A 72,089-nucleotide genomic window follows, 5' to 3' on the forward strand; every position below is an offset into this window, starting at 1 on the left:
ACTGCTAGCATTGTTACCGACAGTTTCAATCGGTACATGGGTATTACACGGATGCTTCGTGAACTCAAATGTTAATCCCTGGAGGGGATACGATGCTCTTTCCTCAAGATACTACTGCACAAGTTTAGAGAACCGGCATTTGAGGCTGACTGCAGAACGATTCCACTACCGCCAACGTACATTTAGCGTAAGGACAATGGAGATAAGATGCGAGAAATTAGAGTTCGTACGGGGGCTTTTAGGCAGTCGTTTTCCTCCCGCTCTATTTGCGACAGGAATGGGAGGGGACATGACAAGTAGTGGACAAGATACCTTCCGGCATGCAGAATACGGTGGTTTGCGAAGTATGGGTGTAGGTGAAGGTGGAGGCATCTAACAACACTCTTTAACCACAAGTGTCTTCACTGAGGTCTGAAAATATGGACTAGTTACGGAACTACCTAAAATTGGCGCTGCAACAGTACCCTCTGATTACAGACCTATTTGCGTTCTTCTTGCGGCGCCGAAGGTCTTAGAATAAACATTATGAGGCCAGCTAACAAATTACCTAACTACAGACAACCTACTAGAGGAATAACGCCCGCATCTCGTGGTCGCGCGGTAGCGTTCTCGCTTCCCACGCCCGGGTTCCCGGGTTCGATTCCCGGCGGGGTCAGGGATTTTCTCTGCCTCGTGATGGCTGGGTGTTGTGTGATGTCCTTAGGTTAGTTAGGTTTAAGTAGTTCTCAGTTCTAGGGGACTGATGACCATAGATGTTAAGTCCCATAGTGCTCAGAGCCAGAGGAATAACAATCATGCTTCCGTAAACATCGAAGCACAATATCTGCCTTAATAAAGTTAACATACAGTATGACCTGAAGCTTGCCATGGATGCACAAGAGGCAACTATCATGTTCCGCTCGGACTTCAGCAAAGCATTTAACATTACCTACATTTAGTTTCCGAACTTAGCAGACTAAATTTATCGCCGAGTGCAGTGTAATGGTATCGCACATACACGTCGCATCGCCAGCAATGTGTCATGTTGGGTACCATGAAGATTCAAAGGAGGCAGTCAGCTTTAGACAGGTGCTATGGTTCTTTATTAGTTTCTATAATCTGTTCATTGAATGCCAATGATGTGTCATCAGTTTTGCCCTGCTGAAAACACAACGTGACAAAGGTGTATCTAAGTACAAAACCAATAGGCCTGAAGACAGTCATCGAGAATGTCAATACCGACCTTTGCGCGATACCAAAATGGAGACAGTCTGTCAGGTTAAAGGGCAACCCACCCTAAATCTCAGCAGTTCTGACCCGTCATTCTAGGCTCATTAACCCGAATTATTGGGAATTCCTACCACCTTCAATCCTAATTGGAAAAAATATCAACTTATCTATCTCAGCATATGTTCTAGCAGAAATAATAGATGAAAATATAGATTGGGATGAACACGTAACTGCTCTGTACAAGACGGCATCAGCATCTCTGCATGTCCTACAATAATATACCATAAAAACCTCTTCCCTCTTGAACAGAAAAAGAAATTACTACAAACACATATACTTCCAGTTATTGATTACACTGAATGTACCCTGCAAAGTCTTTCTCAGGAAAGCTCAAGGTAGCTGTAACTGGTCATGGATGCGTGTGTTCGTCGCATCTGTGGTGTTCGACTCCTTGATCATATTTCACCATCATATACATACCTATCCCGACTGCGTGCAGACTAGTACAGATTTTTTCCATATCCTTCGGATTCTCTGCTGTCTTACCAACGTACACTGTCCTTCATATCTCTCCTGGACCTTAACGTTCTTGTCTCAACAACATCGCAGTAATACCCACTCCTATCAGAGAAAAATCCTTTCTGCACCACTCCATGGTTGAGGCACTTTCACGAAGTCCTTCTCTGATGCAGGAACTCGACTCTGGCATAACCTCCTGCACTATACTAGATAACTGAATAACATTTACAACTTCAGAATAGAGCTAGTGACATATCTACTGAAGCATAAATAATGGATACGACTGTTCCTCAACGCACTCGTTTGCGCCAAACATACTTAAATTTCCTTTCCCCAGCACTCGCTGTATCGAAAAAGATCTATTTTGCACACCTACACATTCTTTTTACATCTGCCACTGTCAGCATTGTCATCGCTGTCATGATTACCATTTTTATTGTTATTAACGTTATTAGTGGCGGCGGCAGCAGTAGTAGAAGTACTGCCAGTATTAACCTCTCAGCTCATAGTATTACTCACATTATTCGTATTGATACTATAACCATTTTGATACTATTTATCATATTAAAACTTCTATTTTCAGGTAAATATGCCGTAAAAATGTATTTCAGATGTGAAACTTTGCTCAGATGCATGACAGGGCCCGATGGCCCTTAGCTGTTCAGATTTAGAAATAAATAAATATTTCTCCTGAAAGTAGCTCTAAGCTGATGGCTGGGAGTTTAACGGTGTGTGTCACAGCTACAGCTGCTGATGTCGCGGCTGGAGATGGAGTAAGTGTCACGTTTGCAACCGATTAGGATGCAGTATCTGCTGTCGTTCATGTTCCTTTCAAAACTGCCCCGTTAGCAATGTCGACATATTCTTCGCAGTTCTTTATGTCAACGTGTTAGAAAGCAGATCCTGAATTGTGTCATCTCGGACTCTCCAACCGTCTAACACCTCTTTCAGTCGCGTTTGAAAGTACTCATAATCTGTATCTTTGTTTTTGCCTCCCTCATCAGTTGCCGCACTGAACAGCGTTACTAGCTTTCTTTCAATGATTCGTTTCTTACTGAAATTGCACAAACGTATTTCCGTATCCGTCTACACATCATATCTTGATTTGATATCACATGCGAAGAATCAGAGAATATAGTACAAGAAATTGTCCATAGATTGAGCTATCGCGAATTGGTGCTACGTTGGAAAATTCAAAGATTATAGCAATATAAACAAACAATAGAAAGCGCTGCCTGTGGTTAAATATTTTATCATTACACGACGTTGTTTAAACTATTACTATCCAGCCTGTGACTGAACCTCACAATACTTGGAGAGTTTACTTAATATACGTTTGCTAGAATTTTAAAGCGTACAACTCAATTGCTGTGCCGAGGCTATGCGACTACTGAGTATTCTGCTATATGCAGTCTCCGTTCTTACCTCGACTCGAGGGCGTGAAGCAAGTGGACGTCGATTTTCGTCTGGTAGCTGGACTCCCACTCCACTGCCATACTATCCTAGGCACAGGTTCCCGGGTGACGGCACCATATTATGCACCGTGCATTAACTGACGTGTGATGTTTACAGCTTTATTTTCGTCTCCAATCAGATATATATATATATATATATATATATATATATATATATATATATATATATATATATATATTACAGAGATTAATAAAGATCAGAGTATATTCATGATGAAGATTATGTCGAACGTGTATTCTATGTAGATGGCTGAGGAATCACTCATGACTAAATGTAATGCAAATTATGGAACATAAAAACTTTATTTGCCTTGACTCTGTGAAACAAGGAAATAGGGCTTAAAGGACATGTTTGGCTATGTTTGTCCATAATATTTCCATTTACTGCTCCTTGATGACTGATATTCGAGTGCCCACTCTAGTCTTCCTCTTCTGTATAATCCAATCTTTCGGTGAGATGGCATATTTTAAAGAGGCATTTTTATCAGCGATCCCCACTAACTCATCCACTACTTCATTAAATATAATGTTAGCCTGTCCCTTGATCCACATAAACGTTAACTTCTACGCGAGATTACAGACCTTTTTTTGTGGCATTCTTAGTGTCCGCTACCATTAAATTAGTTTTCCTGAGAAGAGCTCACGTCTGAATGTCTTGGAACAATTTCTACAGTACAGTAAAAGCGCAATGTTTATATTGTGAGTTCCGCAACTAATTTAAAGCTTCACGCATAGTTCGTTCGCGCTTCTATCGAAAGTCTCCCTGGGAAGTGCAATCTGATTCTTTGCAACATGTGCTTGGCCACAGGAACACGCAACAACCCCCGCCATTAGCTGTGGTTTTGGATCCGTCATTATATACACTACCGGACAAAATTTTTCGATTACCTATCACAACTATGGATTTTTAATTAAAACAGAGAATTCATTCTGAATATTTTATCACATCCCCAATTCCGATAATAAAACATTTATAATCATGTAAAGTTGGAAGCGCCTGTACTGTGTATTTGACTGGTTGTTCACCTACAGGGGCACTGATGAGCATCCGCTACAACACTGACGTACCTTAACCTAAGCTGGTTCCGTTCTAATAGGCCTCCTTCCTTCAGTTCGCTTTAGTGTACAGTACAGTGGGTGAATCTGGCAGTGTGCTTGTATTCCTAGTGAGGTTCATAACGTATTATCTCCAAATGAGAAAGAATCAGAAGACTGGAACTGAAAAACGTGCTGTAATTTTAGCCCTGCATCAGGAACGCTACTCTAGAAAGACAACAGCAACAAAAGTTGTCATCACCCCATATACAGTGATATATTGGTTGTAGCGGTTCAAGTAAACTAGTGTCAACGTAAGTGTGTCTGGAAGACACCGAGTAACATCATACAGAGAAAATCAGTTCATATGTGCACACACTAATCACCAGAGGACGCGTACTGCACCTTAAATTCTCGAGAAAGTAAATACTATGCGAGCAACTCCAATCGCTGTCCCAACAGTGCAACGCCTTCTCCGTGAACCAGTTTTAAAGTGTTGATAGCGGCCATAAAACGGTTATTATGTGACCAAAATAAGGTGGAACTATTACAACGGGCACCGCGAAAGCAGTGGTTTTCACGGACGAATCTAGATATGAAGTATTTTAGAAGCCATCGTCGACTTCGTGGAGAACGTATGAGCAGTATTGTTTGGCGGCAACGGCGGATGGTCAGCCATGGTGTGGGGATGTTTTGTGGTTGATAAAGTCAATGGCCTAAAGAGAATTAATAAAAAATTAGAGGAGTAATAGCTCAAGGATACTCATCAACGATGCAGTTCCATCTGGCAAGAGACTTACATTTCGTGGATTTGTTCTGGAGCAGGACAACGATCCGAGACATGCATCTAAATTGTGCAGAGGGCTTTTCAGTGGAAAAGAAAAATCTGGGGATCAGAAGAATATGATTTGGCCAAGTTAGTCTCCTGCTTTAAATTCCATTGAAGTCTTACTGGATGGACTTGACAGGCAGAATAGATAATTGAGGTTATCTAATGTTGAAGGTCTGTGGAATAATTTACAGAAGTGTTGGACTACAGTATCTGCAAAAACACTACAAAATCTTATCTCCAGAATGACAAGAGTTTGTGTAATTGTACTGAGGGCACCGTGTTGGTACTTTGAAGAGGCTAAAATCTAAACCATATTCAACTGTACTTAATCACAGAGAGAGAAAATATTTATTTTGTTGGTGAATTTAGTTTGTATGTTGTGTTTGAACACTGAAACAAAGTATATAGCTTTTTTCGTAAGGGATCGAAAACTTCTGACCGGCAGTGTATCTCAAAATACTACAGGAAATTATCAGCAATGCTGTTTTTTACGAAGTGCGCTGCTCCGACGAAAGTTTTTGTTGGAAAGTAGAAAAGGTCTGCTGCTAAACTCTATTTGTTGTAATAGTAATCGGCATTATAAAATTCACACATTCTAACGGGGTTTCCAATGTAGTCGTTGCACACTCAGTTACGAGTTGGTGTTTCATACAGACCGTCCTCCTCACGGTAATTTGCTAGCACTGCCCCTCCAGCTGCAATTTTCGACTGTGTATGCCTTTGAAATAGTTACGTCAGTTCCGTTAGTGAACGTTGAAGATAAGCGGAAAAAAATAGCGGAGAATATTGTGGACATGTCGGTGGAATTAACAATGAATTGTAACGCGTATGTAGAGAACTGCTTTGACATTCCTTTGGAGTATTAACTCCGGCCTGACGCATTTTACTTTTTCACATGCGCGAGAAAGTGTCCGGGATTCGGATTGTCTATTGTTCTAATTGATAATATCCACACTGAACTAACACTGCCTCTCTTTCCCAGTGTATATTAAAGCGAATATTTGCTCCTTTATCAAGATTGCGGTCATGTCGTTCATGTCGTTGCGCCTGTAGGACACACTGTACTGAATTGTGAGGTAGTCAGCCAGTGACGCAGACAGAAATTTTTGCAATTAAATGGTCGATGTTCCGTACGACGTTCCAAAATGGAACAAATACAGCCCCAAACTTATATACACTCCTGGAAATTGAAATAAGAACACCGTGAATTCATTGTCCCAGGAAGGGGAAACTTTATTGACACATTCCTGGGGTCAGATACATCACATGATCACACTGACAGAACCACAGGCACATAACACAGGCAACAGAGCATGCACAATGTCGGCACTAGTACAGTGTATATCCACCTTTCGCAGCAATGCAGGCTGCTATTCTCCCATGGAGACGATCGTAGAGATGCTGGATGTAGTCCTGTGGAACGGCTTGCCATGCCATTTCCACCTGGCGCCTCAGTTGGACCAGCGTTCGTGCTGGACGTGCAGACCGCGTGAGACGACGCTTCATCCAGTCCCAAACATGCTCAATGGGGGACAGATCCGGAGATCTTGCTGGCCAGGGTAGTTGACTTACACCTTCTAGAGCACGTTGGGTGGCACGGGATTCATGCGGACGTGCATTGTCCTGTTGGAAAAGCAAGTTCCCTTGCCGGTCTAGGAATGGTAGAACGATGGGTTCGATGACGGTTTGGATGTACCGTGCACTATTCAGTGTCCCCTCGACGATCACCAGTGGTGTACGGCCAGTGTAGGAGATCGCTCCCCACACCATGATGCCGGGTGTTGGCCCTGTGTGCCTCGGTCGTATGCAGTCCTGATTGTGGCGCTCACCTGCACGGCGCCAAACACGCATACGACCATCATTGGCACCAAGGCAGAAGCGACTCTCATCGCTGAAGACGACACGTCTCCATTCGTCCCTCCATTCACGCCTGTCGCGACACCACTGGAGGCGGGCTGCACGATGTTGGGGCGTGAGCGGAAGACGGCCTAACGGTGTGCGGGACCGTAGCCCAGCTTCATGGAGACGGTTGCGAATGGTCCTCGCCGATACCCCAGGAGCAACAGTGACCCTAATTTGCTGGGAAGTGGCGGTGCGGTCCCCTACGGCACTGCGTAGGATCCTACGGTCTCGGCGTGCATCCGTGCGTCGCTGCGGTCCGGTCCCAGGTCGACGGGCACGTGCACCTTCCGCCGACCACTGGCGACAACATCGATGTACTGTGGAGACCTCACGCCCCACGTGTTGAGCAATTCGGCGGTACGTCCACCCGGCCTCCCGCATGCCCACTATACGCCCTCGCTCAAAGTCCGTCAGCTGCACATACGGTTCACGTCCACGCTGTCGCGGCATGCTACCAGTGTTAAAGACTGCGATGGAGCTCCGTATGCCACGGCAAACTGGCTGACACTGACGGCGGCGGTGCACAAATGCTGCGCAGCTAGCGCCATTCGACGGCCAACACCGCGGTTCCTGGTGTGTCCGCTGTGCCGTGCGTGTGATCATTGCTTGTACAGCCCTCTCGCAGTGTCCGGAGCAAGTATGGTGGGTCTTACACACCGGTGTCAATGTGTTCTTTTTTCCATTTCCAGGAGTGTATAATATATACACTTATATCAAACATCGAATATTCCAGAATATGCTTCTATTAAATGTAGAAGGAGGTCACAGATGCCGAGAGAAAATACACAAACTACTAAAAAATGTGACTTCTGAAGAAGACTAAAAAATGACTCGCTGAAAGGAGATCCTAGCCAGAAACCGCTTCGTTCTCAGCTCGTGTCCATATGCGTAACACTATTTTTCAAAGACGTAAAGTATATCCATTTATTTGATTTTACGATGCTGTCAAAGCCTTATCTATCGAGATGTCGTTAACTGACATTTAATTACAATAAATTATACAAAAAAGGCGCGATTTTGATAAACTTCTAATGCGCTGGTATCTTGAAACGGGATCCACAAAGTAACGATACGAAAAACACCAACAACGAAAAACACCAAACACGAATATTTTTAACTAACAATACTTCGCTACCTACATTTATTACAAAGAACCGTACCACAAGCGGATCTTTTTTCTAGGGATCATCAATATGATAGCATTACATCAGATCATATTCAGAGTATTTAAGCAATAATGTAGAAACACCAGCAATAAGGGCCAAAATTACAAATATGGTGGCTCATAAATTGCGTTTGTTAGGCAGAAAGCCCTTATGCATCTCATCAGTCACATTTCTCTCCATGAAGCAAAATTATGCGGCATCTGATTCTACCTGCCACGGTCGATATGCTGCTCGTTGTGAAATTCCCCGTTGTGACGCCATATACACTCCTGGAAATTGAAATAAGAACACCGTGAATTCATTGTCCCAGGAAGGGGAAACTTTATTGACACATTCCTGGGGTCAGATACATCACATGATCACACTGACAGAACCACAGGCACATAGACACAGGCAACAGAGCATGCACAACGTCGGCACTAGTACAGTGTATATCCACCTTTCGCAGCAATGCAGGCTGCTATTCTCCCATGGAGACGATCGTAGAGATGCTGGATGTACTCCTGTGGAACGGCTTGCCATGCCATTTCCACCTGGCGCCTCAGTTGGACCAGCGTTCGTGCTGGACGTGCAGACCGCGTGAGACGACGCTTCATCCAGTCCCAAACATGCTCAATGGGGGACAGATCCGGAGATCTTGCTGGCCAGGGTAGTTGACTTACACCTTCTAGAGCACGTTGGGTGGCACGGGATACATGCGGACGTGCATTGTCCTGTTGGAACAGCAAGTTCCCTTGCCGGTCTAGGAATGGTAGAACGATGGGTTCGATGACGGTTTGGATGTACCGTGCACTATTCAGTGTCCCCTCGACGATCACCAGTGGTGTACGGCCAGTGTAGGAGATCGCTCCCCACACCATGATGCCGGGTGTTGGCCCTGTGTGCCTCGGTCGTATGCAGTCTTGATTGTGGCGCTCACCTGCACGGCGCCAAACACGCATACGACCATCATTGGCACCAAGGCAGAAGCGACTCTCATCGCTGAAGACGACACGTCTCCATTCGTCCCTCCATTCACGCCTGTCGCGACACCACTGGAGGCGGGCTGCACGATGTTGGGGCGTGAGCGGAAGACGGCCTAACGGTGTGCGGGACCGTAGCCCAGCTTCATGGAGACGGTTACGAATGGTCCTCACCGATACCCCAGGAGCAACAGTGTCCCTAATTTGCTGGGAAGTGGCGGTGCGGTCCCCTACGGCACTGCGTAGGATCCTACGGTCTTGGCGTGCATCCGTGCGTCGCTGCGGTCCGGTCCCAGGTCGACGGGCACGTGCACCTTCCGCCGACCACTGGCGACAACATCGATGTACTGTGGAGACCTCACGCCCCACGTGTTGAGCAATTCGGCGGTACGTCCACCCAGCCTCCCGCATGCCCACTATACGCCCTCGCTCAAAGTCCGTCAACTGCACATACGGTTCACGTCCACGCTGTCGCGGCATGCTACCAGTGTTAAAGACTGCGATGGAGCTCCGTATGCCACGGCAAACTGGCTGACACTAACGGCGGCGGTGCACAAATGCTGCGCAGCTAGCGCCATTCGACGGCCAACACCGCGGTTCCTGGTGTGTCCGCTGTGCCGTGCGTGTGATCATTGCTTGTACAGCCCTCTCGCATTGTCCGGAGCAAGTATGGTGGGTCTGACACACCGGTGTCAATGTGTTCCTTTTTCCATTTCTAGGAGTGTATATTGGACCAGATTCTCGTCCAAGTTCGCTTTCCCGCCTTGAGTGAGGACTGCTTGACCCGTTGTTTACTACCAATGAAATCTGTGTACAGTGAAATACAAAGGCAAACTAATAAAAGGGCCAGAACATTCAGAAAACTGTTTTACAGTATTTTTGTTGTATGTCGTTCCAGAGCAAAATTATTAGGAAAACCTATGTTAAATGTTTGGGAAACTCTGCGAACTGTTGTTATTACTCATGCAGAACGCCGTGTTTCACTGTGCTGCACAGTTTACCATCTTGATGTTCCCTCTGTAGGCGTATGTTGCTGCTTCATTTAGCCGTTCGGCGTGTGGAACGCGGGCTTTAAAATAGCTAATGCTTCGTGATTATTGCTGTTATTGTTGTCGAGAGCGTTGAAGGCCCCACGACTCGTAGAATCATAGAAACTGTAACCTTTGTCAAATTCAATCATCGTTGTGAATTAATTTCGCAGAATATTATGCTACACTGACTATAGCCACGTGAGGTACAATCCACGTTATTCGTTGTCAGTGTTCCACTTTGATTGTCGTTGAGATTATTGACTTCTGATAGCCTAACAGTGGCCAGATCAGCAGCGCACGACTCATCCCTTATTTGTCAATGATTACACACTGAAGCCATGCATGACTCTTTTGCTCAGGACGAAAGGTGACTCGTAGTAATGACTTACGGCACACAAAATGTAAATTAAAGGCGCCTCAGCAAAACCTGAAGTTCTCCGAACTGTGTAACCACAAACTCAATACATACAGTACACTGTGGCCGCACTTAGAGGTCAGATGTAATTCACCCTTAAAACAGGGGGTTCATAGGGTTCATAGAACCACCTTCACACTATTTCTCTACAGTCCCACTCCCGAACGGCGCGCAGGGAAAACAAACGCTTAAATATACTTAAATCTTTCTGTGCGAATACTGGTATCTCTTTTTTTTATGTTCGTTTCTCCCTATGAGTGGGGGTGCAGCTCCAGTACAAGCTAAGTGGGGATGTACTGTTCTCTTATGGAACCAAACTGGCCAATTGCCTTAGTACCACTTATATAAATAAAGCTTTCATTTAGGTCCTTCTTTTGTTCATTTTGGAGGTGATCTATAACTATCATGACAGTTACTATAATTTATGGCCATGGTAGCTGTCGAGTAGCCTACTTGCATTCATGTTTAAACAGGAATTCGATTACTTTCGGTGTGAAGTGTCAACTGTCATGTCCACCTCGGTAGCTACGTGGCTAGCGAGGCGAATTGCTAAGTGAGGGGTCTAAGGTTCAGTTCCTGCTAGGTCGGAGATTTTATCCGTTTTCGGACTGCACGTTGTGTTGTCCTTACTTTGGTATCGTCATAACTGACATTACTATTGAGAAGGCTGAATGGGCATGGCCCAGAAGAACGTAAAAATTACAAAATAAAAATAAACTATCGTAATGAAGACGGCAACTTATGACCCACAACTGATGCCTCTCCTCCCCCACTGGAGCAGTGTGCTCTTTCTCCTACCCACAATATTGTCGTGTGCTGACATTGGTCCTCCCACCACCGCCACCACCCTCCCCCCTAGTGCCTCCATCATGCTGAGACCGTCATTCTTAGTCTGTACCTCCACGGGGCAACTGCAAGAAACATCTGCAATTTCCAGCACGGTAATGCATCCTCAATGCTGTTTGCTGATTATTTGAGGAACGTGGTTGTAAATATGGATCTTAACATCAAAAGACACAAAAAATGCACTATTGCTACTCTCACATTATAGCAAATAACGTTCCTACCTAAGAAGAAAATAGGACTTTGTAACTAACATTACAGGACATAAATGGCAATCATGCGTAAAAATGTGTAGTTAACGTCACTCTGCGTCAACAAAATACTCACTTTCTACTTTGTCCGCGGCTCGTGGTCTAGCGGTAGCGTTCTCGCTTCTCGCGCACGGGGTCAGGGACTTTTTCTGCCTCGAGATGACCGGGTGTTGTGTGTCTTTCATCATCATTTCATCCTCATTCACATGCAAGTCGCCGTAGTGGCGTTAAAGAAGTTGTGGAGCGGCGGCCGGAACTGCCCCGCGAGGGGTCTCCCGGCTACTAATGCCATACGCTCATTATTATTATTACTTTCTACTTTGATAGTACAGTACTGTGGTAAATAACAGTCATATACGGTATCAATGTATTTTATTATATACCTTCTGCACACTGGTACTGCACTTGATTGGGGATACTTGAGAGAGCAGATCAATGCAGTCCATCTCCTCCTTCTAGTCCGCTCCAGTAATAACATGGATACACTGCCTGATGTCTCTCTTGCAGCATGATTTGCATCAAATTCAAAACGCTTAAGGATGTGCTGCTGGTTTAGCACAACCAAGAGGGTACTTGCTAATAGAGAAAGGGAGTAGCCCTCATTGCCAACGAGTCCGCAGCTCGTGGGCTAGCGGCTAACGTTTCTAACTCTGGATCACGGGGTCCCGAGATCGATTCCCCGCCGGGTTGTGCATTTTCCCTGCCCGGGGACTGGGCCTTTGTGTTGTCCTCATCATTCATGAAAGTGGCTAGACTGCACTGTGTACAGATTGGGAATGTGTACAAGCGCTGGTGAAAGAGCATTTGAGCGCCCGATAAATCAAACATAATCATCATTACCAACTGGTTCCGCAACCAGAAAATGTGAGATCTGCAACGGAATTTCCTATTCCTAAAAGTATTAGAGATGTGAGAAGCTTCCTCGGATTATGGTATTATTACTGTCGTTTTATCAAAGACTTTTGTATCAAAGCCAGAAACTTTGCGTTCAGAACAGTTAAATAAGAAATCAGATAGCAAGACTGTCACCACTACGAGTAATAACAATAATAATGTCAATGACAATATGTGTAGTAATGAATATGTGAAATTTAAGAAATTTGAGTGTTATTCTCATCAAGCAAATTCGTCACAACTTTCTTGTCGAATGTGGGTTGTGGTATCTAACAGAAAACTATGTCAAGAATACAGAAAGAATCAATGTAGAGAAAAGTATTATCTGATCAAAGGAGTAAGAGATATAATAGGGTAAGAGATGGAAAGAAGAAAACAAAAATAAGAACAGCTGGAAAAAAGCTTCAAACACATTGGTGTCTTCTAGCTGAAGTTAGTAACGATTACAAAGCAGTCAGTGTCAGACGTCATTCGATGTATGTCGACCGAGCTGGTCCTACCAGCCAGTATCCTTCGTATGGTACACATGATCGACTACAGCTCCCACAACTGTCTCAAAGTTGAAGACGGAATTACGTGGGGAAATTTGTAGTTCTCTAGACCGCGGGATAGGAGTGACACGAGAAATGACTGGTTTTTCAGAAAATGGCTTGAGCACTATGGGACTTAACATCTGTGGTCATCAGTCCCCTAGAACTTAGAACTACTTAAACCTAACTAACCTAAGGACATCACACTCATCCATGCCCGAGGCAGGATTCGAACCTGCGGCCGTAGCGGTCACGCGGTTCCAGGCTGAAGAGCCTAGAACCGCACGGGCACAACGGCTGGCGGGTTTTCACAACATCTCGATGTGAGGCGTAGTGGAGACACTGCGTTATATCCTGATTTCGTCTTACGAGTAGGGAGGTAAACGGGATCGCCACAGATCACGGCAAGGGTGGTTCGATCTGAAGATATAGCCCGTATGGAGCCACAGTGTCATGGGCAGATGCGGTGTGTAGCGAGATTGCAGAGAGGACACCTGAACGTCTGTTGTCGGCAAGTGTGTGGTGACCAAGGCAGCGAGTCGCGAGTTAACCTTTGAACGCGGGATGATGATTGGCGCAAGGTCAATGGACCATAGCGTCTCCGGAAATTGCACAAGAATTCGTGTTTGAGAGATCAGCAGTTTGCAGGGGGCGATCGAGAGTCTACTGCGGGTCAGTCGAATCCTTAGCGGACTGCGCGAAGCCATGTCAGCAGACACCGGTCGATATCTCATCGAGTGCCTTCCTGTGACTTTTGGCCGCTCAGTGTCACTGAGTCGCTGAACAAAGAACTGAGCCAACTGCGCGCTTTGAATGCCGTATCAGATATCAAATCAGAATCTGAGACCTTCCCATCAACAGAAAAAATTAAATACTTTCTCGATAAGATAGCGAGTATGGGGCCATTACTGCTCTCTGCACTTAGGGAAAGATAATGATGACATATTTCGCAATTTTCGCAGAAACGTAGTGTTTCACTCTTTTGAAGAGTAAAAAAACAAATACAAATTGTTGTCGTTCTGGAAAATCTTCTTGACTTTTTTCTTAAATCCCGTCGCTAATGACACACCAGAATGTAAACTGGAGATGAATTTTTAAAATTAACGTTCCTAGACAACCTGATGAATGAAGTTGGCTGGGAGTTTAAAGCTGTAAGCAACGCCGGGATTCGACCCCAAAAACCTGCAGGGCTCCTCTTCTAGTACCGGCACGGTACAGTCTTTTAAATTCTCAGGAAGTTACAGACCGGCGCAAAGTCCGATGCTGTGTGAGAAATTCGTTCTGTAAATTTCCAATCTTCTGAGACCTGAAATCTTCTAAAGCTCTTTTCTGCATGATCGAACGGTCGACGTGTGTCCTGCCGGTTCAGTACTTCGGCGGGTACAATACTTCGGCGATCAGACATGTCGTCATCATTAGGTGCGTTGACGAACTGAGCTCCTGAGGGGGCGTGGCCGACTGCTGTTGCCTGCACCGTCAGCCGTTCGCGTCCGCGCCCACGCGTCGGTGTTAGCGATCTTGGAGACGCTAGCGTCGGCGTCTTTGATGTAAGATCTCTGTCCACCCCGGTCGCCAGATCGTTTTGTTTGCTGAAAGTCTTCTTAATTAAACTCAGTGCCCTTGCTAAGATTATAGCCGAAGTCTCTGTCGGTGAGATCGTCCCTGGTACGGCGCTGTCCAAGTATTTGGAAGTTGTGCCAAGATCCTGGTACGTTCGTACTCCAGCGCGTGATTCTCGGACAAACAGTGCTCTGCGACCACTGAGTTGTTGGTATACGTCAGTCGAGTGTGCCTCTGGTGTTCTCGGCTGAACGTGTCAGAACTGTGTCAGGAGCTCCGGTGGGCATCAGGGGTGTTTTCCATACACGTAAAATGAGACATGCCAGGATTCAGGGGAAAAATGGGTTTTATTCCCAAGATCTGTGACTAAGCGTTACAATATTCACGAAAACTGTCTACGCCTGCAGACTGAACAGCAAATGGTACAAAAAGATCATTTCGCCCTCAATAGGAAGGACTGGTGGACACGTCCAGAGGGTAAGGAAGCTGGCAGGCAAGAGCGTGACCCGCTGTTGGGGCCGCTACCTCACCGACCCTCTTGCATAACTCACGTGGTGACATCCGATCCTCCCACTGGCAGGTTTTTGGCACAAAGTGGGCGTGTCTCACTCAGCAATACCGTCCCTAGTTCAGCGTATCAGCGTGGGAGCCGGCCACAAATACTATGAAGTAGTTTACGTAACTGCTCACGCCACTGCCTGAGGCGAAGTCAAAATGATGCAAGTAGGATACAACAACAACAAAAAAATCCCATTATTATCCGTTACCATGTACAGTTCCCTCCCCCTTGCACGAGAGCCGGTTACGAGACTGTGATTATCACATTGGGTGACACGAGTCACTCTTAAAGGCCAATTCAAAACATAAAAAAATTCTTTTCATGTACATGCAAGGCGACAGATAGTATATTTTTTAAAAAAGAAGAAGAGGGATCGTATAACTAACGGAGAGTTTAATTCTCATGTTAAGGAAAATTGGTTATGAAATGTGCAGCAGTGGCAGGGGGTACAAAGTTTGAGTTTTTACTTTGCATTATCAAGATCCATTGGTATCACTTGAGTTGTTCGTTATTGGGAGTCTCTCTTCATATAATGACTGTTGTTCACACACTTTGCGAAGCCGCCAGTGTCGCTGTGGCGGCCGGCAGTCGACTGCATGTGTCGGGCCGAGGCGGCGGCGGGCTCAGTGGCGGTGACGAGCTGTAAGTGGTCACCCGGCCGTAGTACGGACCCGGAGCCGAATCGGCTAGGTAGCCGGCTGGCCGAATGAGGACGCGTCGAGTACCAGCGACTGCAACACTCGCAAGTGGGAATCGCGTCAGTGGAGGCTCAAGTGACTCACAATAAACAAGGGGTATACCAACAATAAGTGATAGATACGAATACAGAATGAGCCTTTAAGAGGAACAAACCGGCCATCAAACATTTTCATAACACATAGTTACATTGTTTTTACTCCTGGGGTTTCAGAACGACTTACCCATAAAATTGTTTTTAACAAATTTGCACAGAGCTTGAGTACACAGTTGTACAAAACTGTACCTCAACCTGTTGGGAGGGCCGTGCCTGCGAAGTAGTCTCGCTCAGCACTCACGGCATTCACCATCTGGTTGGGGATATGGTACAACCCGTTGTGGTGGCTCGCGGGGTTTACAGTAGCCATATTTATACAAAACCTATACAAAGGAGAATATCAGATGAACATCAACAAAAGCAAAACCAGGGTAACGGAATGTAGTCGAATTAAGTCGGGTGATGCTGAGGGAATTAGGTTAGGAAATGAGACACTTAGACAAGTAAAGGAGTTTTGCTATTTGGGGAGCAAAATAACTGATGATGGTCGAAGTAGAGAGGATATAAAATGTAGACTGGCAATGGCGAGGAAAGCGTTTCTGAACAAGAGAAATTTGTTAACATCGAGTATAGATTTAAGTGTCAGGAAGTCATTTCTGAAAGTATTTGTATGGAGTGTAGCCATGTATGGAAGTGAAACATGGACGATAAATAGTTTGGACAAGAAGATAATAGATGCTTTCGAAATGTGGTGCTGCAGAAGAATGCTGAAGACTACATGGGTAGATCACATAACTAATGAGGAGGTGTTGAATAGAAATGGGGAGGAGTTTGTGGCACAACTTGACAGGAAGAAGGGACCAGTTGGTAGGACATGTTCTGAGGCATCAGGGGATCACAAATTTAGAATTGGAGGGCAGCGTGTGGGGTAAAAATCGTAGAGGGTGACCAAGAGATGAATACAGTAAGCAGATTCAGAAGGATGTAGGTTGGAGTAAGTACTGGGAGATGAAGAAGCTTGCACAGGATAGAGTAGCATGGAGAGCTGCGTCAGGACTGAAGACCACAACAACTACACAACAACATACAATAAAGCCAATGACCTGGAGAGCTACAGGCACAGATATAACGCTTGAAATGACTACACGATTGGAATAACTCTGAATGTGCAATTCAGCAATCCGCGCGGTACCAAACGGAGTGACGAAGGAACACAGTTCGTGACAACCGGCAAGCAGCAAAGTTGTATTTCTGTCCCTTAAGGTAAGGCATGCGTTATGGAAGTGCGAATAAGGACACTGAAGTTTGGAAGGCAGGAGACGAGGTACTGGGAGAAGTGAAGCTGTGACGGCGGGGTGTGAGTCGTGCTTGGGTAGCTCAGGTGGCAGAGCACTCGCGCGCGAAAGGAAAGAGTCCCGGTCCGACGCACAGGTTTAACCTACCAGGAAGTTTCAAATTAGGACACCGTTGACGCCTTACGGCATAACCCAAGAACGCGAGACGGATCACTGCAACATGAGCGATATCTCGGTATAATGTGGCTCTGGAAAAGATTGTGATACTTTTGGTACTGAGGGAGGGCTTAGCCCCGGTTAATTCGGCTAGCTTCTCATCGACAGAAGAAAGAAATAGAGAATAGATTTGACAAAACGGTATTGGGTAAGTGATGAAATCAGGAGATTCAAAAAAATTCACCGTAGCAGCATATGGTCATGAGCAGCCATTGGCAAATTTTTTTGTGGAAAGTTCCTATGGAACCAAACTCCTGAGGTCATCAGTCCCTAGACTTACGCACTACTTAATCTATCTTAAACTAACTTACGCTAAGGACAACACACACACCCATTCCCGAGAGAGGACTTGACACTCCAATGGGGGGGAGCCACACGAACTGGGACAAGGCGCCTGAAACCGCGCGGCTAGCCCGGACCAACTTGCAATTCCAGCAGAACGGTCACACATGCACCGTGCCCCATCAGTAGCATAAATAAACGTGTTATCAGAATCGATCCAAGCTACCGCAGAAATCAACAAGTGCCTAGTCTCGCATCAGTCAATAGATTATTCATTTCGCTATTTCCGATTGCCTAAGCTTGTAGTGACATGTCCACTAAGCGGGTTCTTTGCAGTTGGCTGTGCCTTGTTTTGGCATATGCGATGGACCTTGTGGCGTTACCGCTAGTGACAATGATTCTCAGCTTATGTTAGTGCAGGTAACTTGTAATGGGCGAGTTGTGGCTCCCTGAAAGTATTCTAAGTTGAGAGTTTCCGTGGCAGCGTGTGGGCCTCTCGGCGGGCCACGGCCTGGCAGCAACCACGTGGTGCCGAACGTTAGCTGAGCATGAGGCGTAGCCCCACAGGGCTGGGAACTCCATGGTAACGCTGTGTCGGTAAAAGAGACTTGTATGCCGAGAGTGGCATACATGGCGGACTTTGTGAAACCATCATGGCAGACATTTCACAGTTTGTATACAAATTAATAGGAGCCAGATAAAGCATGATACCCCAAAAAGAAACATGTACATTACTACTATTTGCAAGATGATTCTGATGGTGTAATCAGATTTTTAATATCTTCCTTAATTTCAAGTTTAGTATCTTATGGTAATTTATACAAGTAACACCCAGCAACGAATTTCCAAAATCTAAACGCTTGATCCGATTTCGTCGATCGATGTATCTTTAGAAAGCTATTAGTGTAAACCTAAATTGGTATAAATTACAGGCATGTAACTCGAATAGTACATGAGTAATTGTATGTCAAAGTGACAGATTACTATCAATCGCGTCAGGCCAAAAGTAGGCCACAGTTACACGAAAAAACGGTAGCAGCATGCTTATAAATATCTTTATTCATCTATGTCTTTGTTTATATCCGATATATACTATTCATAAAGAAATTCGTTAAATATTTACTGTGTTTTAGAAAGCACAGAGACATTAGGCTACTGGCTAACCTTTTGTTCCTATTCCTTTGATACACTCCTGGAAATGGAAAAAAGAACACATTGACACCGGTGTGTCAGACCCACCATACTTGCTCCGGACACTGCGAGAGGGCTGTACAAGCAATGATCACACGCACGGCACAGCGGACACACCAGGAACCGCGGTGTTGGCCGTCGAATGGTGCTAGCTGCGCAGCATTTGTGCACCGCCGCCGTCAGTGTCAGCCAGTTTGCCGTGGCATACGGAGCTCCATCGCAGTCTTTAACACTGGTAGCATGCCGCGACAGCGTGGACGTGAACCGTATGTGCAGTTGACGGACTTTGAGCGAGGGCGTATAGTGGGCATGCGGGAGGCCGGGTGGACGTACCGCCGAATTGCTCAACACGTGGGGCGTGAGGTCTCCACAGTACATCGATGTTATCGCCAGTGGTCGGCGGAAGGTGCACGTGCCCGTCGACCTGGGACCGGACCGCAGCGACGCACGGATGCACGCCAAGACCGTAGGATCCTACGCAGTGCCGTAGGGGACCGCACCGCCACTTCCCAGCAAATTAGGGACACTGTTGCTCCTGGGGTATCGGCGAGGACCATTCGCAACCGTCTCCATGAAGCTGGGCTACGGTCCCGCACACCGTTAGGCCGTCTTCCGCTCACGCCCCAACATCGTGCAGCCCGCCTCCAGTGGTGTCGCGACAGGCGTGAATGGAGGGACGAATGGAGACGTGTCGTCTTCAGCGATGAGAGTCGCTTCTGCCTTGGTGCCAATGATGGTCGTATGCGTGTTTGGCGCCGTGCAGGTGAGCGCCACAATCGGGACTGCATACGACCGAGGCACGAAGGGCCAACACCCGGCATCATGGTGTGGGGAGTGTGGTGTCACCGCTAGACACCACGCTTGCTAGGTGGTAACTTAAATCGGCCGCGGTCCTGTAGTACATGTCGGACCCGCGTGTCGCCACTGTGTATTCGCAAACGTAGCGCCACCACAGGGCAGGTCACAAGACACGGACATGACCTCGCCCCAGTTGTACGGACGACATAGCTTGCGACAAGACGTATCACGTCTTCCTCTCATTTGCCGAGAGACAGATTAAATAGCCTTCAGCTAGTTCATCGCTACTACCTAGCAAGGCGCCATGTGTATCATTGCTAATCGCTTACTACTATGCAAGAGATGTATTTCAACAAGAACAAGACTACATTAAAGTTAAGTATATTAAAATCTCTCTTCTTTTCTTTATAGTTTTCATCCAGTCTCCTGTTTCAGAATTTACGCCCGTCTGCGTTAGTTTCGCGTGCACCTAGCCACTCATTGTGTCGAGACCTTAGGGAATCGACACAACAGGGAGCGATCTCCTACACTGGCCGTACACCACTAGTGATCGTCGAGGGGACACTGAATAGTGCACGGTACATCCAAACCGTCATCGAACCCATCGTTCTACCATTCCTAGACCGGCAAGGGAACTTGCTGTTCCAAAAGGACAATGCACGTCCGCATGTATCCCGTGCCACCCAACGTGCTCTAGAAGGTGTAAGTCAACTACCCTGGCCAGCAAGATCTCCGGATCTGTCCCCCATTGAGCATGTTTGGGACTGGATGAAGCGTCGTCTCACGCGGTCTGCACGTCCAGCACGAACGCTGGTCCAACTGAGGCGCCAGGTGGAAATGGCATGGCAAACCGTTCCACAGGACTACATCCAGCATCTCTACGATCGTCTCCATGGGAGAATAGCAGCCTGCATTGCTGCGAAAGGTGGATATACACTGTACTAGTGCCGACATTGTGCATGCTCTGTTGCCTGTGTCTATGTGCCTGTGGTTCTGTCAGTGTGATCATGTGATGTATCTGACCCCAGGAATGTGTCAATAAAGTTTCCCCTTCCTGGGACAATGAATTCACGGTGTTCTTATTTCAATTTCCAGGAGTGTATATGTTTATTTAATTTGTTCATGTATTTAGTAATGTGTGTTAGAGCATGCTTATGGTGCAGCCATAAGAATATTTATTTAATTTCTAGTTATTTAAATGTAAATCCAGTATTTCGGAAGTGTTTCATTATGTTTGTGAATGTGCATTGGCTTGAAGGTATGGCGGGAGCGCTCTAACCAGTCACAGCGCTCGTGAATGGGGAGACTGTGGTGTCGCCGCCAGACACCACACTTGCTAGGTGGTAGCCTTTAAATCGGCCGCGGTCCATTAGTATACGTCGGACCCGCGTGTCGCCACTATCAGTGATTGCAGACCGAGCGCCGCCACACGGCAGGTCTAGAGAGACTTCCTAGCACTCGCCCCAGTTGTACAGCCGACTTTGCTAGCGATGGTTCACTGACAAATTACGCTCTCATTTGCCAAGACGATAGTTAGCATAGCCTTCAGCTACGTCATTTGCTACGACCTAGCAAGGCGCCATTACCATTTGCTATTTATCTCGTGATGCATGTACCGTCAGACCGATGTTCATCAATTATGGATTAAAATTAAGTATTCCAGAAGCTACGTACTATTTTTGCTACTATAAAGACCTGGTCCTGTTCCAGACCTCACGCCATCCTGCGTGAGCTTAAACGCGTGCCCTTCGGCCTCCCGTCCTAGTGGACTGGCTGTCTTGCCAGTCCACAAAAGAGACTGGATAGAAGTGGGAGAATTTTTAATATTTCAACTCTGAGTCGGAGGGTACGTATTGAGGGCCATCACACCACCTCATTTCATTTATTATTTATCATTCGAAAGCCCTCAAACTTTACCAGTTCTCATGGCTAATCTTTTCCCAGCTTCCGTTGTACTGGACATTATTGCGGTACCTAAATTATTGAAGTAAAATGAGTCATGGCACGCACACTGGATTCAGCACGAATACTATTCGTTGCGTAAAGGGCACAGTGTTTCTTAGTGAGAGCGAATAATTATTTACTGAATTTAGATAATAAGGTACTTTTCTCGTATTTGGAATGTTTCCGTCAATTGCTAGTTTCAAATGAACATAGCTGCAGTAATATGGAGTACCTGTATGTGGTATTTCCAAAGAGCACAGTTTGAGCGTCCTCTTAACTGTATTGAACATTTTTGTACATGACATAATCAAATTAAAATAAAAACACGCTTGAAAGTGGCGAGGCAAGCTCAGAGAGTAGGGGTAGACGATAAAGTACATAAATACATGATGAAATACAATGGCATGAAGGCGGAGCTCCAAAATCTTAGGCTAAAGATAGTAATCATTTCCACATTTTTTTTAGTAGCTGGAGCAGAGGCTGTGGCGATAACTTTTCTCTCGTCACCTCTGTTGTCATGTACTTATGCTGATAGGTTGATATGTTTCACGTGAAGGTAATCAGCGCCTATGATGGAGTTGACGTAAGATCTCTCCGCCTCGGTCGCCAGATCGTTTTGTTTGCTGAGAATCTTCTTAATTAAACTCAGCGCTGATTCCCAACCGATGCTAAGATTATAGACGAAGTCTCGGTTGATTACTTTTTACTAAAACACGATCTTCTTAACAATATTTGGTTCTCTCAAATTCTTTAATACTGGGTGATATATTCATCGATGATCTTGTATCATTACGTGTTGTGTTCCTTTGTGCCTGTATTGTATATTTTCTCTGCCTCGTGATGACTGGGTATTGTGTGCTGTCCTTAGGTTAGTTAGGTTTAAGTAGTTATAAGTTCTAGGGGACTGATGACCTCAGAAGTTAAGTCCCATAGTGCTCAGAGCCATTTTTTTTTTTAACGTGTGCAGATCGTAAACAACAAGCGGGCACGAGCTTGGCCGGACAGCTGAGCGCCATGTGACGTCACAGTGATGTCCTTCTGCTTAGGTGGGTGGTAATGTGCCCGCCTCCCGTGCAAGCGCGCCCGGGTTCGATTCCCGGCCGGATTGGAGATCTTCCCCGCTCGTTGACTGGGTGTTGTCCTCGTCATCATTTCGTCCTCATCATCGGCGCGCAAGTCGTCCATTGTGGCGTTGATTGAAATAAGACTTGCACTTGGTGGCCGAACTTCCCCTGACGGGGACTCCCGGCCAACGATGCCATACACTCATCTCCCTTTCGTCCGCCTCCGTAGCGTAGCGATAGCGTTAACGCCTACCAAGCAAGGGCCCCGGGTTCCATTCCCGGTGTGTGTGTCCATCATCATTTTCATCATCATTGACTAGCAAGTCGCCGATGTTGCAATACGGCGGCCGAACTCCGCCGAATGGGGCCTCCCGGGCAACAATGCCATACGCTCATTTCATTTCATCTCCATTTCCATCACAGCGATGGCCGCCGCTTACCGCTAGAGAAGCAGTGGGGGAGCCGGGGCGCATTGGAACCTCAGAGCGCGTCGCTCGCTGTAGGGGCTAAGCTTTTCAAATTGTAGGTTGGTTAATATTTACTATCAGCAGGGTGGAAATACGTTCACCAGGGAGATTGATCCCACCGTCTAGAAACCTTTATTGACAGCCTTAAGGCCCTGTTGCCGCTAAGGTGACGAAAGTAAGCTTATCTTTATTAGTTTCCTGTTTTGTAATAAATTTTCCTTACTATCAGATAATACTCAACAATCTTGAACCTAAATGGGATTGAACTGCTGCCTCAGTGTGCGAAGTCTAAGAGTAAAAAAATAATCGTAGCTTTGTGTAGAAGTATGGTTCTAATTCAAGTAGAGTAAGTTTTAAGTATTGTATAGAAGTAAGCTGTTTTAATGAACTATTTCATCTTCGTGTAAACAACATTCATTGACGTCAGAAGTAATGGGAATGGGTAACATATTATATTTTGTATTACACTCTCTTTAGTTATACACAGCAATTTGCTCGTAACAAAATAAATCGTTGACTGAAAAAACACCTCGTAATAGATAGAACTGCACTACGTGTGAGGCTTTATAGGAAGAGATGAAACAGTTGTGTACTGGTAACGGTTGTTACTTTGTAAATGCGAGATTTTTGTGTCTCGAGTTATGCTTCAAACGGCTCTGAGCACTATGGGACTTAACATCTGAGGTCTAGAACTTAGAACTACTTAAACCTAACTAAGGACATCACACACATCCATGCCCGAGGCAGGATTCGAAGCTGCGACCGCAGCAGCAGCGCGGTTCCAGACTGACGGGCCTAGAACCGCTCGGCCACAGCGGATTCGTAACATCTTATTCTTTGTTCATGGCCCAGTGTAAGTGGTAGGCAATGTCTAACTAACTCGTGACTGCCGTATCAGAAGCTTACTCAGACTTTAACGTTTTCCTGCAACAGAGAGAGCGTTTACTAATCAGCTCGATTATCAGTTCGTTCTCATCACTTGAATCTTATCATTTTCCTCTGTTCTAGCTGCTGATGCTTAACACTACGGTTGGTCGGTTGGTTGGTTGGTTTGGGGGAAGAGACCAAACAGCGAGGTCATCAGTCTCATCGGATTAGGGAAGGACGGGGAAGGAAGTCGGCCGTGCCCTTTCAGAGGAACCATCCCGGCATTTGCCTGCAGCGATTTAGGAAAATCACGGAAAACCTAAATCAGGATGGCCGGACGCGGGATTGAACCGTCGTCCTCCCGAATGCGAGTCCAGTGTGCTAACCACTGCTCCACCTCGCTCGGTCTCTTAACACTAAGACTTAAATTATAACATGACACAACGAGAAGCATAAAAGAGCACAATCAACCCTTCCAAATTTTTTGTTTTATTCTAGCGGAACTGCGTGAAACATTATTGCACTCAGTTCTGTCTGGCTAATACATTTTATAGAAACAAATAAATAGTTAAATGATTTGTATCTATCTTCTCCTGTTATGACATTCTTATCACTGCACATTTTCCACTTCCTGGACCTCAGGGCGTAGGGATGCTTGTTTCTTAAAGCGTAACGAGGACATGCTGGTAACACCCTATCTTTCTTCTTTTTCTGCTTTGTTGAGGTGACATCTTTACCCGATCAGGTAACTGAATTTCCCCACTCATCGGGGAGGTGATGGGCGATAAAGGGGCCTTCGTACCGAGGACTGAACTTCTTAGTTCGTCTCTTTTTCTATGACAGGATTTCGGAGCAATAGCAAATCACCTGATTTATAATGAGGGATAGTAGTGCCTTTGTTGCTGTGTTCTAGCTGTTTTTGTGTGGCTTCGTAGTTACTGTGTTTAACTTGGTTCCATATAGCTTTGAGATGGCGGGCTTGTCTTTTTACTTCGCCTATATTGACATCAGGGGGCAATTTTTCAATCTCCGGAGGTGAATTTATGAGTCTACCGTAGACTGCTTCGTATGGGGAATATGCCGTTGGCTCATGGGCACGGCTATTGTAAGATCAGGCGACAAATCCTGCATATCTGCCCCAATGTAACCGGCTCTACCCTACACAGTGCGACGGCATTCGCACAATAGTTTTGTGCACTCGTTCTAGGCGCCCGTTGGCTTTAAGGTTGAAAGGGCGTAGTTCACCATTTTTTGATTCGTAACATTTGGCAGACAGTGCCGACATAAAATTTGAACCATGGTCGGTGAGTATTGGGTCGGTACTTCCGAACGTCAGAACCAAGTGATTGACAAAGGCGCAACCAACAGTTTCAGCTATCATCTACATCTACATCTATACTCCGCGAGCCACCTTACGGTGTGTACTTATTGTACCACTATCTGATCCCCCCTTCCCTGTTCCATTCACGAATTGTGCGTGGGAAGAACGACTGCTTGTAAGTCTCCGTATTTGCTCTAATTTCTCGGATCTTTTCGTTGTGATCATTACGCGAGATATATGTGGGCGGTAGTAATATGTTGCCCATCTCTTCCCGGAATGTGCTCTCTCGTAATTTCGATAATAAACCTCTCCGTATTGTGTAACGCCTTTCTTGAAGTGTCCGCCACTGGAGCTTGTTCAGCATCTCCGTAACGCTCTCGCGCTGACTAAATGTCCCCATGACGAATCGCGCTGCTTTTCGCTGGATCATGTCTATCTCTTCTATTAATCCAACCTGGTAAGGGTCCCATACTGATGAGCAATACTCAAGAATCGGACGAACAAGCGTTTTGTAAGCTACTTCTTTCGTCGATGAGTCACATTTTCTTAGAATTCTTCCTATGAATCTCAACCTGGCGCCTGCTTTTCCCACTATTTGTTTTATGTGATCATTCCACTTCAGATCGCTCCGGATAGTAACTCCTAAGTATTTTACGGTCGTTACCGCTTCCAATGATTTACCACCTATGGCATAATCGTACTGGAATGGATTTCTGCCCCTATGTATGCGCATTATATTACATTTATCTACGTTTAGGGAAAGCTGCCAGCTGTCGCACCATTCATTAATCCTCTGCAGGTCTTCCTGGAGTACGTACGAGTCTTCTGATGTTGCTACTTTCTTGTAGACAACCGTGTCATCTGCAAATAGCCTCACGGAGCTACCGATGTTGTCAACTAAGTCATTTATGTATATTGTAAACAATAAAGGTCCTATCACGCTTCCTTGCGGTACTCCCGAAATTACCTCTACATCTGCAGATTTTGAACCGTTAAGAATGACATGTTGTGTTCTTTCTTCTAGGAAATCCTGAATCCAATCACAAACCTGGTCCGATATTCCGTAAGCTCGTATTTTTTTCACTAAACGTAAGTGCGGAACCGTATCAAATGCCTTCCTGAAGTCCAGGAATACGGCATCAATCTGCTCGCCAGTGTCTACGGCACTGTGAATTTCTTGGACAAATAGGGCGAGCTGAGTTTCACATGATCTCTGTTTGCGGAATCCATGTTGGTTATGATGAAGGAGATTTGTATTATCTAAGAACGTCATAATACGCGAACATAAAACATGTTCCATTATTCTACAACAGATTGACGTAAGCGAAATAGGCCTATAATTATTCGCATCTGATTTATGACCCTTCTTGAAAATGGGAACGACCTGCGCTTTCTTCCAGTCGCTAGGTACTTTACGTTCTTCCAGAGATCTACGATAAATTGCTGATAGAAAGGGGGCAAGTTCTTTAGCATAATCACTGTAGAATCTTTCGGGTATCTCGTCTGGTCCGGATGCTTTTCCGCTACTAAGTGATAGCAGTTGTTTTTCAATTCCGATATCGTTTATTTCAATATTTTCCATTTTGGCGTCCGTGCGACGGCTGAAGTCAGGGACCGTGTTACGATTTTCCGCAGTGAAACAGTTTCGGAACACTGAATTCAGTATTTCTGCCTTTCTTCGGTCGTCCTCTGTTTCGGTGCCATCGTGGTCAACGAGTGACTGAATAGGGGATTTAGATCCGCTTACCGATTTTACATATGACCAAAACTTTTTAGGGTTCTTGTTTAGATTGTTTGCCAATGTTTTATGTTCGAATTCGTTGAATGCTTCTCTCATTGCTCTCTTTACGCGCTTTTTCGCTTCGTTCAGCTTTTCCTTATCAGCTATGATTCGACTACTCTTAAACCTATGATGAAGCTTTCTTTGTTTCCGTAGTACCTTTCGTACATGATTGTTATACCACGGTGGATCTTTCCCCTCGCTTTGGACCTTAGTCGGTACGAACTTATCTAAGGCGTACTGGACGATGTTTCTGAATTTTTTCCATTTTTGTTCCACATCCTCTTCCTCAGAAATGAACGTTTGATGGTGGTCACTCAGATATTCTGCGATTTGTGCCCTATCACTCTTGTTAAGCAAATATATTTTCCTTCCTTTCTTGGCATTTCTTATTACACTTGTAGTCATTGTTGCAACCACTGACTTATGATCACTGATACCCTCTTCTACATTCACGGAGTCGAAAAGTTCCGGTCTATTTGTTGCTATGAGGTCTAAAACGTTAGCTTCACGAGTTGGTTCTCTAACTATCTGCTCGAAGTAATTCTCGGACAAGGCAGTCAGGATAATGTCACAAGAGTCTCTGTCCCTGGCTCCAGTTCTGATTGTGTGACTATCCCATTCTATACCTGGTAGATTGAAGTCTCCCCCTATTACAATAGTATGATCACGAAACTTCTTCACGACGTTCTGCAGGTTCTCTCTGAGGCGCTCAACTACTACGGTTGCTGATGCAGGTGGTCTATAGAAGCTTCCGACTATCATATCTGACCCACCTTTGATACTTAACTTAACCCAGATTATTTCACATTCGCATTCGCTAATAACTTCACTGGATATTATTGAATTCTTTACTGCTATAAATACTCCTCCACCATTGGCGTTTATCCTATCCTTGCGGTATATATTCCATTCTGTGTCTAGGATTTCGTTACTGTTCACTTCCGGTTTTAACCAACTTTCCGTTCCTAATACTATATGCGCACTATTTCCTTCAATAAGCGATACTAATTCAGGAACCTTGCCCTGGATACTCCTGCAGTTTACCAATATTACGTTAACTTTTCCTGTTTTTGGTCTCTGAGGACGGACATTCTTTATCAACGATGATGATGTTCTCTCTGGTAAGCCGTCAGGTATTTTATCGTTTCGCCCAAGGGGGGGTCCCTCTAACAAAAACCCCCGTGTGCACGCCACACGTACTCTGCTACCCTAGTAGCTGCTTCCGGTGTGTAGTGCACGCCTGACCTGTCTAGGGGGGCCCTACAGTTCTCCACCCAATAACGGAGGTCGATGAATTTGCAACCATTATAGTCGCAGAGTCGTCTGAGCCTCTGGTTTAGACCCTCCACACGGCTCCAAACCAGAGGACCGCGATCGACTCTGGGCACTATGCTGCAGATATTAAGCTCAGCTTGCACTCCGCGTGCGATGCTGGTTGTCTTCACCAAATCAGCCAGCCGCCGGAAGGAACCAAGGATGGCCTCAGAACCCAAGCGGCAGGCGTCATTCGTTCCGACATGTGCTACTACCTGCAGCCGGTCACACCCAGTGCGTTCAATAGCTGCCGGAAGGGCCTCCTCCACATTACGGACGTGACCCCCCGGCAAGCACACCGAGTGCACACTGGCATTCTTCCCCGACCTACCCGCTATTTTCCTGAGGGGCTCCATAACCCGCCTAACGTTGGAGCTCCCTATAACTAATAGGCCCGCCCTCTGTGACTGTCGGGACCTTGCCGAAGAATCGGCCACTGGCCCAACAGGCGAGGCATCCTGTGGTGGCTCGGAAACGATGTCATCACCACTAGGAAGCAGCCCGTACCTGTTGGAAAGGGGTAAGGCAGCTGCCACGCGGCCAGATCCCACCCTCGCCTTTCGGCCAGGCACGCGCGAGCCCACCACTGTCCGCCATTCACCCTGGAGTGATGGCTGACCGGTAAGATGCTCACTGCCGGAAGACGCAGCGACATCAGGGGTTCCATGTGATTCCAAGGCCACCGAAGTAGGCATAGGTCTCACCACAGTTGCCCCAACGCCACTACGAGCCGACGCCTGCGCCTCGAGCTCGATGAGCCTAACAGACAAAGCCTCCACCTGCCCCCGAAGAGTGGCCAATTCTCCTTGCGTCCGCTCACAACAACCACAGTCCCTACACATGACTATGTTTACCCTACTCTATACGGTGACAAACTCCCAAGATAATCTTCTGATGAGCTACTCTGATAATCAAGAAACACTCACTGAAATACGAGACGCGAAAACTACGCTAGGTTTTCCCAGAAAAACTATTTAAAAGCTAAGCGCAGCAAATAAGTACAAAATAAATTTCTCTCCTAACGATCAAGAACTGTTAGTTTCTATGCAGAGCAGATAAACATATCCGCAAGTTGTACCAAAAGTAAGTACCCTGAAAAGTGATCAATAATTTATAATATATATGTATTATTCTTGGTTCTTTGTAGAAAAGGACCACAATTTGAGGTGGTTTCGATGCTTCTGGTATTTTTGCAAAGGAACTTTAGTCCTTCGTGGAGGCGCTCTTTGCGCCCAAGGCAGACAATTTTGTATATTCTTCCTAACGTCTGTTTGTCGACCTCTCCACCAATAATTCAAGGCTATTCTTCCATTTGAGGCTCGTCGCCAATTATGGTAGGCCTGTAAACTGTCATGTCACTGTGCTGTTATCCGATGTTGCAGTTCTTTAGGTATTACTACTCTGTTACGCAACAGTCTTGCGATATACACAACTCGCCATTACAATTGCTACACCAAGAAGAAATGCAGATCATAAACGGGTATTCATTGGACAAATATATTATACTGGAACTGACATGTGATTACGTTTTCACGCAATTTGGGTGCATATATCCAGAGAAATCAGTACCCAGAACAACCACCTCTGGCCGTAATAACGGCCTTGATACGCCTGGGCAGTGAGTCAAACAGAGCTTGGATGGTGTGTACAGGCACAGCTGCCCATGCAGCTTCAACACGATACCACAGTTCATCAAGAGTAGTGACTGGCGTACTGTGACGAGCCAGTTGCTCGGCCAGACGTTTTCAATTGGTGAGAGATCTGGAGAATGTGCTGGCCACGGCAGCAGTCGAACATTTTCTGTATCCAGAAAGGCCTGTATAGGACCTGCAACATGCGGTCGTGCATTATCCTGCTGAAGTGTAGGGTTTCGCACGGATCGAATGAAGGGTAGAGCCACGGGTCGTAACACATCTGAAATGTAACGTCCACTGTTCAAAGTGCCGTCAATGCAAACAAGAGGTGACCGAGACGTGTAACCAATGGCACCACATACCATCACGCCGGGTGATACGTAAGTATGGCGATGACGAATACACGCTTCCAATGTGTGTTCACCGCGACGTCGCCAAACACGGATGCGACTATCGTGATACTGTAAACAGAACCTGGATTCATCCGACAAAATGACGTTTTGCCATTCTTGCACCCAGGTTCGTCGTCAAGTACACCATCGCAGTCGCTCCTGTCTGTGATGGAGTGTCAAGGGCAACCACACCCATGGTTTCCGAGCTGTTAGTCCTTGCTGCTGCAAACGTCGTCGAACTGTTCGTGCAGATGGTTGTTGTCTTGCAAACGTCCCCATCTTTTGACTCAGGGATCGAGACGTGGCTGCACAATCCGTTACAGCCATGCGGATAAGATGTCTGTCATCTCCACTGCTCGTGATACGAGGCCGTTGGGACCCAGCACGGCGTTCCGTATTACCCTCCTGAACCCACGGATTCCATATTCTGCTAACAGCCATTGAATCTCGACCAACGCGAGCAGCAATGTCGCGATACGATAAACTGCAATCGCGATAGGCTACTATCCGACCTTTATCAAAGTCGGAAACGTGATGGTACGCATTTCTCCTCCTTACACGAGGCGCCACAACAACGTTTCACCATACAACGCCGGTCAACTGCTGTTTGTGTATGAGAAATCGGTTGGAAATTTTCCTCATGTCAGCACATTTTAGGTGTCGCCACCGGCGCCAACCTTGTGTGAATGCTCTGAAAAGCTAATCATTTGCATATCATAGCATCTACTTCCTGTCGGTTAAATTTCGCGTCTGTAGGACGTCACCTTCGTGGTGTAGCAATTTTAATGGCCAGTAGTGTAGTATACCGTCTTCTGTAACAAAATCAGAGAGTGATACTTACCGGTGGCATTCTACACCTCTCTCTCGTGATTCTTTCAATTCTTCTATGGAAACATCATCTGTCTGTAACCTTTCGGTTTATGCCGTCGGCATTGGTTTGCAGGCAGCCAGGCTTATGCCGAAATGTGTAATACTATTCTGATAACTTCAATGCCCATCTAATCAAACGACTACTAGGGTGTTTTTAACTTAACGTCCATACCAAAGCAGCATGGCCCGTAACCACAGCGTACTGACGTCCGTACACGTAACACGTAAAGTAATTTACTTCAAAGAAGAGAGCTAGCAGCTCCTTCTCGGTAGTACTGCAATTAATTTCTGATGAGTTAATTTGTCTGGAGGCGTAACCAATTGCACTTTCCTGTCCATTATATTCCAGACTTAAAACTGCTCCGACAGCGTGGTATGACACGTCCGTGGAAAGGATAAAAGGTTTTCAAAATATGGACGTGTCACTAAAGCTGAACTAGTCAAAATTTCTCTAATTTCCCTCACTGCTGCTTCGCACTCATCTGTCCATTCAAATACTACATCTTTCTTTAGTAATTTTGTTAATGACTTTGCTATTGTAGCATAATCCAGCACAAAACGCCTATGATGATTGGTTGAACCTAGGAAAGATTGTAACTCTTTAACTTTCTTGGGGTTGGAAAATCATCCACTGCTTCCGTTAGCGTAGGATCTGGTTTGACTCCATCTTAACTAATGATGTGCACAAGGTACTGAACCTGTGAGTGCGAAAGAACATTTTTCTAGTTTTAAACTAAAGTGTTCACTTTTCAATTTAGACGGCATGGTCTTCCATTGGTTTTGCAATTATTATGATGTCGGCGAGATGCACAAGACTCATGACAGGTTTTAAACCTCTCAATAACAAGTCGGCAAACCTTTGAAAACTGGTGGGAGCCTTTCTTAGATCAAAAGGCATAGTAAGAGTTCAGAGTTCAGATGGGGCCACAAAAGTAATTTTAGGTCTGACTTCTGGTGTAAACGGAATCTGATAACATCCAGGACGCATGTCCACGCTGGTAAAGTATTTGCAATTCCCGTTGTCGTAACTGTGTTTACCGCTCTCATATCGACACATAGACGACAGGTTTTTCTCCGCATTGATTTTTTTGGCAAAACAACACTTAGACTGGGACATGGGCTTGCAGAGGATTGAATTATCCCTGCAGCCAGTTGCTGTTCATTCGTATCTTCAACCAAAGATTGTGAATGACGAGGTAAACGACACGGCATCTGCCCAATCGGTCTAGCGTCCCCCGTACGAATTTCATATTTTAGAGGTCACTTGCCGGCAAGTATTGCCTTTCCTCGATCAACCACGCATATTCCTCTAAAACTGGATACAAAAGGCATTGCTCTGACTCCAGCAAATGTGCCAAATTCTCTTTCAACTGGTTTCTTGTCGAAGATGTCAGTGCGCAAACCTTCCTCACAAGTAACTGCTTACGTCTTTTCTCTTGACACTGTTTCTGGTTCAACCGGCCGATGAGGCCGAGCGGTTCTAGGCGCGTCGTTCCGGAACCGCGCTGCTGCTGCGGTCGCAGGTTCGAATCCTGCTTCGGGCATGGATGTGTGTGATGTCCTTAGGTTAGCTAGGTTTAAGTAGTTCTAAGTCTAGGGGACTGATGACCTCAGGTGTTAAGTCCCATAGTGCTTAGAGCCATTTGAACGAAATGTTTCTGGTTCGAAAGTTCTGTCTGCGTAACTTCTTCGCCACTGGCTATTATTGTGCCATGTGGGATTTCTACGTCCCGGAGACCAAAATTGTCAACACACACAGTTATTTGAAGCCTGTCCCCTTTTACTTACTACGTAAACCTCTCTTAACATGGATTTGCATCCTGTCGAGAAAGTTATCCTCGGCGAGCTAGTCGACAGAAAATCCGATCTCGGTGGTACGCTCTCTTTGACTTCAATCCAGAGAAGCTTTCCCTTTCCACGGCTAATTGTTACAGGTGTGATAGTTTTCAACACCAATTTACGTGGTTGATTTGGAACTTGTGAGGTTCCTCGTGAATCAGACGCACGCTCACTGTCCGGACAGAGCTGTGTATTATGATGTATCATGCAGCGTAACTTGCTGTGACAGTGCGCGGGAGAGAGAGAGAGGGAGAGAGAGAGAGAGAGAGAGAGAGAGAGACAAAGATATTGTTTATTACTCTGTGTCGGTCACCGTTCACGTAATTATTCTTAGGATACAGAGCTTTTGTTGTTGTTGAGAGTAATTTTACAAGACGAGAGCCATTCTTGTGATGTAAAAATCGACGCCATTGCTAGATTTTGATTCACGTTGTAAAATATATGTGTATATGGAAGGAAATCAGAATAGAACAATAAAATATTGTTCATTTCAAGAAGGTACGTGTTGTTCTACAACCAGCGTATACTTCTATTGTGATTTAATAATAAATACCAGCTTGAGAACAGTTCCGACGGGAGCGTTAAGTTCTAGTGAAATAGTTCGATGCTTTCTTCGGAAAAGAAGTCACTTCATGGTTCATTCAAATCCACAATTGTACCTGGACATTTCTCAGAACTGAAAGCAATCTGAGAGCTATGCAACAGAGCCCCGAAGAATATTTCTCCGTACTTTGGTTACCACTTTCAGCTCAACACGGTATCTGCAGCACTGGAGCAGATTTCTACAGCAGTGGAAGCGTGTAATCGCTATCAGTTTCACATATCGCCCTGTGTACACTGCATGTATTTACCCACAACAGTGAACATACAGTTACTCACACACATAGAAAGACAATACAATGTGGTGTGGGAAACATTTCAGTATAAAGATCCTGTAGGGCTAAACAGTAATTAGCCTAGTAGTAGTAGTAGTAAACAAATTTAATTTTTTTCAAAGGAGCCTTTATAGTATCACTGAACCGAACAGTGCATGTCACATAATCTATCACAGCCTGATAGTGTCAGAAAATCGTTCCTCAGGCTGATATCAAAATCCCTTCTGCATTTACTCGCTATTTCTGTATCAAAGACATTTTTCCCCTTCAATGCGCAGGTCTACTGTACAGGTGCCTGGAGAAATGATCATCTCGTCTCCAAGTCGACTTATATTCCAGCGTGGCGGTTTTAGCACACGCTTGCCATTATTAGTGACAAAAAGGACACTAACCTGGGCTCCGGTATCCACAGGAATTTTGACAGTCTTTCTTCTGAGCTTCTCCTTGTAGGACGTCATGGTCTCCTGACCTTCAGGGCTTATATATTCCGCCCTCGCAATCATATCCCGCACATCAAGACGCTTCATTCGAACTGAAACTCGATAAAATAAAGTCAATGTTGTATGAATTCATGTAAACGATATGCAAATAACAAGTGCACACCAAGGTTGAGATACTCGAGGCTGGCGTACACACACACATTCCAGACACGACGGTCACAGGAGCTTTTAGTTCGGGAGGGTCGGAGCGCACGCCGAGAGGCCGGTCCTTTCAGAGGACGATTCAGCCTATCTATGTCAGATGGCGACCACCCGTGGAGTGGACAGCGTTTGCCCGAGTGAAAGGGGAGAACGACCCTGTGTTCAGCTTAAAAGCAAATTCCCCTACATTGAGTGGGAGCGCCCAGCCTATGCATTCTTTACAAATATAGCACGCAGTTTTAGAGGTTGTCAGAGAGACAGCAATCTCCAAACGCTGATGCTACAGTTTTCTGGATTGGTCGCCTTAAACGAAATGTCATTCCCCCGTTTTAGAAGAGCAATGCTGATTTTCAGACGATATTCCTGACACCTTGAGCTGAAGGAGTAATGGAAGAGACCGAAAGATATACCCCTTCACGTCTGGCATGGAGAGGGGCCATTCCGTTGTCGCTCTTGGAGCGAGAACACGTAAGGAGAGAGTGTGCGCTCGTACATGTACTCAAAAAGCGAGCAACAAGTCTCTCCTCAGTACTTCACTGGGAGAGCACCTCTGTCAGAAGCGAATCGGAGTGCCACTCTATATTGAGTCCTTGTGATTAAGCGTTGTTCACTGTGTTGGCCGCCACACTTATTGTGTGGTGTGAACAGACAGAGTTATAGTTAAACACCTGCTAGCGAATTTTTGAGTGGCATCACGGTGGACTGGTTATCTGACCGGTGTACCACGCCAATAGTTGGACTATGGGCGAATAGGAATCCTTGACTTCATCAAGGTGTAAGGAGAGTTTGATTGGCAAAGGTCAATCCAGATAGAACGAGAGTTATCTTATTTGTCAGCAGCGAGTGGTGCAGACTGCAGTCATCACAGCCTACAGTATTGTGCACTACAGCTCTTGCGAGCCCCATATTTCTTCCACAACAGTACACTTCATTGCATTTCACACGCAACACCCTCTACCGTACCTAGGAACATTCTAACAGATAATTATTCAAGTTGAGTAGGCGCGGCTCTCAGCCATTCTGCCAAGTAAATAACAATCTTAAACTTTGTATAGAAATTTCATTAGCGAATCCTATCCTTGAGAGGTAACTTCACATTCCGAAAAGACCCCGGAAATAACTTGTTCATAATTAAAAGTGCCATTGTGATTCCTCAGAATTTTTGCAAAATAAATAATAATTTTCGTTGGTTTCATGTTTCTTTTTACACTAACTAGCACTACTCCAGTACCCAAGTATTCCACTAGGTACGTAAGAAATTTTGTGAATTTTTGTGTCATTTCCTTACAGCGGACGACTCCAGAAGATATTTATTGCTGAAAGTTTTTCAGGCATTTCTCTTTAGAACATTAGGAGCGTCTGTCTGACTTCTGTAGTAGTGTGGGGGCGGAAATTGCATCTTGCAGGAGCCACAGGGTAAAGGGTACATCTCAGATTAATCCGTTGCACAGAATGACAGAATAGCACCCACACGCTCCCATCCTCTAAAACTAAATTTGCCACGTCACCGGGCTCTTCCCCTTTTTGGGGTTCATGTACTTCATTGGGAGCGAAGGTGGATAGCAGAACCAGCTCCACAGTCGTTCCCCCGTGTAGTAGAACTGCAGTTTGACTGATTGTTTCTTTTATTACCTCCTGGCACGTTCCTCTTGGGGGAATTTCGCCACTTATTTTGCGAACAACGATCGTGTTCGTGACCGACGGTATGGCTCTTCTTACAACAGGAAGGTCAGCATCGCTCGGCGGTGTGGTTGGGTTTCCCGCATCTCTGGCAGTTCGTGTCATTAATGAACACATGTCGCGCTTCGCTGGCACGTATGGGGGCGAATACAAATCTTCCAGCTTCCTCGCGCAATATAGCAAGTCTGACTGCCTCGAGTTAGGACGGGGGGAAGGCTTCATTTACCTCTCCCTGTACGTGGATTGATTCCGCTTGTGAATATATAGAATGCTCTCGCTTCAGCTTTTCATTAAGTGTATTGTCCCTTACTAGGGTGTATGTGCGACAAGATACGGCCCTAATTCTGCCTGAAAATGGCTCAAAGTCCTCACCCGCTTTTCTGTCTAAGTGTGGACAACCGATCACGTAATAGCTAACCCTCGCTTGTCGAAGTAGCTCTCTGCTAGCCCCTTTGCCAAGAAATCAAAATTGGGTGCTTCTCGCAACTCGACTGCTTCAGCTTGGTGACATGTAACAAAATATGGTCGGGCCATGCGCATGTTGCGTCCCGCGTCCCTGACGTTTTGCTAAAATGTTTTTACGTTTTCGCCTGGCTTTCCAGTAAAGGAAAGTTACGGGTGGAAGCGTACTGGCTATACCTGCTAATAATTATTTTGTTTACCGAGCGAGGTGGCGCAGTGGTAGCACACTGGACTCGCATTCGGGAGGACGACGGTTCAATCCCGCGTCCGGCCATCCTGATTTAGGTTTTCCGTGATTTCCCTACATCGCTCCAGGCAAATGCTGGGATGGTTCCTTTGAAAGGGCACGGCCGACTTCCTTCCCTAATCCGATGAGACCGATGACCTCGCTGTTTTGTCTCTTCCCCCAAACAATCCAATCCAATCCAAATTATTCTGTTTCAACTTCAGGGACGGTTGAAAGGTCCGGAGTTGCAGCATTTTCGGCCGTCGTGTTAAGCCGTTCCTGTAGATCTATTTTTTTTTCAAGTGACAGGCAGCCTGTCTGCTGTTGCAGTAAAATAATGCGACCAGGCCCGTCAGGGACCGCAGCTGCAGCATCAGGAGTTAATTCGGTATTCTCCGCTGGTTGGCGAGGACGTAAATCAGGCATGGTTACCAATCTGGGACTGAGACCGAATGGATGTACAAGGTGGTTATACTTAAACTTTCAAACCGCTGAAGAAATAACACTGCTGGTCAGAATGACGCCAAATTGCAACGAAATATTATCGGAGAAGGGGGAAAACGTACGGCTGAAAAATACACTCATGGAAATTGAAATAAGAACACCGTGAATTCATTGTCCCAGGAAGGGGAAACTTTATTGACACATTCCTGGGGTCAGATACATCACATGATCACACTGACAGAACCACAGGCCCATAGACACAGGCAACAGAGCATGCACAATGTCGGCACTAGTACAGTGTATATCCACCTTTCGCAGCAATGCAGGCTGCTATTCTCCCATGGAGACGATCGTAGAGATGCTGGATGTAGTCCTGTGGAACGGCTTGCCATGCCATTTCCACCTGGCGCCTCAGTTGGACCAGCGTTCGTGCTGGACGTGCAGACCGCGTGAGACGACGCTTCATCCAGTCCCAAACATGCTCAATGGGGGACAGATCCGGAGATCTTGCTGGCCAGGGTAGTTGACTTACACCTTCTAGAGCACGTTGGGTGGCACGGGATACATGCGGACGTGCATTGTCCTGTTGGAACAGCAAGTTCCCTTGCCGGTCTAGGAATGGTAGAACGATGGGTTCGATGACGGTTTGGATGTACCGTGCACTATTCAGTGTCCCCTCGACGATCACCAGTGGTGTACGGCCAGTGTAGGAGATCGCTCCCCACACGATGATGCCGGGTGTTGGCCCTGTGTGCCTCGGTCGTATGCAGTCCTGATTGTGGCGCTCACCTGCACGGCGCCAAACACGCATACGACCATCATTGGCACCAAGGCAGAAGCGACTCTCATCGCTGAAGACGACACGTCTCCATTCGTCCCTCCATTCACGCCTGTCGCGACACCACTGGAGGCGGGCTGCACGATGTTGGGGCGTGAGCGGAAGACGGCCTAACGGTGTGCGGGACCGTAGCCCAGCTTCATGGAGACGGTTGCGAATGGTCCTCGCCGATACCCCAGGAGCAACAGTGTCCCTAATTTGCTGGGAAGTGGCGGTGCGGTCCCCTACGGCACTGCGTAGGATCCTACGGTCTTGGCGTGCATCCGTGCGTCGCTGCGGTCCGGTCCCAGGTCGACGGGCACGTGCACCTTCCGCCGACCACTGGCGACAACATCGATGTACTGTGGAGACCTCACGCCCCACGTGTTGAGCAATTCGGCGGTACGTCCACCCGGCCTCCCGCATGCCCACTATACGCCCTCGCTCAAAGTCCGTCAACTGCACATACGGTTCACGTCCACGCTGTCGCGGCATGCTACCAGTGTTAAAGACTGCGATGGAGCTCCGTATGCCACGGCAAAGTGGCTGACACTGACGGCGGCGGTGCACAAATGCTGCGCAGCTAGCGCCATTCGACGGCCAACACCGCAGTTCCTGGTGTGTCCGCTGTGCCGTGCGTGTGATCATTGCTTGTACAGCCCTCTCGCAGTGTCCGGAGCAAGTATGGTGGGTCTGACACACCGGTGTCAATGTGTTCTTTTTTCCATTTCCAGGAGTGTATAAATAGTTAGAAAATGGAGCAATAGATGGCGCTGCAAGCATCACAATTTAATAGTGGTCGACTACAAATGACAAATGAACCGTGGCCCATATTCGACGATTCTGTGTACTGACTAAGTAGTAGGGCAACCTTCATACCACCCCACTTTCCATTGTTGCCCAAGGTGTCAGTTTGACATTAAAAAAACTGTACTACTCTGTGTGCATGGGTTTACAGGTGTTATACTGTTAGATACGTAAGCCTGTCAACCACGGAAAGGTCATATCAAATCGGATCGAATAAAACCGGTTTTTAATTGTCCTTAGGCCAAAAACTGAATACAAAGCATTAATCATATAGGTTTTTAATCATCCCGATACCAAATACCGCGTAAGAAGCATCAATCACATCAGCTTTTAATTGTCCTGATGCAAAAACCGCATAAAAAGGACCAATAAAAATCAAATCGGATTATTAGTCTCCGTGTGACTGGTGCAAATCATGTTCAATATGCTGCCCACCGTTTTCTGCAACAAGTTGAAATCGAGGAACAGCATCTTCCACAACTGAACGAAGTGTTTCCGGCTCATGTTCAGAATGTGTTGTGCACTGCGTGCCTTCAATGCAGCTAAGTTTGCAATCGGAACACTGAACACAACACCTTTCAGGTAGCCCGACAGCCAGAAGTGACACAGGTTAAGATCAGGTGATCGGGATGGCCACGCTGTATGGAAATGGCGGCTGATAATCCTAGCATTTCCGAAATGGCGCTTCAGCAGCTGCTTAACTGGATTTGCAATGTGCAGAGGTGCGCCATCTTGCATAAAAATGATCCCATCCACAAATCCATGCTGTTGGAGAGCTGGAATAACGTGGGTGCGCAAAAGAAACTCATAGCTCTTACCAGTGACGGTACAGGTAACAGGACTCGACGCGCCTGTCTCTTCAAAAAAATATGGTCCTATGATAAATGATGCCGAAAACCCGCACCATACAGTGACATTTTCACGATGATGTGGTGGTGGTGGATTGCGTGTGGATTTTCCGTTGCCCATATTCGACAATTCTGTGTGCTGACATATCCTGTCAGATCTAAGTGGGCTTCATCTGTCCACAAAATCCACGGCCAATCATTGTCCACTTCCACGCGAGCAAGAAATTCTAAAGCAAAGGTCTCTCTTGTTAGCAGGTCAACAGGAAGCAACTCGTGCACAAGGGTAATTTTGAATTGATAGCAAAGGATATTTTGTAGGATTTTATGCACCGTACTCACGGGTATATCCAATGTTCGGGCAATGCTCCATGCACTACACGTATGCACACCACCAATCGTCTCCTCCTGCACTGCTGTGGCCACTGTTTCCACTGACGTCGAATCAATTCGTTTCCTCCCGCTACCGAGTTGCACGCCAAGAGAATCCGTATTTTCCAATTTCCGAATCATTTTCTCCAGACCCACAGCAGTTATCTGACCAACGCCTTTTCTCAAACCCTTCAGTCTTCTGCAAAGCGACGTGTGCACAGTCATCATTCTTGTAATACAGCTTTACAAGCAGAGCGCGACCCTCCATTGAGACAGTCATGGCGAACTTCGCAGACGTGAAAGGAGGAAAAGCCTCGTACCCGTCGTGTTTATGCTAACTTCAGTGGGTCGTGCGCATGACAGGTGTTTCCATTTACGTATAGTCTGTCTGTAAACTCAAGAGCGAGCAGCGCTTTTGGTGGGGGACGTGACCTTTCCCATGAAGAGCGCTGCCACCGGCCCACAGGGGCACCCAAAATCTGTTGCCGTTACCGGTGTAGCGGTGTGGATCGGCTTGCAGTGATATACGTCGTTTCTGTTCGTGGGATCTTAGTTGCCAGTTACCTTTGTATACCTACTGATGTACTTCGGTGTACAGAAGTGATGGATAATCGTCTAGCATTGCAAGAAAATGTGCAGAATACGAGGAAGAGGACGTATTTGCGGAGCAACGAGCGTTCGATCGTCTCTAACGTTATTACAGCGTGTATTAAAGAGGCGACCCCAAAAAGAACTGTTGGCTAATATTACCAGTCCCAGTAAAGGGCTGCAATTTATGCAAACGTCAGTCTGTTAGAATAGAACGCCTACGGAAGGAACGTGAAAATAAGCCGCATGGTTTAGTGGAATCGCCGCGAAGGAAAACTAATAATCTTGGGAGGAAACCGATCGTTATAGTTTCCAAATCACGTAAAACCTTTGATGCTTATGGAACACTAAAGCTCTGTCTCGGTCACTATTCACCTTATTCTGAGACATATTGCTTGAAATATGTGCGCAATAGCTTTTCTAAACTCTGCTGAAATTTTATTCGGAACATATACATCGATTCTGGACTTCTAAGCAAAAATCTTGACTTTATTTGTTAATATACAGCAATATTATCCTCATAAAAATATTCACCATTACATACTATACACTTGCGCTAGTGCTTTTGTCAATTCCCGAAATTCTTTAGGAATTGTTTCTTCGGGATAGTTTATATATCTCTTAACTGTTCATTTTTAATCTCATCCATGCTTGTAAAACCGCTGTCTTTTAACGCCTGCTTTGAAATGTTTATACCACTTGTATGCCCCTGGTTCACTCATAACAGGCTCACCAAAAGCAGTATTTAACATTTCTAAAAATTTCATACACTTTATTCCATCCCTCTAACAAAATTTGATACAGATTCTCTAATCTATTTTTATACAAAAATCGTTGATGCTACCAAAACACACGTAACCTTTTTTACATCTGACAACAGAGTAAATACCCAATATGCGTAACATTGTACACATACTTCTGAGACATGTTTACGAAGGCAGTGGCAAAAAAGTAGTGCAAATCGGACTAATACAACACACAAAATTATAAATTTCTGCTTACTTTTTAACACTCTTCGTGTTGCAAAAATTGTTAAGTTTCAATGCAGTCCTTCGAAGTAAACTTCTGCCTTTTAGTAGAAACACAAAGTAAGAGCAAGGCTTAAATTGTACGTATTGATCGCATTATATAGGATTCGTTTCACGAATAGCAATAGAGGAACATAAAATACATTCACACTGAACAGGCTTTCGGTTCTATGTTTGTGGTATAATCCTGATTTCCATTCTTATCTTAATATTATTTACTCTATAATGTTGTGTTTCGGAAGGAGCTATCGTGTATTGTATTCCTTATTGTCTTGATGCATTTGTCTAAAAATGAACGCAGCCAAGAAGTATCTGTACACGTCTTCGCCACAGATTTAAAGCGCGCGCCGGTACTACGTTGTGAAACAGCCTGTAGAAGCGCCTTGGGACGTAGCTGAGTAGGCAGAGTGGAGACCCACTCGCTCGCTCTTCAGTTTGAAACGTCCCCTTAGAAAAATTGTTGAATTAGTGTGCTGGTAAACCCCTTGTGTTATTTGATTTTCAAACAGCTGAGCAGAACTGAACGTACTCAGACATTTCGCTCTTTACTTATTCTGATCAACACTAAACTGACACACAATATTTTTTAGCGCAACGCAATCTGACTTTCAAAAATCCTTACAAAATAATGGCCCTGACTAACAGTAACCTATACCTTTCATGAATCACTTACCTCACAAAAATCTTCGTTACTCGAACTACTGCAATACAGCGAGCGCCACTGCTGCCAGCTAAATAAAAGATTCAAACTACCGAAGGCACTAACTACCGATAGGCATAGATAACAAATGAAAGATTTTGATAGAGAACAATGTATTTACCTTAATAGAGTTCAAAAGTCATAATATATATATCAGTTCATGACATCCAGTCTTACAAATTTACTGTCTCTGATGGACACACGTCGAGATCATCCGCTCTCAAAACTCCGCCATCTCTCTCCCCACATCCACCACTGCTAGCGGCTCACCTCCAACTGCGCAACGCTACGCGCTGTTAACAGCCAGCTGCCCAACACTAAAATAGCAAATTCCAACAATGCCACCCAGCCACAGACAGCACACAGCACAGCCAGTGATTTTAATACAGAGCGCTACATGGCGTCACCAACATAAAAACCTAAACAGCCTACATACAAGTTTACCGACAGACTATACTGTGACACCACAGCGGCATTTATTGATCAATTTTCACACTATTTTTTTTTTCTTCCATCATACCTCTTCCCCATTCTCCTATAATATTCCGCCGCAATTTGACGTCATTCTGACCAGTGGTGTTATTTCTACAGCGGTTTGAACGTTTATATTTAATTATAATTCCCCTGTACACAAAAAAGGTCTCGCTCTATTCTGATGGAAATATGCCTCGGCGGAAGTTCGCCGAATTTTTTGGTTAGAGCAATGCACTACAGCGACATTACATCACACATAGCTGGCGTCGGAGGCGGCGTCGGGGGCGGCTGCGAGAGGCGGCTGTCCCCGTTCCAGCGCACAGTGCTGCGTGGCCCGCGGCGGCTCCTACAGTGATGGCGGCGTGCGACGCGACGTAACGGCGGGCGACCGTACGCCGCGCTCGCATTCTCGGTTGGGCCCTCACCGCCCAACACGTTGTCCAGCCTAAAGCCGTCGGCACACGGACCCTCCTGTCGAACGTCAACGTTGAGCGCGCCAAGTTCAACGTGCTGCTGAACGCTCAGGAACGATGCGACTCGAGCACACGGTACGTGGGTCCCAACGTGGTATACGCGATCGCAACGCACTCCAGCGGCAGTTGAGGGATGTTTCTAGTTCGTAAATCACACTGTTTACTCAACGGGCGCGCGTAAAATTCCCACGTTAGCTCTATTAAAACGCACATTTCCACAATCGTCCACGATAAGGAAAGTACCATGTCCAATCAATAAGGACAGAGACATATAAAAGTTCCATTACAAACAGTGCGATACAAGTGTGGAATACTTCTCCGCATAACATAAACATTGTTTCATCATTCCCACATTTTAGTAAAACCCCAAGGTCAGTCTTACTTGATCACCGTTCCTACCCAGCAGCAGAATCTCTGCAACATGTGAATTTCGAAGCGTAAAAGAAAAAGGAGCAAAATATCTGTGGTATGCGTACTGTTAAGATCTTCGGTACACACACCATCAGATTATTTGACTTGTCGCTCTAACGAAGTAGGCGAGTGTCAGCAATATGTCTCATGGTCTTATCGTGGCGTGTTTATCTTGCACACTTAGAGTGGCTGATTGACAGTGACCAGTTTTAAACATGATTAATATTCACACACATTTATTAAAATAATAGCAAACATAAAAATTGCTTAACTTGGTTCTGGATGCTATTTACAACTGACAATCTGAAGTTCCTTTGGTGTTGGCACGTTAATCTTATTCTCACATATTTCTGATTCTTGACAGTGTCTATACATTTATCTTCATGGCTATGTACAGGAGTAAGATAATCTTCTTAGGTGCAGACTGAAACTTGACTATAGACTAGTACAGACTAATGCAGACTGGTACAGACAGCTGCAGATAAATGCACACTCGTACAGACTAATGCAGACTGACTAATCGGAGGTCTGTACACTCATTATAATACATCGCGCGTTCAGGTATCACTGCGCGATTGTGATCCGCGAGGAGAAAAGGTTCTACGTTAGCAGTAATCTCATTGGCTGCATTACATATTAATACGCAAATCGGTGGAAGCAGAATTTGGTCCGTCTCTAAGGTAGCGCCATCTCGTAGTGCAGAGACGGACGAGCGCTGCGCCTGCGCTGTTGTGCTTAGCGGGGCGCGCTCTAGTGGAAAAGTCATGTACACGCTGACTACGCGGAACTATGTACACAACAATATCTTTATACAAGTAGTGCAAGTTGTCCTGTAGATTAAGCCAACCGAACAAAGTCACCCCTCAAAAAAAGGTGAACTTATATTTACATAACATCAAATATTATAGCAAATACTTAAACTAATAATAAATTATCAGAACCTAATAAAAACGCGAATGTTAGGAAAAAAATTTGGAAGTGTTAAGACGTGAACTACAGCCCGAACAAAATCTCATTATCGGTCAGATACACTACTCATTACGATAAACAAACAACACACTCCAGGTATTTAATCATATTGTATACTGCTTGCTACAAACGTTAATCGTAAGTAATTATGCTACTAATTGACATTTAATTACGACAAATTGTACCAAGGACAATGAGTTTTGGTTGGACCTTCAGTGTGTCGCTGCCTTCAAATAGCCTACTCTCATAATACGGAAGTTATAATAATTCTTTTGCCACGAATACGATGTTTCTCATCATTTTATTGGAACGAATCACACAACTAACAATGGGTTTTCAGTGATTCTCAATTTACTGGTGCTCAGCAACAGCATATATACATATAAGCTTGAAATGAATGCCAATATGGCCCCTCACAACTCTGTACTGAAGGGAGACGGCGTGCGTGTGACGTAGGTAGCGTTGTGCCATCTCATTGGTCAACGCTCAGACGCACGCTCAGAAATCTGAGCGTTGAGCGTGCCGAGTTCCTGACGTCATAGCGTGGAATAGCACGTTCGGGAGTCTTTCCAAACGTGCAGAGCAATATCTGGCGTGTCAGATATTCTGAGCGTGCGTCTGAGCTTTGACCAATTAGATGGCACAACGCCACCTACGTCACAAGCACGCTGTCAAATAATGAGAAATATCATATTCGTGTCAAAAGAATTTTTGTAACTTGCGTATTATGAGAGTAGGCTATTTGAAGACAGCGACACACTGAAGATCCACCCCAAACGCATTGTTCTTGGTACAATTTATTATAATTAAATTTCAATTAGTAACATATCTACGATTATGGTTTTCAGCAAGGGGTAATGTAATATGGTAAGTTGTAAGTGGTGTGACGTTGGTTTAGCGTAATGAGTAGCGTTCCTCTCTTGTTTTGATGTTCAATGAGGTGGTGGTTCGCGTCTTGGCGCTTCCAAATTTTTGTTTCCTAACATTCGCATTTTTATTAGCTTCTGATACTTTATTATTAGTTTAATATAAGTATATACTATAATATTTGATGTTATGTAAATATTTGTTCACTTTGTTTTGAGGGGTAACTGTTCGATTGGCTTAATGTACAGGACAGCTTGCGCTACTTGTATAAAGACATTTTGCTCCTTTTTCTTTTACGCTTCGTAATCCAGTTGTTCCAAAGATTCTGCTACTGGCTAGGAACAGTGATCAAGTAAGACTGACCTTGGGGTTTTACTAAAATGTGAGAATGATGAAATAATGTTTATCTTAATGCTGAGAAGTATTCCAAATTTGCAACGCACTGTTTGTAATGGAACTTTTATAAGCCTGTGTCCTTACTGATTGAACATGGTAATTTCCTTTTCATGGACGATGGAGGAAATGTGCGTTTTAATAGAGCTAACGTGGGAATTTTACGCGCACCCGTTGAGTAAACAGTGTGATTTACGAACTAGAAACATCCCTCGACTGCCGCTGGAATGCTTTACGATCGTGTATACCACGTTGCGGCCCACATACCGTATGCACAAGTCTCATCGTTCCTGAGCGTTCAGCAGCACGTTGAACTCGGGCAGGCTCCACGTTAACGTTTGACAGCACGGTCCGTGTGCCGACGGCTTGAGCAGATAAGCGGCACGCGGCAACAGACTGCTAGGCGTCGCTGTGGCTGCCAGCACGTAGGATCGCCAGAACGGTGGGAAAGACACCAGTTTGTACATGTCAGAATGGTATCAGGAGCTCCAGTGGTATCCGGGGTGTTTTTCCTGCTCATAAAATGAGAAATTCCTGAGTTCCACTCCCAAGAGCTACCAGTGAAGCCTAGTTTACACGACGACACTAGGTTGCAGGCAACTGCGGTACCGGCCACTGCGCATGCGCGCCACGCGTTAGCGCAACTCGTCGGCGAAGCTAAACAGTTTCAGAGTGTTCCAACTTCGGAGACACTAGATGCATGACTTTCGAGATTATGTGTATTCGTATAGTGTAGACAAACTAAAATATGAAGTGGGGAACGGAGAATAAACTGAAATATGAAGTGAGGAACGGAGAATAACGTTTGCTTTTTGGATATCTCTGTTTTGCATAGGTCTTTGTGAGATATCAGTGATATTGATTACAAAAATATGGGCCAGTCAGTGTGGCCGAGCGGTTCTAGGCTCTTCAGTCTGCATCCGCGCGACCGCACCGGTCGTAGGTTCGAATCTAGCCTCGGGCATGGATGTGTGTCATGTCCTTAGGTTAGTTAGCTTTAAATAGTTCTAAGTTCTAGGGGACTGAGGAGCTCAGATGTTCAGTCCCATAGTGCTCAGACCCATTTGAACCATTTTTACAAAAATAAGCAACATATTGCTGCGCCAGAGACCGTCACGTGCGATCAGAACATCTGAGCTGCAGGACAAAATTTATTGAATTAGGAACACAAATACAATTGAATTAAGAAAAATACAAGAAAATGTAATTATTGCTGTAGAAATGCTCTTGGCTGCATGACTAAAATCCCATCCTTTCGAGCTGGCTTTTTTTTTTTTTTTTTTTTTTTTTAATAGGAATATTGTTGACAGGAGGGAAGGCTACGCAGATCAAGAAGCTACATTCCTTATCCAATATTTATCTATTTAAAACGTCGCAGCAGTGCTCCCCGTTCACATATGTTTGAATTTTGAAATATTGCCACTACAATTCTATCTTCAAGAGAGTAGTTTGCAAACCATTCTCTACTTAATGCAGCCTGCTTGAAATAATTACTGCAGTTAATGTTAATGATTACAACTGTTAATAATTATTGGCGTTAATGAAAAAGCGTCATAACGAACTAAAACCGCATGTTATAGCATGCCGAGTGTTCTCGATTGTAATGCATGCAATGTGATATGTAATTTCAGTTCTGCTGACAGTGCTTCATGCATTACAATATCTTTATTCCTTATAGCATAATTAACTATATAGAAGAAACGTTAACAGATGGTTCAAATGGCTCCGAGCACTATGGGACCCAACTTCTGAGGTCATCAGTCCCCTAGAACTTAGACCTATTTAAACCTAACTAACCTAAGGACATCACACACATCCATGCCCGAGGGAGGATTCGAACCTGCGACCGTAGCGGTCGCGCGGTTTCAGAGTGTAGCGCCTAGAACCGCTCGGCCACCCCAGCCGTCCAAACGTTAACAGTTCTGGTGACATTCTAAGATGATTAAAAAACAACTTCTTGGGTCTTCCATTACAAATTATTTCAGCAAGGATGCTGAGCAACCGAGCTGACGTCTTTTATTCACCCAGTCATGAATCGAAACACGCTTATCGTTTTTTATATGCAGCGATTCCACGCAACAAGTCGTGCGACGTGCAGCTGCCAAAACTTTCATTTCAGACACGACTCAGGAACCACAAAACGACGAAACTGTAGTGTATACTGGTTTCGCCGTGTCTACAGTCAAACATGAAACCATTTGCGTGCAACTCATTCTACTCAACGAGTGGCGCAACACAACGTCGTCGTGTAAACTGGGCTTAAGGGGTACAATATGCAGAAAAACTGCCTACAGTCGCAGAGTGAACAGACATGGCACGTATGATGATGTTTGGTTTGTGGGGCGTTCAACTGCGGGGTCATCAGCGACCGTACAAAGTCCCACGTTTTACGCAGCCCAATCTTTATACACAGTCCAGTCTATCCACTGTCACAAATAATGATGAAATGGTGAGGACAACACAAACACCCAGTCCCCGGGCAGAGAAAATACCCAACTCGGCCGCGAATCGAATCCAGGACCCCGTGATCCAGAGGCAGCAGCAATAGCCACTAGACCACGAGATGCACATGATACGGGAACATCGTTCCACCCTCAATAGAGAGGACTGTTGAACACGTCCAGAGGCTAAGGAAGCTGGCAGGCAAGAGGGCGACCCGCTGTTGCGCCCGCTATTTCGCCGACCCTCTTTCGTACCTCACGTGACGGCACCCGATCCTCCCATTGGGGAGATTGTGGCGTCTCAGAAATACCATGGTGACGTACCTAGGTCAGAGTTATATCGTGTGAGCCGGCCACACTGTGGAGTAGTTTACGTAACTGCTCACGCCACTACCTGAGGCTACGTCAAAATGATAGAATTACCATACAATAACATTTTTTACAATTATTAGCCATTACCACCTACACGGCAACGGTCTTCGACGGTGCGGACTGTCTGTTCAATATACTCTTTGTGATCAGAAGTATCCGGATACCCCCAAAACATACGTTTTACATATTGGGTGCATTGTGCTGCCACCTACTGCCGGGTTCTCCATATCAGCGACCTCTGTAGGCATCAGACATCGTGAGAGAGCAAAATGGAGCGCTCCGCGGAACTCACGAACTTCGAAAGTGGTCAGGTGATTGGGTGTCACTTGTGTCATACGTCTGTACGCGAGATTTCCACACTTCCAAACATCCCTAGGTCCACTGTTTCCGATGTGATACTAAAGTGGAAACGAGAAGGGACACGTACAGCACAAAAGCGCAGAGGCCGACCTCGTCTGTTGACTGACAGAGACCGCCAGCAGTTGAATTGGGTGATAATGTGTTACAGGTAAACATCTATCCAGACCATCACACAAGACTTCCATACAGCATCAGGATCCACTGCAAGTACTATGACAGTTAGGCAGGAGTGGACAAAACTTGGATTTCATGGTCGAGCGGCTGCTCATAAACCACAAATCCCGCCGGTAATTGCCAAAAGACGGCTTGCTTGGAGTAAGGAGCGTAAACATTGGACAATTGAACAGTGGAAAAACGTTGTGTGGATTGACGAATCACGGTACACAGTGTGGCGACCCGATGGCAGGGTGTGGGTAAGGTGAATGCCCGGTGAACGTCATCTGCCATCGTGTGTAGTGCCAACAGTAAAATTCGGAGGCGGTGGTGTTATGGTGTGGTTCCTTTTTTTGATGCAGGGGGTTTGCACCCCTTGTTGTTGTATGGCACTATTACTCGTACAGCACAGGCCTACATTGATGTTTTAAGCACCTTCTTGCATCCCAGTTGAAGAGCAATTCAGGGATGGCGGCTGCATCCTTCAACAAGATCGAGCTCCTGTTCGTAATGCACGGCCGATGGCGGAGTAGTTACACGACAATAACATCCCTGTAATGGACTGGCCTGCATAGAGTCCTGACCTAAATCCTACACAACCCCTTTGGGATGTTTTGGAACGCCGACTTCGTGCCAGGCCTCACCGACCGACATCGATACCTCTCCTCAGTGTGGCACTCCGTGAAGAATGGGCTGCCATTGGCCAAGAAACCCCCCAGCAGCTCATTGGACGTATGCCTGCGAGAGTGGAAGCTGTCATCAAGGCTAAGCGTGGGTCAACACCATATTGAATTCCATCGTTATCGATGGAGGGCGCCACGAACTTGTAAGTCATTTTCAGCCAGGTGTCCGGATACTTATAATGCTCGTCTTTTATTGGACGAGCAAAAGACAGCTTTTACTCCGCCCGTTTTCAGTATGCATCCGATTTTTCCCGATAGTGCGCCAGTGAACGGCATAATACCATGGCTGCCTCTTCCTCTGTGGCTTCTTCCATCTGGTTGGACTGTCGTGGTGGGGAGGAGAGCGCGCCTAATCTGCTATCGTGGGTGCCTGTTTTATTCTGAATACAGTTCTGGGGTGTTCTACCTCCTGGAGCAGACTCTCTGCGTCTGAAATGGTGGTTTATAGCACCCCATTCCTCTGTGAAGGGTGGTGACAACTCTCTGCATGGAAACAAATTTCATAAGTGAATATATATACTGTGAGGTTACTGTGCGGATCCCTAGATCCTTAAATAGATGTCTGCAGGATGACCGTGGGTGGGCTCCAGCAATTATTCTGATTACACATTTTTGAGCAATGACTACTTTTCTACTCAACGATGACTTACCCGAGAATATGATGCGATACGAAAGTAGTGAATGAAAGTAGGCATAGTAAGTTAATTTACTGAGATTCTTATCACCAAAATTTGCAATAACCCTAATAGCATACGTAGCTGAACTCAGACGTTTCAGCAGAACATCAATCTGTTGCTTCCAGTTTAACCTCTCATCAATGGACACACCTAAAGATATAGTATTGTGCGACACATACTTGAAGAGATAACATCTTATAAACAGTGAGATGCATGAACACTGCCGCTTCGTGCATCGTGCTTTAGTATATTTATATTTATTTCTAAGACACCCCTACAGACGAGTCAACTGAAGGAAATCCCTGACATCTGGTAGCTCTTTTGACCGCTTCCAACCACAAAGCGCAAACGATTGTAGGCGAAAACAGTAACCGTTTATAAAGCCCTGAAGAGGCGTTGCCACAGAGAAAGAGACGTTTACAAGATCGCGTCGTTGACTCGCGAAGCACCTGCTCCCAGTGAACAGAAACTCTGCGGGATATCACACTGCAAACACAATTCATTATTTTTTGTTTTCGTTTCTAACGTAAAGTTTGCAAAACAAATAACCGGTTAATGCCGGGTTTGTCAGGTAGTTGATCATGTAATGTTGGTAAAATAAATTAGTTTGCAAATAAAACAGCGGCAGGGGGGGGGGGAGGCAAAGATACGAAATGGGGCGAACAGTAAGTGAAGAAGGTGGAATTTATTTGATTAAGAACTAAATAGTAACAATGTAAAGAAATACATAGCCAATTTATGTTCTGCATGTGGTATGCAACCGTAGTGAGACTAAACATGTCACATCGTCAAAGACATACCGCAGAAACACTGTGTGTTTGGCATACCATGACGTGGATGCCTGTGCAGAAATAGCAGGCTTAGATGCAAATACAAAAATTTATAATATTTATTGTTGTTGTTTTGTGGTCTTCAGTTCTGAGACTGGTTTGATACAGCTCTCCATGCTACTCTATCCTGTGCAAGCTTCTTCATCTCCCCGTACCTACTGCAGCCAACATCCTTCTGAATCTGCTTAGTGTACTCATCTCTTGGTCTCCCTCTACGATTTTTACCCTCCACACTGCCCTCCAGTACTAAATTGGTGATCCCTTGATGCCTCAGAACATGTCCTACCAATCGATCCCTTCTTCTAGTCAAGTTGTGCCACAAACTTCTCTTCTCCCCAATTCTATTCAATACCTCCTCATTAGTTATGTGATCTACCCATCTAATCTTCAGCATTCTTCTGTAGCACCACATTTCGAAAGCTTCTATTCTCTTCTTGTCCAAACTATTTATCGTCCATGTTTCACTTCCATACATGGCTACACTCCATACAAATACTTTCAGAAACGACTTTCTGACAGATCAATACTCGATGTTAACAAATTTCTCTTCTTCAGAAACGCTTTCCTTGCCATTGCCAGTCTACATTTTATATCCTCTCTACTTCTACCATCATGAGTTATATTGCTCCCGAAATACCAAAACTCCTTTACTACTTCAAGTGTCTCATTTCCTAATCTAATTCCCTCAGCATCACCCGACTTAATTCGACTGCATTCCATTATGCTCGTATTCCTTTTGTTGATGTTCATCTTATATCCTCCTTTCAAGACACTGTCAATTCCGTTCAACTGCTCTTCCAAGTCCTTTGCTGTCTCTGACACAATTACAAATATCATCGGCGAACATCAAAGTTTTTATTTCTTCTCCATTGATTTTAATACATACTCCGAACTTTTCTTTTGTTTCATTTATTGCTTGCTCAATATACAGATTGAATAACATCGGGGAGAGGCTACAACCCTGTCTCACCCTCTTCCCAACCACTGCATCCCTTTCATGTCCCTCGACTCTTATAACTGCCATCTGGTTTTTTGTACAAATTGTAAATAGCCTTTCCCTCTCTGTATTTTACCCCTGCGATCTTTAGAATTTGAAAGATAGTATTCCAGTCAACATTGTCAAACGCTTTCTCTAAGTCTACAAATGCTAGAAACGTAGGTTTGCCTTTCCTGAATCTTTCTTCTAAGATAAATCGTAGGGTCAGTATTGCTTCACGTGTTCCAATATTTCTACGGAATCCAAACTAATCTTCCCCGAGGTCGGCTTCTACCATTACGTTTAAATCCTACTTTAAATGGGTAACGGTGGCTACATTAGATAACAAACTAACACACTAAGGAAATAAGTGTCCTTAGGACGGTAAGGCGCGTACTGCTGCAACATGAGCACAGGTCATCATGTAGAGACGGGCACATTCTGTTTTACATCAATTGATGTAAAATTATCTGAAGCAACGAACGTAAAGCCACAAGTAATATCGAATCCTTGAGCACTGTGGGAAAACCTGCCTGCTTCGGCGCAGACAAGGAAAAATATGAAACTGTTTTTCAAGCCTCTCAACGCGAATTTCAAGAACTTTTTCTCAGCAGCAATCAGCTCTTGAGTTTACAATAAAATATCAGCCACAAGATAACATCATTTTGACAGACAAATTTTCCATTGAAGTTGCGATAAATTATCAGTCACAAGATAACATCATATCGGCAGACTAGTTTTCCTTAAAACGTGTTTGTGCGCACGCGGTCTGGAATGGAATCACGAAAATGTCTTCTGAGGCAGAAGGTAATGTTAGAGTGTGTGTATGTTTGGATCCATACTATGTCCATATTATTATTCGAGTTCCCACAAAAGTTTCCGCTCTCTCTCTCTCTCTCTCTTGTTAGTGGTATATATGCTACTGTGTGGGAGCAAAATTCATTCAACCAATGCTACTCCATAATCACCAGAACAGTGCTGCGAAGTCTGGGACTAATCGGCTATGACGGCTGACAAATCATCATTCCGATGCACGACTGTAGACGATTGTTTACTGGACCATTATTTAGTTGTTTCATCCAAATCACTAAAGCAACAGTCAAGGAAGCTGATGCGATGGAGGAAAGCAAAAAGAAAGTCAAATTGATAACAACTAACAGCATACTTTAATTTTAGCCACCTTCTGGCCAGACTCTAAACACAGAACAATTAGGTGGCTTTCAAGTTTAAAGACCAATTGAAAACACACTGAGGAGACAATAGTCATAGAATACGTTCTAATATGGTGTCGGACCTCCTTTTTTTTTCCTCGTGGTGTAGCAACTCCACGTGACACGCACTCCGCTAGTCGCTGGAAGACCGCTGTAGAAATACTGAGCCATGCTGCCTCTACAGCCGTCTATAGTAGCGAAAGAGTTGCCGGTGCACGATTTTGTGCAGGAACCGGTCTCTAGTTTATGTACCATAAATGTTCGATGGGATTCATGTTGGGCAACTTGGATGGGCAAATCATTCGCTCGAATTCTCCAGAATATTCTGACGTGGCATATTGTCATTCATGAAAATTCATCCGTTGTTTGGGAATATGAAGTCCCTGAATGGCCAAATACGGCAATCCAAGTAGCCGAACATAACCATTTCTAGTCAATGATTGGTTCAGTTGGAGCAGAGAACCTCGTCCATCACATGTACAAAACAGCCCTCCCCGTGATGGAGCCATAGTGCCTTTCTGACAACCTGGATCCATGGCTTCGTGAAATCTACGCCACAGTCGAATCCTACCATCATCTCCTACCAACTGACATCGGGACTCATCTGACCAGGCCACGGTTTTCCGGTCGTCGTAGGTCCAACCGATTTGGTCACAAGCCCTGGAGAGGCGCTGCAGGCGTTGTCGTACTATTAACAGTCACTCGCGTCGGTTGTTTACTGCCATAGCCCATTAACGCTACATTTAACCTCATTGTCCTAACGGATGAGCTCGTCGTAGCCCGCCTCCGGTAGCTGAGTGGTCAGCGCGACAGACTGTCAATCCTAAGGGCCCGGGTTCGATTCCAAGCTGGGTCGGAGATTTTCTCCGCTCAGGGACTGGGTGTTGTGTTGTCCTAATCATCATCATTTCATCCCCATCGACGCGCAAGTGGCGTCAAATGGAAACACTTGCACCAGGCGAGCAGTCTACCCGACAGGAGGTCCTCGTCACACGACATTAGCTCGTCGTACGCTCTGCGGTTATTTCACGCAACGCTGCTTGTCTTTTAACACTGACGACTCTACGCAAACACTGCTGCACTCGGTCGTGCAGTGAAGGCCGTCGGTGAGAGGTAACGCCTTAAATATGGTACTCTCTCCACACTCCTGAACTTGGTGGTACCACATATAGTTTCTAAAACATCACTCCTAATTCATTCCGACGTGATTCAACACTGAAAGCATTCTCCCACTCTTTATTATCATTCACGAGTCAGCCTGTTGATGTTGCTGGAGTTAGACCGACCGGCTCTCTGTACTGTGGCACCAACCGAGTCCAGCGTGTCTACTTAATGCAGGAAGCACACACGCCGTTGGGTCTCAGATCTGCTCCTGCAGCTATCAGCCTTCACGATGTCTCCTGACGTAGCCCTTACCGTCTTGGTAGTACCGCAGGAATGCGAATTAACCTGCTCCAAAATCAACTATCACTTGCACTTGTTGTCGCTATGTACCGCCCATGGTCGTGTACTCGGCACCACCACTGATATGCTGAAGATGGAGACAGCTGCTTGCCTGCACCATGCCCTTCCCTTCCCTTCCTCTCTGCTGGAATGTTACACTGAGTGAGGCTAGCCCCTCTCACAATAATTTCTCGCTTCCCACGCCCGGGTTTCTGGGTTTGATTCCCGGAGGGGTTAGGGATTTTCTCTGCCTCGTGATGACTGGGTGTTGTGTGACGTCCTTAGGTTAGTTAGGTTTAAGTAATTCTAAGTTCTAGGGGACTGATGACCATAGATGTTAAGTCCCATAGTGCTCAGAGCCATTTAAACCATTTTGAATCACAATAATTGAACACACTTGTTGTCTGAAACCAAATGTCGACAAGCTGTGCTCCACAGCCACGACGGCATCGCATCAGTAATATAAATCAATAGAGCCACTTTCTTTCCTAGTTTTGTGGCACTAGAGTGGCCAAACTTAGTTAACGTATAGAAACTAATTGTCCGCGTACTATTGGCATTGTCAACATCGTCATTTTGCCACTTCAAAGGATTTCTCCATTAATTAGGTACCCTACTAACTGCAAAGGAGCCTGTAAATTCTTGATTTAAACTGTAATTTCTGAATCATTCCCTGCCCCATAAACGGCTCCTGCAGAAGGGGGAGGTGTGTTGGTGGTAAGAATTCAGGTTGACTGGGTTGTCGAGAGGCTTAATGGACCTTTTTTTCGTTTCATTTTGTTCTTGAGACTCTGGTATTGCATCTTATAATGGAAAAGCTTTACACGCACTTACCCGCATGGACAGCATTCCCACATCGGGTACTGGTGACCAGGGAGCGCTAACTGAGGGATTGAGGGATCCGTTGTGGTGCCGCTCTGCCAGCCAATCGGAGGGCTAGAAACGGTCACGTGGGGGACATAGAACGGGCTGGCGAGGGTGCACCCACACCGCTGGACCGCTGTTTTGCCTACGAGATCTCCTCCCCACCAGCAGCGATTCCCAGATCCACATCTCAGGCACCATCTCCTCAGCCTGGCTGCGGCAGCCTACTGTCACCGCAGATCACATCACCTCTGCAGTCACTAGCAGTAATATTTGGAGCCAAAAACTACAGTAGTGACAACTGTTCGTCTGGTTATGGATTTATTCTGAGAACATCCCTGACAAACAAGGCCTCTCACATCGCATATCCTACCTAACTCGGTGGAACCTGCACACCATGCTGCTTTGCAGTCAAACTCACTGAGTCTTAATGCCCGTTGGACTGCCTAACGGGTCCTTCAACCCTAATAACCACTTCAGAGCAGCTTGATCGGTCGCCACATTAAACATCTCCCCATAAAGGTGACACCGAGATACATCGACCCTTGTGTGAGGCTAAACATTTCACCCTCTGTGGTCGAATAGTTACTCCCGGCTCTTTTGTCACGGTACAAAGCAATAGGTTATTCTTCACTATTGATCTCCCGACTCAGAACACACCTGAGCGCATGATTAAATGCATTGCAGGACAAAACTAACGCTGGACTCGACGTCAAGACAGTATTCACCTCTTCGAAAGCCAATGACGTTTCTCCGTTCGCGCCAGTTTCACACCTTTTCTCAACAGCTGTATGAGAGGTCGCGCTATATCAGCGAACCCGCTTATGAACTTCCTATAATAGTTCGAGAATCTGCAGTTCCCTACTCACCTTTCCCACTTGAAAATCTCACACTTCTTGTACCAGCTTTAGGTCCATTCTCACTCCAACTTTGCTAATGATATGCGCCAAGTGACTTACATACTCTAATGCGTAATGACATTTCTCCATACTCAACGTCAGATGTGCGGCATAAGATTCCTGAACTGTTTCCCCCAGACATTGCTTCGTTCTGCCAATGTCCTTTGAGGACACACTTATTTCGTCCAGGTAAAATAGACACTGGTTAGGCTTCAACCTGTTCAGCACTCCGTCCAACAAACGCTAGAACATTACAGGAGGATTCTCCAGTCTGATCGGTATCCTCAGATATTGGCAATGGCCTGGGGTTAACGGAAAAGCTGTCTTCGGTTTGTCCTCCATAACCACCTCCAACAGATAGTAGCCACTTCTTAAATTCATAGTACAGAAATACCGGCACTGTCCGCAGTTATTAATGGTCTCTGTCAAGACTGAAGAGACGAATAAAATCTGTACAAAGACTGGGATTTATTTATTTTTGCTTTACGCGTCTAGTTCCGGAGGACCAAATTGAAAAGTAAATCTCCGAGGTCATGGAACTTGTCAGTACATGAAATTACAACAGAAAAGCAATTACTGATAAAATAAAATATTTGTGAATCCAAAAAACGACAAGCCACAAGTTTATGTAAACGCAGTCAACAATATAACACAGGAACCAGCTTAATTTTTAAAGGATTTCCCCGATAGAACCATAGAGAAACTCTTGAGTTTAGATTTGAAAGAGCATGGATTACTGCTAAGATTTTTGAATTCTTGTGGTAGCTTATTGAAAATGGACGCGGCAGTGTAGTGCACGCCTTTCCGCATAAGACTCATGGAAATGCGACCCAAATGTACACTCCTGGAAATGGAAAAAAGAACACATTGACACCGGTGTGTCAGACCCACCATACTTGCTCCGGACACTGCGAGAGGGCTGTACAAGCAATGATCACACGCACGGCACAGCGGACACACCAGGAACCGCGGTGTTGGCCGTCGAATGGCGCTAGCTGCGCAGCATTTGTGCACCACCGCCGTCAGTGTCAGCCAGTTTGCCGTGGCATACGGAGCTCCATCGCAGTCTTTAACACTGGTAGCATGCCGCGACAGCGTGGACGTGAACCGTATGTGCAGTTGACGGACTTTGAGCGAGGGCGTATAGTGGGCATGCGGGAGGCCGGGTGGACGTACCGCCGAATTGCTCAACACGTGGGGCGTGAGGTCTCCACAGTACATCGATGTTGTCGCCAGTGGTCGGCGGAAGGTGCACGTGCCCGTCGACCTGGGACCGGACCGCAGCGACGCACGGATGCACACCAAGACCGTAGGATCCTACGCAGTGCCGTAGGGGACCGCACCGCCACTTCCCAGCAAATTAGGGACACTGTTGCTCCTGGGGTATCGGCGAGGACCATTCGCAACCGTCTCCATGAAGCTGGGCTACGGTCCCGCACACCGTTAGGCCGTCTTCCGCTCACGCCCCAACATCGTGCAGCCCGCCTCCAGTGGTGTCGCGACAGGCGTGAATGGAGGGACGAATGGAGACGTGTCGTCTTCAGCGATGAGAGTCGCTTCTGCCTTGGTGCCAATGATGGTCGTATGCGTGTTTGGCGCCGTGCAGGTGAGCGCCACAATCACGACTGCATACGACCGAGGCACACAGGGCCAACACCCGGCATCATGGTGTGGGGAGCGATCTCCTACACTGGCCGTACACCACTGGTGATCGTCGAGGGGACACTGAATAGTGCACGGTACATCCAAACCGTCATCGAACCCATCGTTCTACCATTCCTAGACCGGCAAGGGAACTTGCTGTTCCAACAGGACAATGCACGTCCGCATGTATCCCGTGCCACCCAACGTGCTCTAGAAGGTGTAAGTCAACTACCCTGGCCAGCAAGATCTCCGGATCTGTCCCCCATTGAGCATGTTTGGGACTGGATGAAGCGTCGTCTCACGCGGTCTGCACGTCCAGCACGAACGCTGGTCCAACTGAGGCGCCAGGTGGAAATGGCATGGCAAGCCGTTCCACAGGACTACATCCAGCATCTCTACGATCGTCTCCATGGGAGAATAGCAGCCTGCATTGCTGCGAAAGGTGGATATACACTGTACTAGTGCCGACATTGTGCATGCTCTGTTTCCTGTGTCTATGTGCATGTGGTTCTGTCAGTGTGATCATGTGATGTATCTGCCCCCAGGAATGTGTCAATAAAGTTTCCCCTTCCTGGGACAATGAATTCACGGTGTTCTTATTTCAATTTCCAGGAGTGTAGATTGAATTTCTGCCTAGTATTAACTGAGTGAAAGCTGCTAATTTTTTGGAGTAATCTGATAATGTTAGCAAGAAAGTATATATATATATATATATATATATATATATATATATATATATATATATATATTGAGAGGCCATTGTCGGAATACCCAGGCGTCGACAAGAGGTTAGCGAGCTTACATCACTTATTGCCTGAACCGCTCATTTCTGAGCCAAAAATAACGTTTCAGAATGGGAAGTGTTACCAGCAAAGTAGACTACCTTTCGTGACGAACTATCACGTACTCCAGATACTTTTCTAATATTAAAAATAGTAGCATTAAGTTTTTGAACACGATCCCGAAAGAGTGCTTGACACCACAATTTATATACAGGGTGGTCCATTGATCGTGACCGGGCCAAATATCTAACGAAATAAGCGTCAAACGAAAAAACTACAAAAAACGAAACTTGTCTGGCTTGAAGGGGGAAACCAGATGGCGCTATGGTTGGCCCGCTAGATGGCGCTGCCATAGGTCCAACGGATATCAACTGCGTTTTTTTTTAAATAGCAAGTCCCATTTTTTATTACATATTCGTGTAGTACGTAAAGAAATATGAATGTTTTAGTTGGACCACTCTTTTCGCTTTGTGATAGATGGCGCTGTAATAGTCACAAACATATGGCTCACAATTTTAGACGAACAGTTGGTAACAGGTAGGTTTTTTAAATTAAAATACAGAGCGTAGGTACGTTTGAACATTTTATTTCGGTTGTTCCAATGTGGTACATGTACGTTTTTGAACTTATCATTTCTGAGAACCCATGCTGTTACAGCGTGATTACCTGTAAATACCACATTAATGCAATAAATGCTCAAAATGATGTCCGTCAACCTCAATGCGTGTGGCAATAAGTGTAACGACATTCCTCTCAACAGCGAGTAGTTCGCCTTCCATACATAATGTTCGCACGTGCATTGACAAAGCGCTGACGCATGTTGCCAGGCGTTGTCGGTGGATCAAATTGCAAATATCCTTCAACTTTCCCCACAGAAAGAAATCCAGGGACGTCAGATTCGGTGAATGTGCGGGCCATGGTATAGTGCTTCGACGACCAATCCACCTGTCATGAAATATGCTATTCAATACCGCTTCAACCGCACGCGAGCTGTGTGCCGGACATCCATCGTGTTTGAAGTACATCGCCATTGTGTCATGCAGTGAAACATCTTGTAGTAAAATCGGTAGAACATTACGTAGGAAATCAGCATACATTGTACCATTTAGATTGCCATCGATAAAATGGGGGCCAATTATCCTTCCTCCCATAATGCCGCACCATACATTAACCCGCCAATATCGCTGATGTTCCACTTGTCGCAAGCCATCGTGGATTTTCCGTTCCCCAATAGTGCATATACGCTGGTTTAGGTTACCGCTGTTGGTGAATGACGCTTCGTCGCTGAATGCAACGCGTGCAAAAAATCTGTCATCGTCCCGTTATTTCTCTTGTGCCCAATGGCAGAACTGTACACGACGTTCAAAGTCCTCGCCATGCAATTCCTGGTGCATAGAAATATTGTACGGGTGCAATCGATGTTGATGTAGCATTCTCAACACCGACGTTTTTGAGATTGCCAATCCTCGGGCAGTTTGTCTGCTATTGATGTGCGGATTAGCCCCGACAGCAGCTGAAACACCTACTTGGGCATCATCATTTGTTGCAGCTCGTGGCTTAACGTTTCACATGTGGTTCGACACCTCCTGTTTCCTTAAATAACGTAACTATCCGGCGAACGGTGTGGAAACTTGGATGATGTCGTCCAGGATACCGAGCAGCATACGTAGCACACGCCCGTTAGGCATTTTGGTCACAATAGCCATACATCAACACGATATCGACCACTTCCGCAATTGATAAACGGTCCATTTTAATACGGGTAATGTATCACGAACCAAATACCGTCCGCACTGGCGGAATGTTCGTGATACCACATACTTAAACGTTTGTGACTATAGCAGTGCCATCTATCACAAAGCGAAAAAAGTGGTCCAACTAAAACATTCATATTTCTTTACGTACTACACGAATATGTAATAAAAAATGGGGGTTCCTATTTAAAAATCGCAGTTGATATCAGTTTGACTCATGGCAGCGCCATCTTGCGGGCCAACCATAGCGCCATGTGGTTTCCCCCTTCAAGCTAGACGAGTTTCGTTCTTTGTAGTTTTCTCGTTTGATGCTTATTTCGTGAGGTATTTGGCCCGGTCACTATCAATGGACCATCCTGTATATATCTGAACGTGTAGAAATATGAACTGTTGACTTTCACTAAATCTATGCCCATTTTCTGAAATTAAAACATCAGGTGTTGTTGAACTGTGTGTTAGAAGCTGAGTCTTAATTTGATTTAGCGTTAATTTTCTACAAGCCATGAACTTATGTCTTGAACTGCACTGTTTGAAACACTGCCAACGTCATGCACAGCATCCTTTACTACAAAGCTAGTGTCATTAGCAAACATAACTATTTAACAAAATAGCTGTAATACTAGAGGGCAAATCATATATATAAATAATTTACAGAAATGGCCCCAGCACTGATCCCTGGGGCTCCGCGCATTTAACCACGCCCCACTCGGACCACATATCATAGCCATTCACACTACAGTGAGGAATGACCTTTTTATTTCTGTTATTAAAGCAAGAAGTGGACCAATTGAGAGCAGTTTCCCGTTTTCCATAATGATCCAAGTTGTGGAGCAATATTTTGTGGACGACACAATCAGACGCCTTATTTAAATCAAAAAAGATGTCTAGCGTTCGGATGCCTTTGTTTGATCATCCAGTATCTCGAACCCCGTGTCTCTTGTTCACTAGGGAGACTGAAAATTGGAGTACCAGCTACTTCATTCTGCCTTTGTCAGCACCTTTAAAAATATTCCCAAAGATTCTGGCATGCGACCATATTCGTTCTTTGTTTAACATGCAACAGACCTCAACTCCCACAAGCTCAACTAAATTTAGCTCAGTCACCTCCACTAGTCCATCGCTGTAAATCCCTCATACCCATCCACTCCCAGTTTCCCTTTCTCATTCATTCATTTCGCCCAACTCACAGTCATTATCTCTTTGTGTCTCTCTAACTCTCACTGGCCTTGTCTCAAAGCCACAGTCCCCATCTCTGTCCTACCACTATAGTCTCCTTTCACTGTCACTATTTCCCCCTTGCTCTCTCTTACTGCTAATATCTCATTCCTTCGTCTCTACTGCTGCTGTCTCTTCTCACTACCACTATCTCCCATTTCCATCTTCTCATTATTATATACTCTGCCTTATACTCACTGTCACCCATTTCCTATTCCTTCTTATCTTTATCCCTAACCTCTCCCCTGTTACTGTGTCGTTCACGCTTTTCCTAGCACTGTTCTGTCACTGTCAACTATATTCCACAGACACTGTGCCCCTCTCTTTCTTTCACACTGCCAGTATCTCCTTCACTTTCTGCAACGCAGCCACTGTCTACTATCTTCCAATATTTAGTACTTTTCCGTCCTTTTGCCACTGCCACTGTCTTTTCCTCTTCCAGCATAAAAAAGCGTGGGCATTTTCGGATGCCAAAACCTTTGGGAAAATTTTTAAAGCTACTAAGGAAAGCAGAATGAAGCACCTGTTACTTTTAAATAAACACTAAGTTATTTACATTTCTTGTGGTCTGCTAGGAGCATTTTTCCGCTGGTTCCCTTCTTTTCCCCGTTGTAGCGTGGCATGTAACTCATATGATATGAAATATAGTGGTCAGTAACAGATACATAATTATTTATATGAAATGGAAATAACGCAAAACTAATTTTACACCACAGACGGGATTTTACGTGCAAATAATTTTGCATGTGCTTCAGTGCCACAACATGGGGTTCCCAGATGATAACGCAGAGACTTTGCAGCATATTTCTCACAGCTATGTCACTTTATAAACTACGTTTTCACATCACACCGGATTTTACGTGCGTATGTTACGTGTACATTAGGATAGCTTTGAACCTCTGTATCTCGGAAACGAAAAAAGACATGACGAAAATTTTCAACGTCGTTCAAGATCGCGATCTTAGACATATTGTTGTTGTGGTCTTCAGTCCAGAGACTGGTTTGATGCTGCTCTCCATCCTACTCTATCCTGTGCAAGCTTCTTCATCTCCCAGTATCTACTGCAACCTACATCCTTCTCAATCCGTTAAGTGTATTCATCACTTCGTCTCCCTCTACAATTTTTACCCTCCACGCTGCCCTCCAATACTAATTTGGTGATCCCTTGATGCCTCACAATATGCCCTACCAACCGATCCCTTCTTCTAGTCACGTTATGCCACAAATTTCTCTTCTCCCCAATTCTATTCAATACGTCCTCATTAGTTATGTGAACTATCCATCTAATATTCAGCATTCTTCTGTAGCACAACATTTCGAAAGCTTCTATTCACTTATTGCCCAACTATTTATCGTCTATATTTCACTTCCGTACATGGATACACTCCATACAAATACTTTCAGAAACGACTTCCTGACACTTAAATCAATACTCGATGTTAACAAATTTCTCTGCTTCAGAAACGCTTTCCTTGCCATTGCCAGCCTACATTTTATATCCCCTCTAGTTCGAACATGGCAACGGCCTTGCCGCAGTGGATACGCCGGTTCCCGTGAGATCAAAGAAGTTAAGCGCTGTCGGGCATGGCCGGCACTTGGATGGGTGACCATCCAGGCCGCCATGTGTTGTTGCCATTTTTCGGAGTGCACTCAGCCTCGTGATGCCAATTGAGGAGCTACTCGACCGAATAGTAGCGGCTCCGGTCAAAGAAAACCATCCAAACGACCGGGAGAGCGGTGTGCTGACCCAACGCCCCTCCTATCCGCATCCTCGACTGAGGATGACACGGCGGTCGGATGGTCCCGAAGGGCCACTTGTGGCCTGAAGACGGAGACGGAGAGTACTTCGAACATCATTAGTTATTTTGCTCACCAAATAGCAAAACTCATCTACTATTTTACGTGTCCCATTTCCTAATCTAGTTCCCTCAGCATCACCTGATTTAATTCGACTATATTCCATTATCCTCGTATTGCTTTTGTTGATGTTCATCTTATCTCCTCCTTTCAAGACACTGTCCATTCCATTCAACTGCTCTTCCAGGTCCTTTACTGTCTCTGACAGAATTACAATGTCATCGGCGAACCACAAAGTTTTTATTTCTTCTCCATGGATTTCAATTCCTACCCTTCCCAACAACTGCTTCCCTTTCATGCCCCTCAACTCTTATAACTGCCATTTGGTTTCTATACAAATTGTAAATAGCCTTTCGCTCGCTGTATTTTACCCCTGCCAGCTTCAGAATTTTAAAGAGAGTATTCCAATCAACATTGTCAAAAGCTTACTCTAAGTCTACAAATGCTAGAAACGTAGGTTTGCCTTTCCTTAATCTAGCTTCTAAGATAAGTCGTAGGGTCAGTATTGCCTCACGTGTTCCAGCATTTCTACGGAAACCAAACTGATCTTCCCCGAGATCGGCTTCTACCAGTTTTTTCATTCGTCTGTAAAGAATTCGTGTCAGTATTTTACACCCGTGACTTATTAAACTGATAGTTCGGTAATTTTCACATCTGTCAACACCTGCTTTCTTTGGGATTGGAATTATTATATTCTTCTTGAAGTCTGAGGGTATTTCGCCTGTCTCATAGATCTTGCTCACCAGATGGTAGAGTTTTGTCAGGAATGGTTCTCCCAAGGCTATCAGTAGTTCTAATGGAATGTTGTCTACTCCCGGGGCCTTTTTTCGACTTAGGTCTTTCAATGCTCTGTCAATCTCTTCACGCAGTATATATCTCCCATTTAATTTTCATCTACATACTCTTCCATTTCCATACTATTGTCCCCAGGTACATCACCCTTGTATAGACCCTCTGTATACTCCTTCCACCTTTCTGCTTTCCCTTCTTTGCTTAGAACTGGGTTTCCATCTGAGCGCTTGATATTCATATAAGTGGTTCTCTTATCTCCAAAGGTCTCTCTAATTTTCCAGTAGGCAGTATCTATCTTACCCCTAGCGATATATGCCTCTACATCCTCACATATGTCCTCTAGCCATCCCTGATTAGCCATTTTGCACTTCCTGCCGATCTCATTTGAGACGTTTGTATTCCTTTTTGTCTTCTTCATTTACTGCATTTTTATATTTTCTCCTTTCATAAACTAAATTCAATATTTCTTCTGTTACCCAAGTATTTCTACTAGCCCTCGTCTGTTTACCTACTTGATCCTCTGCTGCCTTCACTATTTCATATCTTAAAGCTCTGAAACTCTCTACAACATCTGGTTCTGCTAGTTTATCCAGGTCCCATATCCTTAAATTCCCACCTTTTTGCAGTTTCTTCAGTTTTAAACTGCAGTTCATGACCAATACATTGTGGTCAGAGTCCACATCTGCCCCTGGAAATGTCTTCCAATTTAAAACTGGTTCGTAAATCTCTGTCTTACCATTATATAATCTGTCTGAAAACTTCTAGTATCTCCAGGCCTCTTCCATGTATACAACCTTCTTTCATGATTCTTGAACCATGTGTTACCTATGATTAAGTTTTGCTCTGTGCCAAATTCTACCATGTGGCTTCCTCTTTCATTCCTTACCCCCATTCCATATTCGCCTACTACGTTTCCTTCTCTTCCTTTTCCTACTAGCAAATTCCAGTCACCCATGACTATCAAATTTTCGTCTCCCTTCACTATCTGAATAATTTCTTTTATCTCACCATACATTTCATCAATCCCTTCATCATCTGCGGGGCTAGTTGGCATATAAACTTGTACTACTGTGGTAGGCGTGGGCGTCGTATGTATTTTGGCTACTGTAATGCGTTCACTATGCTGTTTGTAGTAGCTTACCCGCATTCCTATTTTTTATTCATTATTAAGGCTACTCCTGCATTACCCCTATTAGATTTTTGTACTTATGACCCTGTTTTCACCAGACCAGAAGTCTTGTTCCTCCTGCCACCGAACTTCACAAATTCCCACTATATCTAGCTTTAACCTATCCATTTCCCTTTTTAAATTTTCTAACCTACCTGCCCGATTAAGGGATCTGACATTCCACGCTCCGATCCGTAGAACGCCAGTTTTCTTTCTCCGATGACGACGTCCTCCTGAGTAGTCCCCGCCCGGTGATCCGAATGGGGGACTATTTTACCTCCGGAATATTTTACCCAAGAGGACGCCATCATCATTTAACCATACAGTAAAGCTGCAAGTCCACGGGAAAAATTACGGCTGTAGTTTCCCCTTGCTTTCAGCCGTTCGCAGTACCAGCATAGCAAGGCCGTTTAGGTTAGTGTTACAAGGCCAGATCAGTCAATCATCCAGACTGTTGCCCCTGCAACAATGTTTGTCTGGCCTCTCAACTGATACTCCTCGTTGTGGTTGCACCTACGGTACGGCTATCTGTATCGCTGAGGCATGCAAGCCTGCCCTCAAACGGCAAGGTCCATGGTTCATCGGGGGGTATCTTAGACATAGACGGTAAAAATTACAGCCATTTGGCATGCATAGCTGTCTCGGAATCCGCAGACTGGTTTTGGCATTAAGAAACTACTTTTTGGGGTGTTTCCCAATAAGGAATAAAGATTGTTGGAAACGGGTATATGTCCTTCAAGATAAACCCCTAGGGAATATACCATTAAAATTTGGACAGTTTGCTGCGGTTATTTATTAATTAGGATTCACTCCATACCGGATCTTGCGTGTAGGAGTAGGGTAACTTCGAACCTCTGAGTTGTATCGAGGCATTCGCAAGCATGTCCAATAGCCCGTGATCATGTACTGCGTGAAGTTCACGTGATCTTCCCCCTCGCCTTCTAAAACATAATGAACGATGTGTTCAGTCAACCACATAACGAAGGAAGAATCTGGGTGCAATATTATCTCCGTAGTGTATACTCTCTCAGAAGATCGAGTAATGAATGCCATTGGGTCCTAATCCAAGACCAACTTGCTATATGACCTCCACAAGTAAAGCGATGTCGAATCGTATCTGTAGACGTATAACGACTACATAAATCCATGTCGCTAAGGCCAATGCGGGAAAGTCGCCCGTTTGTTGGAATCAAGCTATTTACTTCGTTATACCACGTGGACGCTACGCTCATCGGCAAAATCGGACGATTGACATTGAGCCATACTGTCGTCCAGGTTGTTTGCGGTGATTTTCTCTCAGCGAGGTTCGGGCAAGAGACCGATTCCTAACGAGTCTTGAGGAATTTCATGGCAAGGACCGGTCTCCATAAAATGTCAGCACCTAAATAGCTCATCAGAAGATAGAAGTCACGGCGGACTTAAGTTATAATTTATGCGACCAACATCACTAGGGGGTTCAAGACTAACAGAGAAATAAACGAGAGTTGAATGTGTGGGTTTCTTGATTCTTCATCAAAACAGTACGTCGCACATATAGTATCTGCGTCTTCCTTCGTATATCAGCCAGGCCCAACCTCCTCAAACGAGGCTTCGTGACCACCTCATACCTTAAGCGAACGATATATTTTTTCCATAAGAAACAATCAGACAATTTTTGCAGTTTCCTCGCCATCATCTATGGAAGCGGATAAATTTTATCCATGTAATAAGCCTTGCATAGCAGATATGTATACAGTATTCAAACTTTCTGGAGCAGAGTAAGAGAACGCCTTTCATGTTCTAGTATCACTCCATGAATTTTTTTCCGCAACAGGCATCCAGTTGATCGTCGCCATTTTGAATGGACAACGATCACTGGTGATACAAAGAGACGTATGCAGATCGGTTGCAGTAGACCATGAAACAACCGCCTCATCAAAACCTCGTAAAGGAAGACGCCTGCATTTACCTTCATCAAGTAGGCACCTGAAATCCGACAATAATCATCGATTATAGCAGTTAGCCGAATATTTCTGCAGGATTGCGGAGTAGAACCATCACGTCATCCGCGTATACACGACCAGCTATAGTCCCTCGGGAAAGTGTCCAAGCGAGCCGGTGTGGCCGAGCGGTTCTAGGCGCTTCAGTCTGGAACCACGCGACCGCTACTGTCGCAGGTTCGAATCCTGCCTCTGGCATGGATGTGTGTGATGTCCTTAGGCTAGTCAGGTTTAAGTAGTTCTTAGGGGACTGATGACCTCAGATGTTCCCATAGTGATCAGAGCCATTTTGAAAGCGGCCAACCTTTCAGCTGGGATGCTAGCATCCGAAGTAGAGGCTCGAGAGACCACAAAAGCAAGTCATTGCTTTCCTTGAGGCACTTCCCCAAGGGATATTTAACATGGGCGTCAGCTGGCCATTAACAACCACATTAGCTGAAATACCCGTAAACAGATTTGAGAGCACTCGCCGTGTCTGAACAGTTAAACCAACTGCCTCCAGAATCCGAAGCAAAAATTCGTGATTAACACGCTCAAATGCCTTGTCAAAGTCTAGAAAACAAGGGCACTAGGGACGGACGTTACAACAGGAACCGAAACCAGGTCACGATGCTCGACTATAGGGTAAGAATGGTACGACCGGGTATGCAGCTTTGACGTTTTGCAACGATCGTCTCCATCACAGATGACATCCTACTATTACCTGCCCTCACCACAGTCTTATAATCAAGGCTTAACAAAGTAAGTGGCTGAACGCTATCAGAAACAGACGGTCGAGGGCGGTTCTGGATTAAACTATGAACGCGGTTGGCACTGCTCTTCCCTGTAACACTTCATTCAAAAGGGGCGTAAAGGTAGAACCCAACAGCGGCCAAAAGCGAACATAAAATTCCGTGGTAAGTCCGTCCATACCTGGGGAATTTTGAGAAGCCGATCCCACAATAAGTTTGTAAACTTCCTCTGGCTGAAACGCAACTAAGAGCGTTTCATTATGTTCAGGTGTAATTGTGGTATCGAAGACGGTGACTAGTGGATCGTAAAATGGTTTCACTGGACTCATCGATGTCGTAGATGTCTACGTAGTGTTCTACATCTACATCTACATCCATACTCCGCAAGCCACCTGACGGTGTATGGCGGAGGGTACCTTGAGTACCTCTATCCGTTCTCCCTTCTATTCCAGTCTCGTATTGTTCGTGGAAAGAAGGATTGTCGTATGCTTCTGTGTGGGCTCTAATCTCTCTGATTTTATCCTCATGGTCTCTTCGCGAGGTGTACGTAGGAGGTAGCAATATACTGCTTGACTCTTCGGTGAAGGTATGTTCTCGAAACTTTAACAAAAGCCCGTACCGAGCTACTGAGCGTCTCTCCTGCAGAGTCTTCCACTGGAGTTTATCTATCATCTCTGTACCGCTTTCGCGATTACTAAATGATCCTGTAAAGAAGCGCGCTGCTCTCCGTTGGATCTTCTCTATCTCTTCTATCAACCCTATCTGGTAAGGATCCCACACTGCTGAGCAGTATTCAAGCAGTGGGTGAACAAGCGTACTGTAACCTACTTCCTTTGTTTTCGGATTGCATTTCCTTAGGATTCTTCCACTGAATCTCAGTCTGGCATCTGCTTTACTGACTATCAACTTTATATGATCATTCCATTTTAAATCGCTCCTAATGCGTACTCCCAGATAATTTATGGAATTAATTGCTTCCAGTTGCTGACCTGCTATTTTGTAGTTAAATGATATGGGATCTTTCATTCTATGAATTCGCAGCACATTACACTTGTCTATATTGAGATTCAATTGCCATTCCCTGCACCATGCGTCAATTCGCTGCAGATCCTCCTGCATTTCAGTACAATTTTCCATTATTACAACCTCTCGATACACCACAGCATCATCCGCAAAAAGCCTGTGAACTTCCGATGTCATCCACAAGGTCACTTATGTACACTCCTGGAAATGGAAAAAAGAACACATTGACACCGGTGTGTCAGACCCACCATACTTGCTCCGGACACTGCGAGAGGGCTGTACAAGCAATGATCACACGCACGGCACAGCGGACACACCAGGAACCGCGGTGTTGGCCGTCGAATGGCGCTAGCTGCGCAGCATTTGTGCACCGCCGCCGTCAGTGTCAGCCAGTTTGCCGTGGCATACGGAGCTCCATCGCAGTCTTTAACACTGGTAGCATGCCGCGACAGCGTGGACGTGAACCGTATGTGCAGTTGACGGACTTTGAGCGAGGGCGTATAGTGGGCATGCGGGCGGCCGGGTGGACGTACCGCCGAATTGCACAACACGTGGGGCGTGAGGTCTCCACAGTACATCGATGTTGTCGCCAGTGGTCGGCGGAAGGTTCACGTGCCCGTCGACCTGGGACCGGACCGCAGCGACGCACGGATGCACGCCAAGACCGTAGGATCCTACGCAGTGCCGTAGGAGACCGCACCGCCACTTCCCAGCAAATTAGGGACACTGTTGCTCCTGGGGTATCGGCGAGGACCATTCGCAACCGTCTCCATGAAGCTGGGCTACGGTCCCGCACACCGTTAGGCCGTCTTCCGCTCACGCCCCAACATCGTGCAGCCCGCCTCCAGTGGTGTCGCGACAGGCGTGAATGGAGGGACGAATGGAGACGTGTCGTCTTCAGCGATGAGAGTCGCTTCTGCCTTGGTGCCAATGATGGTCGTATGCGTGTTTGGCGCCGTGCAGGTGAGCGCCACAATCAGGACTGCATACGACCGAGGCACACAGGGCCAACACCCGGCATCATGGTGTGTGGAGCGATCTCCTACACTGGCCGTACACCACTGGTGATCGTCGAGGGGACACTGAATAGTGCACGGTACATCCAAACCGTCATCGAACCCATCGTTCTACCATTCCTAGACCGGCAAGGGAACTTGCTGTTCCAACAGGACAATGCACGTCCGCATGTATCCCGTGCCACCCAGCGTGCTCTAGAAGGTGTAAGTCAACTACCCTGGCCAGCAAGATCTCCGGATCTGTCCCCCATTGAGCATGTTTGGGACTGGATGAAGCGTCGTCTCACGTGGTCTGCACGTCCAGCACGAACGCTGGTCCAACTGAGGCGCCAGGTGGAAATGGCATGGCAAGCCGTTCCACAGGACTACATCCAGCATCTCTACGATCGTCTCCATGGGAGACTAGCAGCCTGCATTGCTGCGAAAGGTGGATATACACTGTACTAGTGCCGACATTGTGCATGCTCTGTTGCCTGTGTCTATGTGCCTGTGGTTCTGTCAGTGTGATCATGTGATGTATCTGACCCCAGGAATGTGTCAATAAAGTTTCCCCTTCCTGGGACAATGAATTCACGGTGTTCTTATTTCAATTTCCAGGAGTGTATATTCTGAATAGCAACGGTCCTATGACACTCCCCTGCGGCACACCTGGAATCACTCTTACTTCGGAAGACTTCTCTCCATTGAGAATGACATGCTGCGTTCTGTTATCTAGGAACTCTTCAATCCAATCACACAAATGGTCTGATTGTCCATATGGTCTTACTTTGTTCATTAAACGACTGTGGGGAACTGTATCGAACGCCTTGCGGAAGTCAAGAAACACGGCATCTACCTGGAAACCCGTGTCTATGTCACTCTGAGTCTCGTGGTCGAATAGCGCGAGCTGGGTTTCACACGACCGTCTTTTTCGAAACCCATGCTGATTCCTACAGAGTAGATTTCTAGTCTCCA

Source organism: Schistocerca nitens, unplaced genomic scaffold (genome assembly GCF_023898315.1).
Source record: "Schistocerca nitens isolate TAMUIC-IGC-003100 unplaced genomic scaffold, iqSchNite1.1 HiC_scaffold_351, whole genome shotgun sequence".
Taxonomy (NCBI): domain Eukaryota; kingdom Metazoa; phylum Arthropoda; class Insecta; order Orthoptera; family Acrididae; genus Schistocerca; species Schistocerca nitens.